This window comes from Oncorhynchus mykiss, chromosome 1, assembly GCF_057628025.1.
Source record: "Oncorhynchus mykiss isolate SJ-2025 chromosome 1, ASM5762802v1, whole genome shotgun sequence".
NCBI classification, from domain to species: domain Eukaryota; kingdom Metazoa; phylum Chordata; class Actinopteri; order Salmoniformes; family Salmonidae; genus Oncorhynchus; species Oncorhynchus mykiss.
Window position 1 is genome coordinate 54,866,569 of NC_143022.1, and position 60,948 is coordinate 54,927,516.

A 60,948-nucleotide genomic window follows, 5' to 3' on the forward strand; every position below is an offset into this window, starting at 1 on the left:
GGCACCTCAAACCCCTATCACTGTGGCAACATATAGGGTCCTCACCACCACAGAGTTTAAAAGCCTGTCATGCCCCAAGGACCAGCCAGACAGTGGTCAGAAATATATTTTTATGAACCTCCTCCTCTCTCTCTCGCTCAATCTCTCTCTCTCTCTCTAAAGAAATGGCTGCATACATTCTGCCTGGAAATGCAGCAGCCAGCAGATCACATTGGTCATGGACATTTCAGTGCGAGATAATGTCTGAAAAGAACCTTAGTGACCTCTTAACTTTATTTATAATGTATCCTTCAGAACGATCTGACCAGCTTGTACATAATGTTAATAATGTTCCAATGTACGCCTGTGTCAAACAATGTTTGAAATGTTTAATGTAACACTGTTTATAGTAACAGCTTTCCTTTGTCGCTTATGGTCTGTGAAATGTGAAGTGCTTAATGGCCTGCGCTCCACGAATACTTACAGGCGACCATATGGTGGATAACACTGCCATCTTCAGATGGGGGTGCAGTTTCATCAGTGTTATGACATTGAAAATGTACATTGGAAATGTAATTATAAAGAACTTTTAACTATGCCAATATCCATCTGGGCAGAAATCCAGAAATCCCGGACAGAATTCCAAATACTATATTTTGACTGTCGATTACGCCAACGGATGTTGCAGGCTCCACTGGGCTCTTTCTTTGTGGCGGGGTGCGTTTGTTTTTTTCAAGACTGACCAATCACCATCTAGTTTCTTGGGGTCTAACGTCCAATACCTCTCCTCTTTGTTGCCTGATATACAGACAGACAGCAACAACAAAAAAGGGTCCGGGTTTTTAGCTAATATCGTTCTTCAAATAGTTTGAATATGTATGTACTTGTTCGGTTTCAATATACCATCACAGTGCAGCTGTAGTTTAACCAAACAATCTCAGCCGGGACACGCGATGGAGAGTGAATATTTCTAAGATAAAAAATAATAATAAGTACGTTAAGTTGAATCGGATAGCTAGCTCATGATAGCTGAATAATCGTTGCTGGGCACCAGTCTTTTCGTTTACCGACACTTCCAACTCTGCACGTTCCTTTGTTGTTACGACCGAGCTTGCTAACTGCTCAATTTAAGAATTTACCTAGCTAATTTACACCCGCATACTGTTTTTATCTACGAGAAAGGAAACGGACATGGCGGAATTTCTCGAAAATCCGTCAGTTCTCACGAAGGATAAACTCAAAAGTGAGCTCACGGCCAACAATGTGCCGCTTCCCGTCTCCGAGCAGAAGAAACATGTATATGTTCAATTGTACTTGAAGAACTTGACCGTTCTGAACCAGAAAAGTCCACTTACAGACATGTTCTCCAGTGATGAAGAACTACCTACCCCTATAGTCTCCAACAAGAGTCTTTCTGGAAGAGTAAGTTATGAATATGTTATTATTGGTCATTACAGTGCTATGAATTGATTTTGTAACGCATGAAATTACTAGGTACCTGTGTTAAATGATTGTTGCCTTTCCATTAGCCCATTAATCTGACCGAGAGCAACCTTTCCATATAGCGTGAATGTTATTCATTTAAATATCCCCCTTCCTGTTTCTTTCCCTCTTAAAACGTCTTAAGGATCTGACCCTTTTTTCCAATTTTTGCCTAAAAGGACATACCAACATCTGAGCCTGTAGCTCAGGACCTGAAGCAAGGATATGCATATTCTTGATACCATTAGAAAGGAAACACTTTGAAGTTTGTGGAAATGTGAAATTAATGTCGGAGAATATAACACATTAGATCATCTTTGACATGCAAGAGAAAAGCCATAATGTATTATTCCAGCCCAGGCGCAATTTAGATTTTGGGCACTAGATGGTAGCAGTGTATGTGCAAAGTTTTAGACTGATCTAATGAACCATTGCATCTCTGTTCAAAATGTTGTATCAAGACTGCCCAAATGTGCCTAATTGGTTTATTAATATATTTTCAAGTTCATAATTGTGCACTCTCCTCAAACAATAGCTTGGTATTATATCACTGTAATAGCTACTGTAAATTGGACAGTGCGGTTAGATTAACAAGAATTTAAGCATTCTGCCCATATCAGATATGTCTATGTCCTGGTTTTGTTTTTGTTACTTACAACCTCATGCTAATCACATTTGCCTACGTTAGCTCAACCGTCCCGTGGGGGGGACACCATTCCCATAGAGGCCTCTTAAACCATATTCACACGGGACTAGTATTATGAGAGAACGTTGGTTATTATGTTATTATTACTCCAGAATGTCTTTTATTCCAGAGAACCTTTCGGACGGGATTAGTTTTTTTCCAAACTGTCCCCTGGAATTCTTACTTTAAAAAATATATATATAAATTGACAGTTATGATGGAAGCCTACAGGGATTTATTCTAGGCATGAAGATATTTCAACATGTCCAGCTGATAGTGCCACACTGATAACTCGAGCTTGGTTTCTAAACCATACCAACACATCTTTGGTATAGTGTCATAATAATCAATACGCAGTACGTCCTAAATGCCTCCCAGCCTTTGGATGTGAGCTAAACAGTTAATTCGAGATGCGTTTTAAGGCCATGGATGAGAAAGTTAACTTCTCATTTCCAAATGTTTAGATCAGTTTTGTGCTGCTTTGCGATGTATTAGCAGCAAGGGTTGCATTAAATAAGCACAATATTTTTTACTGATTCATTTGGCTATATACAATTCATACGCACGAAATGTAAACAAAAGCATTCACTGTGAAAGTTGGTGCATGTAGGCCATTCATATATAGCCTATAGGCAGCACTTCTTTCGATTTATCGAATCAGTTATTCTTTTCTTGCTCAAACTGTGATTAACACCTGTCAAACACAGACATTTCTCTCATAAAACAGGGATGTCGATTTGCACTGGACTAGTATTTTCAGAGGACCTTGGACTTTGCCAAAAAACACTAGGTTATTCTGGCTGGAATTATTACTCTCCTGCCATGTAAAAACGACTGAGATGGCAGATTCGGGCGGGACTAAAATTACAGATGTGGTGTTTTGTGCTCGTGCACATAATTACATTACCAGACCTCCCCCAGTAAAACGAATCCCGTCTGAATAGGGCTTTACTTACTGGTTCTCTAATGTCTGTGTTCTTTGTAGATCATCTTAGTTAAAACAGAGATAGGTTCATCTTCAGTCTCTAGATAAGCTTTTTACCCAGGTCTATGAATTGACACCCATAATCCATCCATCCACAGAAAGCCACCAGGACTGACAAGCCTCGGTCAGAAGAAGTGAAAGTGACAGACCTTACAGATGCAGGCTTAAAACATGAGCTGTTGAAGCATGGAGTCAATGTTGGACCCATAGTTGGTGAGTCTTCCTTATGTTTTACTCAGGGTGTGTCTTAAAATGGCGTCCTCTCCTTTCCTTGCTCCGCCACTTCATCTGCATTGATCTGAGAAGATAAGCTTTCCTCTCATCAGTTCTTGTACATCTGTGCAGATGATGTGAATGAGACAAGGAGAGGAAGCCACTTTATTTTCACCACCGATACCGATTATTTGAGGACCAAAAAAAGCCGATACCGATTAATCGGCCGGTTTAAAAAATAAAATAACAAATAAAAAAAATAAAAATGTTTTATTTGTAATAATGACAATTACAACAATACTGAATGAACACTTATTTTAACTTAATATAATACATCAATAAAAATCAATTTAGCCTCAAATAAATAATGAAACATGTTCAATTTGGTTTAAATAATGCAAAAACAAAGTGTTGGAGAAGTAAAAGTGCAATATGTGCCATGTAAAAAAGCTAACGTTTCAGTTCCTTGCTCAGAACATGAGAACATATGAAAGTTGGTGGTTCCTTTTAACATGAGACTTCAATATTCCCAGGTAAGAGGTTTTAGGTTGCAGTTAATATAGTATTTATAGGACTATTTCTCTCTATACCATTTGTATTTAATTGACCTTTGACTATTGGATGTTCTAATAGGCACTTTAATATTGCCAGTGTAACAGTATAGCTTCCGTCCCTCTCCTCACTCCTCCCTGGGCTCGAACCAGGAACACATCAACAACAGCCACACTTGAAGCAGCGTTACCCATCGCTCCACAAAAGCTGCGGCCCTTGCAGAGCAAGGGGAATAACTACTCCAAGTCTCAGAGCGAGTGACGTTTGAAACGCTATTGGCGCGCACCCCGCTAACTAGCTAGCCATTTCACATCGGTCACACCAGCCATTAGGCTGATAGGCTTGAAGTCATAAACAGCGCTATGCTTGCGAAGAGCTGCTGGCAAAACACACGAAAGTGCTGTTTGAATGAATGCTTACGAGCCTGCTGCTGCCTACCATCGCTCAGTCAGACTGCTCTATCAAATATCAAATCATAGACTTAATTATAACATAATAAAACACAGAAATACGAGCCTTTGGTCATTAATATGGTCAAATCCGGAAACTATCATTTCGAAAACAAAACGTTTATTCTTTCAGTGAAATACGGAACCGTTCCGTATGTTATCTAACGGGTGGCATCCCTAAGTCTAAATATTCTTGTTACATTGTACAACCTTCAATGTTATGTCATAATCAGTCGTGCAACGATTGTGCTTTTTTTGCAAATGCGCTTTTGTTAAATCATCCCCCAGCGTTGCATCGATTATATGCAACGCAGGACACGCTAGATAAACTAGTAATATCATCAACCATGTGTAGTTAACTAGTGATTAACTAGTGATTATGATTGATTGATTGTTTTTTATAAGATAAGTTTAATGCTAGCTAGCAACTTACCTTGGCTTCAACTGCATTCGCGTAACAGGCAGGCTCCTCGTGGAGTGCGAGGAGAGGCAGGTGGTTAGAGCGTTGGACTAGTTAACTGTAAGGTTGAAAGATTGAATCCCAGAGCTGACAAGGTAAAAATCTGTCGTTCTGCCCCAGAACAAGGCAGTTGTTCCTAGGCCGTCATTGAAAATAAGAATGTGTTCTTAACTAACTTGCCTAGTTAAATAAAGGTGTAAAAAAAAGAAGCAAAATCGGCATCCAAAATTACTGATTTCCGATTGTTATGAAAACTTGAAATCGGCCTTAATTAATCGGTCAACCTCCAATTGAGATGCACCAACAGACTGAAACAGTCAGTGAGAGATCCTTGACTAAATGTAACCCCCTTCACTTCTAACTTGTTTCCCCTTGTCTTCAGGCTGCACTCGCATTCTTTATGAGAAGAAGCAACTGGATACACCTGCCCCTGAGGCCCCTAGCCTATCCGAGACTGCCACTGTTACCGCTGCAGCAGTCAAGGCAGACGGCAACCAGAACGGCAACACACTCTCTGACCAGTACAGTGACAAGGAGGAAGGTGAGATGAGATATTATAACTGCACAAGAACCTGCACCATTAATTAAGCAGCACACTTATTCAGCGCATGTGACTAATACATTTTGATTTGATTTAATTAAGGGTTGGTTTCAATTTCAATTCAGGAAGTAGGCCTAAACTGAAAAGCAATGGGGAAATTGGAATTTCAGAAATGGAATGGATCCTTTTTTACTCCGTTTAGATGCCTTGATTCTCGCTGACTTGTGTTCGCTTTACCTCTGTCAGATGAGATTACAGCTGCTCCTGAACCAGAGCCAGCTGCTGTTGTGGAGAAGTCTGTGATGAGCAGAGGGAAGACTCCTGTCACCATCAGGACCAGCAGCAGACGGAGCAACAAGGTAAGCCTTTAAGTTCAAGTTGATTTAAGTAAATACAATGCAAAGTCACACTCACCAGAGCTCTCACATTAAAACAGCATTCATCTTCAACAGCAAGACAGTTCAGCACATATGTAAATAATCTTATCTTGCACCCATAAACCTCAACCTCTCAATCATCTGTTGTCATTATCAATGTTCACAGGTGGTGGATGAGAGTCTAGCAACTGGTGACCAGACCCCTAAAAAGACGGGGAAGAATGTTGAGGAGATTCTCGCTAATGAGATCCTTTCACCCATAGGCATCAGGTAAGACCTTTTTAGGCCCTAACAGTATGTGGAACCTTTCACTTTTGGTCAAACTAAGACAGATCCCATCTCCTGATCTTTTTTTTACATGTATGGCTCCAAGAACACAGGGGCACTTACCAGTAAAATCTTTACAGCAGTTGTTAAACATGACTTGTCAGAAATTACTTTGTCACATTATCCTCTAATCCTCCTCTCTCCCCAGCGCCACATGCAGGAGATCGATCCATGGTGCGGCTGGCCGACCGGTGAAACCCAGCAACTATTGGCTGAACAAGTCTCTCCTGGAGCGCTCCATCTACACAGAGTCTCACTCTGAGTGCAGCTCCCTGGGCTCAGAACGGGCCAGGCCAGGATTCCTCTCTGTCCTACTAAAGCTCATGGTGCTCATCACTGTAGCCGGTTCCATCTACTTCGTCATCCAGCACCTTGATGCAGATCAGGTCCAGTCCGTCAAGGGTTTGATAAACGACGCCAAGGTTCACCTGTATAGCACGGTTGATAAGGTGGTAAATGCCGTGGTCGATAATGTGATTGTGCCTCTGGGCATGGGGGCCAGCAGCAGCCAAAGTGCAGGAGCTGAGGGTGGAGGCAAGTAAGCAATACACCTACTCCACCCTGCTCTCTTTTATTATAATTCTTTCTACTATTTTACCAGGCTGTCCAATAGAGGTCAAAGACCCCCTTCATCTGGTCACCAACTCCATCTTCATCTATTTATACATGGTTGACCATCTTGGAGGACTGACTGACATTTAATCTGGCTGGTAGACTGTCTCACCCTGTCCCTTCCTTGTTCACTTCTCCTCGTCCCCGCTAAGGAGAGAAAGGAAGGGCATTCAACCTAACCAACACCAGCTTCTTGTAAAACAAACCAGCACTGTCTTGTCATGACAGTCTGAATAGACTAGTTTTTATTAAGTTGTTTTTAATCATAGTGTGAAGTGCATTTTGTGCATTCTTTGTGTGTATTTTTCACTTATGTGTGTAGATAGAACTCCCATGTGATATTGCGAGGACAGGTCACATGCATGGTTGTAGTTTTTGAAGGACATGGTTGTAGTTTTCGGGGTGTCTGTTGTGCCAGGCACACTGTTAGAACTTGCATAGTGCCAGGGTTGAGGTCAATTCCATTTCAATTCCAGTCAATTCAGAAAGTAGACTAAATTCCAAAGGTTCCTCATAAAAAACTTTGGAGAGAATTAGAATTGGAGTGCACTTCCTGAATTGAAATGGAACTGACCCCAACCCTGCTACTGATTACGGAAATATCTACAAGTATTTCTGTATGGATTTTGAATATACACTGTAGTATTAATAATAGAGATATGTAGAATAATGTTTTTAAACTATGAATTGAATGGTGCTCAGGTCTATTCTAATTTGCTCTAAGTTAATTGGATCACTGCTGCGAGGAGTCATAATACTGTCCAATAGTGTTAAATAAGGTTTTGTCACTGAATGAGGAGAAGCCCTTTTTCACGCTATAAACTATGAGTTTGATTGCTAAAACTATTAGTTGTCTTTAAACTGCTTGTGTAGAGCCATCAGTACATTGAAAAGCTGTTGGGGAGATGAACTGCAGTAAGTAAGCCTGGTCCCAGATCTGTATGTGCTATCTTGCCAACTCTCTTGGTCATTGTCAGGAGGAGTTGGCAAGACAGCAAAAGCAGATTTAGGACCTGTCTAACAGTAAGTGGTCTGGTAGTTGAATGGCTCATCAGTCTGTGATGACCAAATCCCAGTATAGCTTTGTGTTTCATCTTTAGTGCTTTGTTGCTCTGAAGATTCAAGATCCTTCAGTCCTATCTAAAGGGCATGCTCACCGTAGCAAAAAGTTTTGAAACAGGAAAACACAAGTGGGTAGTCCTTATTGGACAAATATTCTCTGATTCTGTGTTTTTTTCCATGTGGTGCCGAATGAACACGACCTAGGACTGGCTGTCTTTATATTTAGTGCATCCACACAGCCCTTCTTAATGGTTCCATACATACTGCTACGGATCTTGGAAGAATTCTATTTTTGCTAAATAAAGTTGAGCAAGTAAATGGCTCATGATCCTATTCTAATTTTAATGAGTCAAAAACTCAAATAGAGTTTGCCTCTTGTATACTTCATCTTGATAGCAGAGGTAATAATGACAAAAGTGATAGCCACTTAACTTATGTTGACCAGTTACTGACATTCACTTGTAAAGAAGTTGACATGTTCGTCCACACTGTTTGAAGAAAAAACTGTTATTTATTTTGTTCCGTATTTTTCAAATGTGAATTGTGAACTTTTTTATTATTTTATTGTAGGAAAATAAAGTACCATAGGTGAAAGTAGGATGTCGCTTTTTTTTAAAGTGCTATCCTAAATCTGAACCTCTTTGTTTACTTGTTACACAAGTGAATATATTAAAGATTAAATGTTTTTGACTTTGATCAAGCAGCTAGCTTCCCAAGCAAGGATGAAAGTATATTGTGGGGTTAAGGTTTTTTTATCTGTTTTTATTTCTAATAGATAATATCATTAAATAAATGTGGTAAGTCAATTCTCTCCACATGGTTTTCTTTAATGAGGAGATTCCATACTCTTGGTCATCTGAGAAAAGAAGACAGCTACTGTGCTATCTGTTGATGACGATATTTAGAACCCTTCTCTCAACATGAAGACTTGTGTTGGCTCTCTGCGGTAATGCCTAGGATTTAGTTCAGCTGGTGAACAGTATTGTGGTGCGCACTGTGCAGACACCCACAGTCAAACCCAGTTGGTCGCATGCTTAAAAACATCTCTGAATGCTCGTTTGAGAACATTTCAACAGAATTTGAAGACAGGCATGCAGAGTGAGATAAGCATCCAACTGAAAGGTGAAAGAAGAGTATGCCAAAGGGATGTCACACTCGCTCTTAACTTAGACTTTGAACAAGCCAACTAGTTACGCTGGCAACAACAGCCAGGCACTGATTACAATTTTCATAAGAAAGGTATGCTTACTTCGATGGGCGAGGGAGAGAACTTACAATATTCTTCAACATCTGGACGTCACAGTGACTAGCGTTATTATCTTTTTCATTTAGGTTTTGTACACCAGCTTCAAACAGCTGAAACAACAATATTGTTGGTTATGGAAAATAGATTTCACAGCTGTTTCGATGGTGTATACTAGCTTATTTTGTCACAAACTGCAATTAGTCAAAACTATTAGCTAACTCGGCTACACATTCCTCTCTAATGTCAATATGCCTTGTCTTCTGCTGTTTCGGTTAGTTGTTGTTTTATCTCACTGTAGAGCCTCCAGTCCCGCTCAACATGCCTTAGATAGCTATTTTGTCACAAACCCCACACATGGGGAAACCTCACCTGACTTAGCTGGTGGCTCCAGAGATGCAAGCTCTATCATCGTCACTCAATGCCTAGGTTTACCCCCACTGTACTCACATCCTACCATACCCTTGTCTGTACATTATGCCCTGAATCTGTTCTACCACGCCCAGAAATCTCCTTTTATTCTCTGTTCCGAATGCACTAGACGACCAGTTCGTATAGCCTTTAGCCGTACCCTTATCCTACTCCTCCTCTGTTCCACTGGTGATGTAGAAGTTAACCCAGGCCCTGTAGCCCCCAGCATCACACCTATTCCCCAGGTGCTTTCATTTATTGACTTTTGTAACCGTTAAAGCCTTAGTTTCATGCATGTTAACATCAGAAGCCTCCTCCCTAAGTTTGTTTTATTCACTGCTTTAGCTCAGTCCGCCAACTCTGATGTCCTAGCCGTGTCTGAATCCTGGCTTAAGAAGGCCACCAAAAATTCAGAAATTTCCATCCCCAACTACATTTTCCATCAAGATAGAACTACCAAAGGGGGCGGAGTTAGCCTGCAGAGTTCTGTCATACTATCCAGGTCTGTGCCCAAATAATTCAAGCTTCTACTTTTAAAAATCCACCTTTCCAGAAATAACTCTCTCACTGTTGCTGCTTGTTATAAACCCCCCTCAGCCCCCACCTGTGCCCTGGACACCATATGTGAATTGATTGCCCCCCATCTATCTTCAGAGTTCATTTTGTTAGGTGACCTAAACTGGGATATGTTTAGCACCTCGGCCGTCCTACAATCTAAGATAGAGGCCCTCAATCTCACACAAATGATCAAGGAACCTACCAGGTACAACCCTAAATCTGTAAACATGGGGCACCCTCATAGATATCATCCAGACCAACTTGCCCTCTAAATACACCTCCGCTGTCTTCAACCAGGATCTCAGCGATCATTGCTTGTGTCTGTAATGGGCCTGTGGTAAAACGACCACTCCTCATCACTGTCAAACGCACCCTAAAGCACTTCAGCGAACAGGCCTTTCTAATCGACCTGGCCCGGGTATCCTGGAATGATATTGACCTCATCCCGTCAGTAGAGGATGCCTGGTTGTTCTTTAAAAGTGCTTTCCAGGGGCCTCCCGGGTGGCGCAGTGGTCTAAGGCACTGCATTGCAGTGCTGGGCAAGTGGGAACGACACTGTGCCCGGGCGTTGTGCTGCCGGCTTGCCATGCATGCTCCCCTCTCCCCATTGATTTAGTAGACTGCTGCAGCATTCAAAACAACTGGGAACTCGGAAATCTCCGACTTCAGAGCGTTCATAACAACTGGGAACTCGGAAATCTCCGACTTCAGAGCGTTCAAAACAACTGGGAACTCAGAAAAAACGGGCTCCCATTGGGAAAAATCGATTGGAACGGTCATCCAACTTGGGAACTTGGGCTTCTTTCTAGAGTTCTGACTTTCCAACCTGAAGATCACTGACGTCATGATTTAATCTTATATTTTTATAATCTTACCTAGATATCTCTTACCATTAAAATTCTCTTACTTTAACCTAAAAAAGTATTGAAACAAGTCAGAATATTTTTTTAACAATACAAACTGCATTTTCTGGGTAAGGTAAATCAACTGAAAATAAGTAAATGCACATTCTTAGTCAGGGGGATCAACTCGAAAACATATTATTTTTTTTATTTCACCTTTATTTAACCAGGTAGGCAAGTTGAGAACAAGTTCTCATTTACAATTGCGACCTGGCCAAGATAAAGCAAAGCAGTTCGACACATACAACGACACAGAGTTACACATGGAGTAAAACATACATATAGTCAATAATACAGTATAAACAAGTCTATATACAATGTGAGCAAATGAGGTGAGATAAGGGAGGTAAAGGCAAAAAAAAGGCCATGGTGGCAAAGTAAATACAATATAGCAAGTAAAACACTGGAATGGTAGATTTGCAATGGAAGAATGTGCTAAGTAGAAATAAAAATAATGGGGTGCAAAGGAGCAAAATTAATTAATTAATTAAATACAGTAGGGAAAGAGGTAGTTGTTTGGGCTAAATTATAGGTGGGCTATGTACAGGTGCAGTAATCTGTGAGCTGCTCTGACAGTTGGTGCTTAAAGCTAGTGAGGGAAATAAGTGTTTCCAGTTTCAGAGATTTTGTAGTTCGTTCCAGTCATTGGCAGCAGAGAACTGGAAGGAGAGGCGGCCAAAGAAAGAATTGGTTTTGGGGGTGACTATAGAGATATACCTGCTGGAGCGTGTGCTACAGGTGGGAGATGCTATGGTGACCAGCGAGCTGAGATAAGGGGCGACTTTACCTAGCAGGATCTTGTAGATGACATGGAGCCAGTGGGTTTGGCGACGAGTATGAAGCGAGGGCCAGCCAACGAGAGCGTACAGGTCGCAATGGTGGGTAGTATATGGGGCTTTGGTGACAAAATGGATTGCACTGTGATAGACTGCATCCAATTTGTTGAGTAGGGTATTGGAGGCTATTTTGTAAATGACATCGCCAAAGTCGAGGATTGGTAGGATGGTCAGTTTTACAAGGGTATGTTTGGCAGCATGAGTGAGTGATGCTTTGTTGCGAAATAGGAAGCCAATTCTAGATTTAACTTTGGATTGGAGATGTTTGATATGGGTCTGGAAGGAGAGTTTACAGTCTAACCAGACACCTAAGTATTTGTAGTTGTCCACGTATTCTAAGTCAGAGCCGTCCAGAGTAGTGATGTTGGACAGGCGGGTAGGTGCAGGTAGCGATCGGTTGAAGTAGTTAGAAGTAGTTAGTTTTACTTGTACGGAAGGAGAGTTGTATGGCATTGAAGCTTGCCTGGAGGGTTGTTAACACAGTGTCCAAAGAAGGGCCAGAAGTATACAGAATGGTGTCGTCTGCGTAGAGGTGGATCAGAGACTCACCAGCAGCAAGAGCGACCTCATTGATGTATACAGAGAAGAGAGTCGGTCCAAGAATTGAACCCTGTGGCACCCCCATAGAGACTGCCAGAGGTCCGGACAGCAGACCCTCCGATTTGACACACTGAACTCTATCAGAGAAGTAGTTGGTGAACCAGGCGAGGCAATCATTTGAGAAACCAAGCCTGTCGAGTCTGCCGATGAGGATGTGGTGATTGACAGAGTCGAAAGCCTTGGCCAGATCAATGAATACGGCTGCACAGTAATGTTTCTTATCGATGGCGGTTAAGATATCGTTAAGGACCTTGAGCGTGGCTGAGGTGCACCCATGACCAGCTCTGAAACCAGATTGCATAGCAGAGAAGGTATGGTGAGATTCGAAATGGTCGGTAATCTGTTTGTTGACTTGGCTTTCGAAGACCTTAGAAAGGCATGGTAGGATAGATATAGGTCTGTAGCAGTTTGGGTCAAGAGTGTCCCCCCTTTGAAGAGGGGGATGACCGCAGCTGCTTTCCAATCTTTGGGAATCTCAAGACGACACGAAAGAGAGGTTGAACAGGCTAGTAATAGGGGTGGCAACAATTTCGGCAGATAATTTTAGAAAGAAAGGGTCCAGATTGTCTAGCCCGGCTGATTTGTAGGGGTCCAGATTTTGCATCTCTTTCAGAACATCAGCTGAACGGATTTGGGAGAAGGAGAAATGGGGAAGGCTTGGGCGAGTTGCTGTGGGGGGTGCAGTGCTGTTGACCGGGGTAGGAGTAGCCAGGTGGAAAGCATGGCCAGCCGTAGAAAAATGCTTATTGAAATTCTCAATTATGGTGGATTTATCAGTGGTGACAGTGTTTCCTATCTTCAGTGAAATGGCCAGCTGGGAGGAGGTGTTCTTATTCTCCATGGAATTTGTCACATGACATTTCAACTTCATTATCTTAATACAATACAGGTAACATTTACATTGTTTGCAGTGTGGCAAAAGTAGCTAACATTAGCTAGTGTAGCCAATATGTGTGACAGCTAAAGGACCTTGATTGTAGTGATTTTCATGAGGACTGAATTATTCTTCTTCGATGAGGTTTAACGGCAGTTGGTATCCAATAAATGTTGCATTAAAATCAAATCAAATGTTATTTGTCACATGCAACGAATGCAACAGGTGTAGGCCTTACAGTGGAATGCTTACTTACAAGCCCTTTTTAACCAACAATGCAGTTTTAAGAAATATACCTACAGAAAAATAAGAAATAAAAGTAACAAATAATTAAAGAGCAGTAGTAAAATTACAATAGTGAGGTTATATACAGGGGGTACCGGTTAGTCAAAGTAATTGATGTAATATATACATGTAGGTAGTTATTAAAGTGACTTATGCATAGATAATAACAGAGCGTAACAGCAGCGTAAAAGAGGGGGGGGGGGCAATGCAAAATAGTCTGGGTAGCCATTTGATTAGATGTTCAGTAGTCTTATGGCTTGGGGTAGAAGCTGTTTAGAAGCCTCTTGGACCTAGACTTGGCACGCCGGTACCGCGGTAGCAAAGAGAACAGTCTATGACCAGGGTGGCTGGAGTCTTTCACAATTTTTAGGGTCTTCCTCTGACAACCCCTGGTATAGAGCTCCTGGATGGCAGGAAGCTTGTACTGTGATGTACTGGGCCGTACGGTCTACCCTCTGTAGTGCCTTGCGGTCAGAGGCCGAGCAGTTGCCATACCAGGCAGTGATGTAACCAGTGAGGATGCTCTCGATGATGCCTTAGAACCTTTTGAGGATCTGAGGACCCATGCCAAATCTTTTCCATCTCCTGAAGCGGAATAGGTTTTGTCGTGCCCTCTTCACGACTGTCTTGGTGTGCATGTGTAACGGATATGAAACGGCTAGCTTAGTTAGCGGTGGTGCGCGCTAAATAGCGTTTCAATCGGTGACGTCACTTGCTCTGAGACCTTGAAGTGGTAGTTCCCCTTGCTCTGCAAGGGCCGCGGCTTTTGTGGAGCGATGGGTAACGATGCTTCGTGGGTGACTGTTGTTGATGTGTGCAGAGGGTCCCTGGTTCGCGCCCGGGTATGGGCGAGGGGACAGTCTAAAGTTATACTGTTACACATGGACCATGTTAGTTTGTTGGTGATGTGGACACCAAGGAACTTGAAGCTCTCAACCTGCTCAACTACAGCCCCATCGATGAGAATGGGGGCGTCCTCGGTCCTCCTTTCCTGTAGTCCACAATCATCTCCTTAGTCTTGATCACGTTGAGGGAAAGGTTGTTGTCCTGGCACCACACGGCCAGGTCTCTGACCTCCTATGTATGGTATATATGCTTTCTCGTCGTTGTTGGTGATCAGTTGTGTCGTCTGTTGTGTCGTCTGCAAACTTAATGAGTTGTGCCTGGCCGTGCAGTCATGAGTGAACAGGGAGTACAGGAGGGGACTGAGCACGCACCCCTGAGGGGCCCCAGTGTTGAGGATCAGTGTGGCAGATGTGTTGTTACCTACCCTTAACACCTGGGGGTGTCAATGTCATCGTAACAATGCCGGAACATATTCCAGTCTGTGCTAGCAAAACAGTCCTGTAGCTTAGAATCTGCTTCATCTGACCACTTTTTTTATTGACCGAGTCACTGGTGCTTGTAAGCAGGAATCAAGAGGATAGAAATATGGTCAGATTTGCCAAAAGGAGGGAGAGGGAGAGCGCCACCTATTGGACTGGAGTACAACTCCCATATACTTTGCTTGAAAAAAAAATACCCTACCATCTTTCACTACAATCACAAAACATGTTTTCCATACGAACGCATTTTCTTCTAATCTGAAAACGTTGTGATGCCATGCCCATTTTCTGAAGAATTGCATTATGGGCACTAAATGCACGGAAACAGTGTACACTGCCTGTATACTTTGTATTTTTACGAATGTTTACAACATCCAGGAACTTTTGGCATACTAACTATCCATACTATGACCAATAAGCATACTATATACTTAAATCACGTCACAAATAGCATGGTTAGTATGAGTATTCGAATACAGCTTGTATCTGGGTTAAATGAGCAGTGTATCAAGGAGCAGTGTATCAAGAAGCAGTGCGGCTTGGCAGTGTCGTGTTTTGGAGGACGCATGTCTCTTGACCTTTGCCTCTCCCGAGTCCATACGGGAGTTGCAGCGATGGGACAAGACTGTAATTACCAATTGGGGGGGAAAAGGGGGGAAAATTACAACAATATACATTTTTTTAAGAATTTGGATAAAAGCATCTGCTAAATGGAATATATTATTATTATAGCCATGACCAAAAATTACAGAGGTCCGGATCGCCTGGCAAAAACCAAACACAGCATTTCTACAGTAAGAACTTTACACCAACGATCAAGCATGGTGATGGTAGTGTGAACATTTGGGGATGTTTTATTGCCTCAGAACCTGGACAACTTGCCTTAATAGAAGGAACAATGAATTATGCTCTGTATCAGCGAATTCTACAGGAGAATTTCAGGCCATACGTCTGTGAGCTGAAGCTGAAGCTGGGTCATGCAGCAAAACAATGATCCAAAACTCACAATCAAGTATACATAAAATGGCTAAAAAAGCAACCCATTTTAAGCTTTGGAATGGCCTAGTCAAAGTCCAGAACTTTCCCAATTGAGATGTTGTGGCAGGACTTGAAACAATCAGTTCATGATTGAAAACCCACAAATCACACTGCATGGAAGAGTGGGACAAAATTCCTCCTCAACTATGTGATAGACTGATCAACAATCACAGGAAGCATTTGGTTGGAGTCATTGGAGCTAAAGGTGGCACAACCAGTTATTGAGTGTAACAGGGCAATTACTTTTTCACACAGGGAATTGCACAACTTTGTTGATGAAATAAATGAAGTAAGTATGTAATTGTTGGGTTATTTGTTCACTCATGTTCCCTTTATCTAATATAAGGTTTTGGCTGAAGATCTGATAACATTCAGTATAAAAAATATGCAAAATCGATGTGAGATGGTTGGGATAACGATTCTTCGAGGGTGGCTGTTGTCTATGTGTGCAGAGCCCCCCCACGCGCACAATAGGTCAGGAGCCCGTAAAACTGTGCTATTCACTCCAGCACTATTCTGCTGCAGCATGAAAGGATCAAGCCTTAGTGGATTTTTACATCAATCTTGTGCAAAGCGTCTAGCATTTCACAAGTAGAAAGTTGTTGAAATGAAAACAAAGATGCACTAGAAGTTGACAGAACTTCCATCGAGCCAAATGGAGGCTGGGGGAGAGGGGCAGGCAGTCAACTGGCTGAACATGGTCAATTAAACCACAATTTATTTCAGATAAAAAAGCCTGCCAAGAAAAAATGCTTATTAAAATCATCACTTCTCATTTTTCTCAGTAGTGATGCCAGGGTCTGACACAATTTGCTTAGGCAAGGAAAAGGAATTTCCACACTTCAGTGCATTAACTGTTTTCCAAAATGTAGACAGATCATCAGCAGAGTCTGAGATACTGTAGAACTTAGCTAGTAGCTAGATTTAGTGAGTGAGGATTTCTTGACTGAGGAACTGCATCTATTTCGTCAATTGCCTGAAAAGCTGCCTATAGAGTCCGTTTTTGTAGCCTTGGCCCAGGCATGTTTTCTCATAACAAGATCTGAAAGTTCTATAGAAAATCATGGGGGATAAATCCCTGCAACAGATACATTTGTTTTTTGGCTTATGGCCACATCTATAACCAAAAGCTCGCATTTTGGGGGAATTAAATTAAATTAAAGAGCATGATGCAACAATAATTGATTTCACATATATAGCCATCCCTCCCACTTTTTCAGTCTGTCACACCAAAAGACATTGTAATCAGCAATGCCAATGTCCTTATCCGGGATCAAGCCATTTTGCCTTATTCCTTAACCAAAACATCCGGGTTTCGTGCCATGCACCCATATATCAGGAAGGTCCATCTTTGACATCTTATCATCAGGTGAATGCTAATATGAAGTAGAAGTAATCAACATTTTAAAGTGAATAGATTTGGTAGACAATGTCATTATTTTGACCTCCCCACATTTCATTGGAAGAGTAAACTCTGAACATATTATATTAGCTATAAAGGCAACTTGGCAGGCTAGAGAAAATGTTGCCGTTGTAAAGATTATTTCCAGCAATTTCTAAACAGTTTAGCTTGGAGCTGGGTGTCATGTATTGTCATGTTGTGTCTTTCTGTCCTTTCCTTTCACCCTGTCTCCCTCTGCTGGTCGTATTAGGTTACCTTTTCTCCCCCGCTTTCCCCCAGCTGTTCCTTGTCTCCTCCTAACCACCCATTCACCCCGTTTCCCACCTGTTCCCTTTTTCCCTCTGATTAGGTCCCTATATCTCTCTCTGTTTCTGCTCCTGTCTTTGTCGGATTCTTGTTTGTTGTGTTTCATGCCTGAACCAGACTATCGTCATGTTTGCTGTAACCTTGTCCTGTCCTGTCGGAATCTGCCGGTCTGTCTGAACCTACCTATGTTTGGTTATTAAAGAAGCTCTGTTAAGTTAATTCGCTTTTGGGTCCTCATTCACTCACCGTGACAGAAGAATCCGACCAAGAATGGACCCAGCGACTTCGGATCCTCTCCACTCAGCCGTCGAGATCCAGGGAGCGATGCTAGGCAGACACGAGCAGGAATTGTCTGCTGCTCGACATGCCGTTGAGACCCTGGCCACCCAAGTCTCCAACCTCACAGAACAGGTTCACCATCTCCGCCTCGATCCACCGGCCACTTCCAGGGCTTTCGAATCTCCGGAGCCCAGAATCAATAACCCGCCGTGTTACTCTGGGGAGCCCACTGAATGCTGCTCGTTCCTCACCCAGTGTGATATTGTGTTTTCTCTCCAGCCCAACACTTACGCCAGGAGCACTGCTCGTGTCGCCTACGTCATATCTCTCCTTACTGGACGGGCTCGTGAGTGGGGCACGGCAATCTGGGAGGCAAGGGCTGAGTGTACTAACCAGTATCAGGACTTTAAGGAGGAGATGATACGGGTTTTTGATCGATCTGTTTTTGGGGAGGAGGCTTCCAGGGCCCTGTCTTCCCTATGTCAAGGCAATCGATCCATAACTGACTACTCTATTGAGTTTCGCACTCTTGCTGCCTCCAGTGGCTGGAACGAGCCGGCCTTGCTCGCTCGTCTTCTGGAGGGTCTCCGCGCAGAGGTAAAGGATGAGATTCTCTCCCGGGAGGTTCCTTCCAGCGTGGATTCCTTGATTGAACTCGCTATTCGCATTGAGCGACGGGTTGATCTTCGTCACCGAGCTCGTGGAAAGGAGCTCGCGCTCTCCGTTGCCCCCCTCTCCGCATCACTACCATCTTCCTCTGCCGGCTCGGGAGCTGAGCCTATGCAGCTGGGAGGTATCCGCATCTCGACTAAGGAGAGGGAACGGAGAATCACCAACCGCCTCTGTCTCTATTGCGGTTCTGCTGGTCATTTTGTCACTTCATGTCCAGTAAAAGCCAGAGCTCATCAGTAAGCGGAGGGCTACTGGTGAGCGCTACTACTCCTGTCTCTCCTTCAAGATCCTGCACTACCTTGTCGGTCCATCTACGCTGGACCGGTTCGTCAGCTTCCTGCAGTGCCTTAATAGACTCTGGGGCGGAGGGCTGTTTTATGGACGAGACCTGGGCTCGGGAACATGACATTCCTCTCAGACAGTTAAGGGAGTCCACGGCCTTGTTCGCCCTGGATGGTAGTCCTCTCCCCAGGATTCAGCGTGAGACGCTACCTTTAACCCTCACTGTTTCTGGTAATCATAGCGAAACCATTTCTTTTTTAATTTTTCGTTCACCTTTTACACCTGTTGTTTTGGGCCATCCCTGGCTAGTTTGTCATAATCCTTCCATTAATTGGTCTAGTAATTCTATCCTCTCCTGGAACGTCTCTTGTCATGTGAAATGTTTAATGTCTGCTATCCCTCCTGTTTCCTCTGTCTCTTCTTCACAGGAGGAGCCTGGTGATTTGACAGGGGTGCCGGAGGAATATCACGATCTGCGCACGGTGTTCAGTCGGTCCAGGGCCACCTCTCTTCCTCCACACCGGTCGTATGATTGTAGTATTGATCTCCTTCCGGGAACCACTCCCCCCCGGGGTAGACTATACTCTCTGTCGGCTCCCGAACGTAAGGCTCTCGAGGATTATTTGTCTGTAGCTCTTGACGCCGGTACCATAGTCCCCTCCTCCTCTCCCGCCGGAGCGGGGTTTTTTTTTGTCAAGAAGAAGGACGGGTCTCTGCGCCCCTGCATAGATTATCGAGGGCTGAATGACATAACAGTGAAGAATCGTTATCCGCTTCCTCTTATGTCTTCAGCCTTCGAGATCCTGCAGGGAGCCAGGTTTTTCACTAAGTTGGACCTTCGTAACGCTTACCATCTCGTGCGCATCAGGGAGGGGGACGAGTGGAAGACGGCGTTTAACACTCCGTTAGGGCACTTTGAATACCGGGTTCTTCCTTTCGGCCTCGCTAACGCTCCAGCTGTCTTTCAGGCATTAGTCAATGATGTCCTGAGAGACATGCTGAACATCTTTGTTTTCGTTTACCTTGACGATATCCTGATTTTTTCACCGTCACTCCAGATTCATGTTCAGCACGTTCGACGTGTCCTCCAGCGCCTTTTAGAGAATTGTCTTTTTGTGAAGGCTGAGAAGTGCACTTTTCATGCCTCCTCCGTCACATTTCTCGGTTCTGTTATTTCCGCTGAAGGCATTAAGATGGATCCCGCTAAGGTCCAAGCTGTCATTGATTGGCCCGCCCCTAAGTCACGCATCGAGCTGCAGCGCTTTCTCGGCTTCGCGAACTTCTATCGTCGTTTCATCCGTAATTTCGGTCAGGTGGCAGCTCCTCTCACAGCCCTTACTTCTGTCAAGACGTGCTTTAAGTGGTCCGTTTCCGCCCAGGGAGCTTTTGATCTCCTCAAGAATCGTTTTACATCCGCTCCTATCCTTGTTACACCTGACGTCTCTAGACAGTTCGTTGTCGAGGTTGACGCGTCAGAGGTGGGCGTGGGAGCCATTCTTTCTCAGCGCTCCCTCTCTGACGACAAGGTCCACCCATGCGCGTATTTTTCTCATCGCCTGTCGCCGTCGGAACGTAACTATGATGTGGGAAACCGCGAACTGCTCGCCATCCGGTTAGCCCTAGGCGAATGGCGACAGTGGTTGGAGGGCGCGACCGTTCCTTTTGTCGTTTGGACTGACCATAGGAACCTTGAGTACATCCGTTCTGCCAAACGACTTAATGCGCGTCAGGCGCGTTGGGCGCTGTTTTTCGCTCGTTTCGAGTTCGTGATTTCTTATCGTCCGGGCTCTAAGAACACCAAGCCTGATGCTTTATCTCGTCTCTTCAGTTCTTCAGTAGCCTCCACTGACCCCGAGGGGATTCTCCCTGAGGGGCGTGTTGTCGGGTTGACTGTCTGGGGAATTGAGAGGCAGGTAAAGCAAGCGCTCACTCACACTCCGTCGCCGCGCGCTTGTCCTAGGAACCTTCTTTTCGTTCCCGTTCCTACTCGTCTGGCCGTTCTTCAGTGGGCTCACTCTGCCAAGTTAGCCGGCCACCCTGGCGTTCGGGGTACGCTTGCTTCCATTCGCCAGCGTTTTTGGTGGCCCACCCGGGAGCATGACACGCGTCGTTTCGTGGCTGCTTGTTCGGTCTGCGCGCAGACTAAGTCCGGTAACTCTCCTCCTGCCGGCCGTCTCAGGTCGCTTCCCATTCCCTCTCGACCGTGGTCTCACATCGCCTTAGATTTTGTCACCGGACTGCCTTCGTCAGCGGGGAAGACTGTTATTCTTACGGTTGTCGATAGGTTCTCTAAGGCGGCTCATTTCATTCCCCTTGCTAAGCTTCCTTCTGCTAAAGAGACGGCACAAATCATCATCGAGAATGTTTTCAGAATTCATGGCCTTCCGTCAGACGTCGTTTCGGACAGAGGTCCGCAATTCACGTCTCAATTTTGGAGGGAGTTTTGCCGTTTGATTGGGGCTTCCGTCAGTCTCTCTTCCGGCTTTCACCCCCAGTCTAACGGTCAAGCAGAACGGGCCAATCAGACTATTGGTCGCATCTTACGCAGTCTTTCTTTTCGCAACCCTGCGTCTTGGTCAGAACAGCTCCCCTGGGCAGAATACGCCCACAACTCGCTTCCTTCGTCTGCGACCGGGCTATCTCCTTTTCAGAGTAGCCTCGGGTACCAGCCTCCGCTGTTCTCATCTCAGTTCGCCGAGTCCAGCGTCCCCTCCGCTCAGGCTTTTGTCCAACGTTGCGAGCGCACCTGGAAGAGGGTCAGGTCTGCACTTTGCCGTTATAGGACGCAGACTGTGAGGGCTGCTAATAAGCGTAGAACTAAGAGTCCTAGATATTGTCGCGGTCAGAGAGTTTGGCTCTCCACTCAGAACCTTCCCCTTAAGACGGCTTCTCGCAAGTTGACCCCGCGGTTCATTGGTCCGTTCCGTATTTCTCGGGTCATTAATCCTGTCGCAGTTCGACTTCTTCTTCCGCAATACCTTCGTCGCGTCCACCCGGTCTTCCATGTCTCCTGTATCAAGCCTGTTCTTCGCGCCCCCGCTCGTCTTCCCCCCCCCCCCCCCCCATCCTTGTCGAGGGCGCACCCATCTACAGGGTCCGCAGGATTTTGGACATGCGTCCTCGGGGCCGTGGTCACCAGTACCTCGTAGATTGGGAGGGGTACGGTCCTGAGGAGAGGAGTTGGGTTCCCTCTCGGGACGTGCTGGACCGTGCGCTGATCGAGGATTTCCTCCGTTGCCGCCAGGTTTCCTCCTCGAGTGCGCCAGGAGGCGCTCGGTGAGTGGGGGGGTACTGTCATGTATTGTCATGTTGTGTCTTTCTGTCCTTTCCTTTCACCCTGTCTCCCTCTGCTGGTCGTATTAGGTTACCTTTTCTCCCCCGCTTTCCCCCAGCTGTTCCTTGTCTCCTCCTAACTACCCATTCACCCCGTTTCCCACCTGTTCCCTTTTTCCCTCTGATTAGGTCCCTATATCTCTCTCTGTTTCTGCTCCTGTCTTTGTCGGATTCTTGTTTGTTGTGTTTCATGCCTGAACCAGACTATCGTCATGTTTGCTGTAACCTTGTCCTGTCCTGTCGGAATCTGCCGGTCTGTCTGAACCTACCTATGTTTGGTTATTAAAGAAGCTCTGTTAAGTTAATTCGGTTTTGGGTCCTCATTCACTCATCGTGACACTGGGAGTCCATTTTTGCAGTTTTAAAGCTAATTTCCTGCAATACTATGCATTTCACCATGGCTAATGCTGTGCTCCTCTGCTCAAACATAACAAAACCAATGGGCATGTGCCTGAATGCCCGGTTTTTGCTATTTTCAATTCTGTCTAGCTTTAATTTTTGATTTGTTAGTTCTAAAATGGGGGGACTATGTACAAAAAGTGCCTTAATTATCCCGATATGGATGAAATTACCCTCAATTGAAAGCTGACAGTCTTCACTTTAACCTCAGTCATTGTATAATTTCAAATCCAAAGTGCTGGAGTGCAGAGCCAAAACAATCAAATATTTGTCACTGTCCCAATACTCAATATCTTCGCTGCATGCTTTCTCTCTGGTTTTGGTCTTTTTCCATCCAGAAAATTACCACTTAGATTAGTGGTGTCAAACTTATTCCATGGAGGGCCTAATGTCTGCTGGATTTTGTTTTTTCCTTTCAATTAAGACCTAGACACCAAGGTGAGGGGAGTTCCCTGGAATGAGTTTGACACGTGACTTAGATGACCCGCTTAACAATTTTCAGCTCCAATGACTGTACTTTTCTCCATGTTAAATGAATAGGATGAGACATTGTCAATAAAGCCATTTAAACTACTTTCCCAGATTCGGATGAACAGGAACAGCTTTTGAGCTAACTGTTCCTGTAGACTTACAGCCGTTGTGCTAACGCATTGTGCTAGCGTTAGTCATTGTGCTTACGTTCCTACACCACACTAGCCATAGGGGGGCGCAAAACCGGACAGGAAGATTCCATCAGTGACTCAACCCACCCAAGGGAGTCGAGCATAGCGAACAAAGCCTGGCATGACATGATGCGCCCTCATAGGGACGGCATGGGAGAGCGTGAGCAAGCCAGTGACTTGGCCTCCGTAATAGGGTCAGAGGCAGAGAATCCCAGGAGAGTGGGGAGCTGTCCAGGCAGAGACAGCAAGGGTGGTTCCTCTCGCCACCGCCTTGCCGTTCACCTTCGCACCCCTGAGCCAGACTACACTTAAATCATAGGACCTACTGAAGAAATGTCTTCAGTTAAGACTTAAAGGTTGAGACCAAACCTGCTTCTCTCACATGGATCTGCAGACCATCCCATAAAAGAGGAGCTCTCCAGCTGTTTCCTTCTAAATTTGAGGGACAATAAGGAGGCCTGGGTCTTGTGACTGTAGTATACATGTAGGTATGTATGGCAGGATCAAATCATAGGCATAAATAGGAGCAAGTCCATGCAATGCGTTGTAGGTTAACAGTAAACCTTGAAATCAGCCCTGGCCTTAACATGAAGGCTAGCACTGGAGTAATATGATCAAAGTGTTGGGTTCTAGTCAAAACATTTAACAAGAAATTAAAACTATAGGCGCTGAGTGGAGGGCAACATAGGTGCTGTCTGAAGAGATATCTTGCGAGTCTGGTTTTAAATACGCAAATGAGTTGAGAGCAGCTGAGCTGAAGGTGTTGAAGACAAGGTTCCCAGTGACCAGGAGTCTGGTGTTGGGGGTGATAAGGGAACCTGAGTCAGATGAGTAAAGTGAGTGACAGGGGATTTAGGTGTGCAGAATGTAAGAGCGGTAAGAAAGAACCAGGACATGGAGAGATTTGTAGGTGAGCGGTGGAGAGTGGATGTGATGTTTTCCCAGGTTTTGGTGCAGATGTAGGGAAGTTTTCATTTCCAGTGGTGTGAAATAAAGGATCCAAGGATAAATCGAACAACAATGGACTTTTGAAGGTTTAATAGCATTCAGACAATATGCACAATGGTGAGAAGTTGCATACTTTACTTTATACCATAACATCAGATAAGGACCCAGAGGAGGGAGAACACTATATTTTGCTCTCCCCTGCCAGCCCATCAGAATGGCTGCAAAACGATTTTGCCTTAACGGTGTACCCTTAACCAAAATGGTGTACCCTTCAGGGTGAGCACTGAAGCAACAGAATTCTGAACATATTGAAGAGGGTTGACAGAAAGACTATGGAGATGAGTGTTGCAGCAGTCCAAGTAAGAGGTGACAATCTGACAAACTGTTCAACACAATACTATTCATAATGCCCAAAACATGGCAGTCTAAATTTGCAGAGCAGAAAATCTTATTGTTGTGTAAAACCAGGGATTGGAACCACCTTAATAGGGGAGAACGGGCTTATGGTAAGGACTGGAGCGGAATCAATGGAATGGTATCAAGTTCATCAAACACATGGTTTCCAGGTGTTTGATGCCATTCCATTTGCTCTGTTCCGGCCATTATTATGAGCTGTTCTCCCCTCAGTAGCCTCCACTGGGAACCCAAATTACTTGTTTTGTTCTGAACCGAACCATTATTCTTTTTCGTTCCGTTCCACTGTTTTCAACCAGTACAATGAAGTTGTGAACCAGTTCGAACCCAAAGGAGTACCATTTTATATTGTTCCTTTCTGTTCCTTTTTAAACCTCTGAAATATGCATTTCTTTTACACTGTAAAAAATATTGCGCCCCTTTCACTTAAAAAAATGTAGGTAATGTAGGTAAACATCAGCCTTTTAAGTAAATCAAGGAGGATTTTTTAAGTACAATATACTTCGCTTTTAGTGTATGAAACTCAAATACACTACCGTTCAAAGGTTTGGGGTAGCTTAGAAATGTCCATGTTTTTGAAAGTAAAGCTATTTTTTTGTCCATTAAAATAACATCAAATTGATCAGAAATACAGTGTAGACATTGTTGATGTTGTAAATGACAATTGTAGTTGGAAACGGCTAATTTTTTATGGAATATCTACATAGGCGTACAGGGGCCCATTATCAGCAACCATCACTCCTGTGTTCCAATGGCACGTTGTGTTAGCTAATCCAAGTTCACCATTTTAAAAGGCTAAGTGATCATTAGAAAATTATTTTGCAATTATGCTAGCACAGCTGAAAACTGTTGTTCTGATTAAAGAAGCCTTCTTTAGACTAGTTGAGTATCTGGAGCATCAGCATTTGTGGGTTCGATTACAAGCTTAAAGTGGCCAGAAACAAAGAACTTTCTTCTGAAACTCGTCTGTCTATTCTTGTTCAAGAAATGAAGGCTAGTCCATGCAAGAAATTGCCAAGAAACTGAAGATTACGTACAACGCTGTGTTCACAGAACAGCACAAGCTGGAACAACTGAGCAAGATGACAAGTACATTAGAGTGTTTAGGTTGAGAAACAGACGCCTCACAAGTCTTCAACTGGCAGCTTCATTAAATAGTACCCGCAAAACACCAGTCTCAACATCAACAGTGAAGAGGCGACTCCGGGAGGCTGGCCTTCTAGGCAGAGTTCCTCTGTCTGTGTTCTTTTGCCAATCTTAATCTTTTATTTTTATTGGCCAGTCTGAGATATGTATTTTTCTTTGCAACTCTGCCTAGAAGGCCAGCATCCCGAAGTCGCCTCTTAACTGTTGACGTTGAGACTGGTGTTTTGCGGGTACTATTTATTGAAGCTGCCAGTTGAGGACTTGTGAGGTGTCCGTTTCATTCAACTTAATTTTATCAGGTTCAGAACTGTTTTTTTTTTACCTGCTTAAGTCCTTCAAGTCCCAGAACTAAGTTTCAGATACTTAATGTAATCAGTTACAGAACTAATATTGTAAGTTTAATTTGCTGAATTTACTCAGTATCGTGATTGATATTCTGTTTTATCTACAAATGTTTTTTACTCAGTTACTTGTGGTACTCAGGTTAGTAAAATGTATTTAAATTGGGTTCCTACTACTCAAATATATACTAACAACTATACTTAAAAGCTGATGCAAATAGTTACCTCAATATACTTGGGATCATTTAGAAAAAATATTATTTCTATACAAGGGAATATGCTAAAAGAAACAGTGTTAGGGTGTGGTTTGGGTGGGCAGTCTATGTTCTATGATTTTCTATTTCTATGTGTTTGGCCGGGTGTGGTTCTCAATCAGAGGCTGTCTATCGTTGTCTCTGATTGAGAACCATACTTAGGTACCCTTTTCCCCCACCTGTTTTGTGGGAAGTTAACTTTGTCTTTGTTCAGGGCACATAGCCCAAAGCTTCACGGTTTGGTTTTTGTTCTTCGTTTTGTCGGGGTCATTTTTGAATAAAGAGAAAATGTACGCTTACCATGCTGCACTTTGGTCCAGTCCTTCAGCCAGCCATTACAATCATCTGTAAGCATTCTGGGTATAACTATACCTTGCCTCCTTAGGTAAAGTTACATCCAGATAGCTTGCACCTGACAAAAAAACTCAGATATCCTCTAGTGCATATGGAGTAAGTTTTATAACAAAGTTTTTTTAAACAGGAATTCACAATGTCTCTTATGACTTCACCTGGCAAAGAGCATCATGTAAATTGTAGCTCCTATACCACCTAGCTTTTCAGCTTACTGAGTAGGGTTTAGACCACAGTTTGTGAGTGGCCATTTGAGAGTTCTCAGATATCTTTAGATATCTCTGAAAACAAGTAACTTCATTTTTAGAGCTTGGACCCATGTCCTAAGATCATCAAGTTCAAAGAATACTTGTTGGACCACCTCAAAAGGTATACTTCAGTTCTTTGGGGTACCTTATCTATGGCTTAAATCTGAGGCCCATAAGCAAGTTACATGACTGTGTAAGACTGGGAATACCAGCCAGGACCTCTGCTCCTTCGATGGAGATCCTTCACAGTGCTCCTTGATCACATGACACCATCACATGCTGAACGAGGTCCTCTCGGATCATGGTGTTGTCAGCATCCTATTATTTTAAGTACAAATTATTGATTTTCTTTTGCAATATTTACTAAACCCGTGGGTCATTTTTTACACTGTACATTTAGCTTGACATTAAATTGCTAAACCAATCAGTGCAGATAGAACAGCTTTCTGTGGAGCGGGTGAGCGATACAATCTGTATAGGAAAGTCCTTAAGAGCAAATTGTATTTGTCGTAGCAGCATTGTTTAATCATAATGAAAGACAAACACACACAGTGCAACTGACATTTTGTGGGTGAGGAGAGAGGATTATGGAGGAATGACATGCATTATCTGAATTAGGCCCACAGAATTATACCTACAGAGAAGCGCCTTCTATGGAGGAACTTTGAATGTCCTTGAACTCCCGCGTTGGTTTAACGATGGGCCAGAGCAGATGCTGGAATATGTTTCTGAGGGACAGAGTGAGGGTGCTTTGTTGTGATTTTTGTGAGATTGGGGAAAAAAATCCTGGAACGTTAAAGAAAGTTATTAACCATTTCCCATGCTTTAAAATAACGGTTATGTTCCAGAAAAGTATAGATCACTTTGGTTTTCAGTTCAGGTTCTGTTCCTCAAATGATTGAATTATTTCTTATTTTCTGTTCCCTGAACCAGTTCCTCCAACCCTTGTGAGAAACTGAGGTAGTCAGAGAGTTAAGGCTCTAATGTTGCTTTATGGGAAAAACAAAAGGTTGTGCAATGTGTGTCCCTGCCCTGTGAACAACACAAAGTTGGTTTGGTGTGTCTATATTACATTGTCAAGGTGCCGTTGAATAATTTTAAGTGAGTTTGTAAAAATATTTAAATAATGGAATATTTTTATGAGAACAAAAGGGTATGCAACATGCCTCTATAAAAGGAATGATGGGCAGTTGATATGAGGTGGCTAAGTCACGTGGATGAAGAGCTATTGAAATGTAAGTGATTTTGTAGAAAATATCAGATTTTGTATGTACATGTGTGTACATTACAAATCCCCGAGCTGACAAGGTACAAATCTGTCGTTCTGCCCCTGAACAGGCAGTTAACCCATTGTTCCTAGGCTGTCATTGAAAATAAGAATTTGTTCTTAACTGACTTGCCTAGTAAAATAAAGGTAAAAAAAAAAAAGAAGCAATAAATTGAAAGCAAGTCACAGAGGATGAACATAATTGTTTCTGCAGTTGAACTCTTTTCTGGGTTTATTTACTCCATGAAGCACTATTTCCTGCGTTCCCACCTTTTCAGGCACCAGAGCCTGAGCAGGGTATTTTCGTTTTAAAATTAATGAGTGGGAATGTATATGTTTTTGGAAATCTATTTTTTGTAGTGTATGGGGATTGATGTTAAATGTCCCTTCCCCGTATGGAATTTACTTATATTTTTGTTATCCCCTTCCAGTTGGTAGCGACACTACCTACACCTTTTGATTGTAGTTCGCCATAAACCCCAAAGAAGAATGAAGCTGGCTTCATCTCCATCAATTTCTTTGTTTTAATCTACTCAATTGTTGTCTACTTTTATTTTGTTCTCTTTGTCTGTCGGCCTATACGGCAATTCAACGTTTAGCTCTGAATGTGTAGCCTACCAGATTAAATGAATCAATAAAACTCACATCTTTCTATCTCAGCTGACTATTGTCAGTCAAGTAAGTACCCTCACGACCTCTAAGATTCGCCGATGGTAAAGGACGGCCGCGCCATTTTGCGACTGAAAGCCTGCTGGTGAGGAAAATGCATAGCTAACTTCTTGCGAATTTATACTTTGCGTGCAGTAACATTTGTTCTGGTTGAAGACATTGCTAAAAACAAGAATATTGGTTTAGAGAACAAAGGGAAGCTAGCAAATGTTGGCTAACTAGTTTAGCTACGTTCCAGAGTTCGCTAGTTGGATTCCTAGACAAACGTATGCATTTCGTTTCAGCCACTGTCATTGTTTTGTTAGCTAGCTAACCACGTTGTCTTTATTTATGCCCCACAGCCACCCGTACTGAACAATGTACCCCAACTCGCTGACACAGTTGGCGCGGGCGAACCCCTTCAGCGCACCGCTGTTCACGCTACAAAAAGTCGAGGAACCGTCACAAAACCTTGCTGCCGAACATGGACTAAGCAAACGCACGCTGGCCGCCGCTGCAGTGGCGGGTAAGCCGAGTGGTGCATGCTAGATATGCTACCGAGCTGGGTAAGTTAGGCGTTTTAACCACCTAACGTTAGCTAGAATGCTGACCCTAATTGAGTTGCAAATGTTGCCAACCACTAACTTTTGTCCAGTGTGGGATGGGTTTTTGAACGAACGCGAAGTGAACTGTCTTATCACTCTGCTTATCAGTGATTACCTTCGTATATAGCTAAATAAAGTCATTGGTGATTGATTACACACCAATAAATGTTAGCTTATCTGAATATCTGGCACCATTGTGCTCGAAGCCGTCTTTTGCTTTGCTTTTGGCCTCTGCGCAAACCCATTCTAGACACTACTTCGTTTTGAGCAGGGGCCCTGCAGAGGACACGGCAAGGACAACGTTTTTTTAGGCCAGTAACTTTGGCAGTGCAAATTATTACTATCTAGCTTCAAGTCTGCAGAAAAATCTTGAGAATTTGAATAGGAAGCTAACGAAGAAAATAGCAAGTATTTCTAGGGCTCAGCCCCCTTTATGCTGAATTAAGCTACTTACCTACACATGCAGTACAACCTTATATTAGGCCTAATGTAATATTATCTAACTAACGTTATGTCCCTGGCAAAGGTAGTCCTTCACCAAGTAAATACTGCAACAGCCTAGGATTTCTTAGTTACAAAAAAGTTGACTAACACATAGGGGCAAATGTCATTATTGAAATAAGACTTGAGTATAGGTTCTGCATTGGGTGTTATGTTATCGCCTTACCATGTGAGTTTGGAAGTCTCCCAATTACTAAAGGTCTCAAATTATGGACTTGATGTTGGCCTGTGCTTATTTTACAGCGGCTACCATATACTGACTATCAGTTAGTGATTCATGTGTGGTGTTTGTAATGAAACTTGACACACTCAAATAGATGAGGCAGATAGGATACCATTTTACCACCAGTTTATTTACTATTATCAGATAAGTCTGACTTACAGTTCACATGAGTCCATGTAGTTAGACAGTATTTTAACGCAGTCATGAAGGTGATTTCGCTCTGTATCCACGGAATTTATCCGCTTAAATAGAATACGAGGCACCTGTGAAAGGCCCAGTACTAGAAAAAGACATGAGCTGTGTTTGAATACTCATATTTGTGACGTAAATTGATTATATAGTATGCTTATTGGATATAGTTAGTATACCAAAAGTTCCCGGATGTCGTACTACATTCGCCAAAGTATGAAGTATGCAAACAGGGGACATATTTTGTGCTTTTAGGGCCCGTAATGAAATCATTCACAAAAAGGGTGTGGATTCACATCGTTTTGAGATTTAAAGAAAATATGCAGCCGAAGTCCAACGAGCAGATACAAATTCATTGTTTTAACTAATTATGACAAATGTTGGGCAATGTACTAAAGAAATGACTTTTACCTTACACGTTATGTTGGCATCAATTTGTTAGCTACGCTATCCTTATGAAACAGCATATCATTACAGCAGTATGTACTGGTATGTTAGCTAGCTACCTAATGTTAGTTGGCAACTAATACATCAAACTTGCCAGTATATTAACTATATGCTATCTAACTAACTACCCAACGTTTGTTGATGTCATTATTCCCGTCATTCTTAGCTAAGTTGTATAGTTGTGTTCTCAATGGACATTCGGGTGCATTCGTAAATTCTCTCTGGCTATCTACTCTGATTTCAGAACTTTCATCTGAGTGTACCAGAGCACAGAATAACTGATGATTTACGAACGCGCAACACACGTTGTCAGGAAACATTGGCAAAAAAGCATATTTAAATCCATTCTTTTTCAGTACAGTCGTGGCCAAAAGTTTTCAGAATGACACAAATATTAATTTTCAAATTCTGCTGCTTCAGTTTGTATGATGGCAATTTGCATATACTCCAGAATGTTATGAAGAGTGATCAGATTAATTGCAAAGCCCCTCTTTGCCATACAAATGAACTGAATCACCCAAAAACATTTCCACTGCATTTCAGCCCTTCCACAAAAGGACCAGCTGACATCATGTCAGTGATTCTCTCGTTAACACAGGTATGAGTGTTGATGAGGACAAGGCTGAAGATCACTCTGTTATGCTGATTGAGTTTGAATAACAGACTGGAAGCTTCAAAAGGAGGGTGGTGCTTGGAATCATTGTTCTTCCTTTGTCAACCATTGTTACCTGCAAGGAAACACGTGCCATCATCATTGCTTTGCTCAAAAAGGGCTTCACAGGCAAGGATATTGCACCTAAATCAACCATTTATCAGATCATCAGGAACTTCAAGGAGAGCGGTTCAATTCTTGTGAAGAAGGCTTCAGGGCGCCCAAGAAAGTCCAGCAAGCGCCAGGACCGTCTCCTAAATTTGATTCAGCTGCGGGATCGGGGCACCACCAGTACAAAGCTTGCTCAGGAATGGCAGCAGGCAGGTGTGAGTGCATCTGCACGCACAGTGAGGCAAAGACTTTTGGAGGATGGCCTGGTGTCAAGAAGGGCAGCGAAGAAGCCACTTCTCTCCAGGAAAAACATCAGGGACAGACTGATATTCTGCAAAAGGTACAAGGATTGGGCTGCTGAGGACTGGGGTAAAATCATTTTCTCTGATGAATCCCTTTTCCGATTGTTTGGGGCATCCGTAAAAAAGCTTGTCCGGAGAAAACCAGGTGAGCTCTACCATCGGTCCTGTGTCATGCCAACAGTAAAGCATCCTGAGACCATTCATGTGTGAGGTTGCTTCTCAGCCAAGGGAGTGGGCTCACTCACAATTTTGCCTAAGAACACAGCCATGAATAAAGGCTGGTAGCAACACATCCTCCGAGAGCAACTTCTCCCAACCATCCAGGAACAGTTTGGTGACGAATAATGCCTTTTCCAGCATGATGGAGCACCTTGCCATAAGGCAAAAGTGATAACTAAGTGGCTCGGGGAACAAAACATCGATATTTTGTGTCCATTGCCAGTATTCCATAGTAACATCTGACAAAATATCTAAAGACACTGAAGCAGCAAACTTTGTGAAAATTAATATTTGTGTCATTCTCAAAACTTTTGGCCACAACTGTATACTAAAATGAACTTATTGTATGTAGTGTATATACACATTAAGTATGTAGTATACATTATGTTAGTATGGGTATTTGAACACAGCTATGGTCTTCACTGAGTTGAACTGAATGTTTTATGATGTCAGGTCTATGCATCAACTACCCTACTAAAGAGTAGGCCTACTATTACAGTGCACACATTTTGTTCCCCCTTCCATCTGTGAAAGAACCCCAATTCTTTATTTTCCTCAGAGGGAGACCGTTGTGAGTTTGGCTCCTCACATTATTTCATTATGTGTGGCATCGGTGGGATCCTGAGCTGTGGTACCACACACACAGCTTTGGTGCCCCTTGACCTCGTCAAGTGCAGGTTGCAGGTCTGTTGGCCCGCCAGTGGTTGCATGGCATGGAATGGATATTGTGCTGTGGATTTCACCACAAGACGACATCATCCAAAATAACTGACTTTCACCAAGACTAAGATCACACAAATAACAGTTTGCAGGAATATTTTGAGTTACAACTAATTTGCTGAAATAAATGTAACCTGTTATCATTAGGCCTATTTCATTTGCATGTTTGAGCTGGAGACTGTTTAGGTCCTTTGCTCCACTAGGAGCTATAATAAATAAGTCAAAGGGGGTCAAGTGAGCTGTGAACCAGCTTAAAACATTAACAGGAGGGAGTGAAGTCTGAGCCTTAACAGAACTTGAAGGTGCATTTTATTAATACATTGTCCTTTAATCTATGACCTCAGACTGCACTTGCCCTTTCTCTGTGCCCAATCAGCAATTTGATATTGTACCCACATCCATTCAACTTCAGTGACCTTTAGCTTAGCAACAACTGCAGACAATTTCCAGGCTAGGACAGGACATCCTCCTTATTAAAAACCAGCCTGGAGTTAAGTCTACCATACTTGCAGGGGAAGTTTTCTAAATTAATGCTGGTGTCCTGAGCCTGTATTCATAAAGTTTCTCAGAGTAGGATTCCTGATCTAGGATCATGCTCCACCCCCCCCCCCCATCCATGTAATCTTGTATATTATGATCTCAAAGCCATAAATGCAGGCCCTGGTGTGAGTACAGGAATAAATTGGACATATTATGTATTCGTGCCTTGTTTTTGATATTACTCACCATCACCTTGCAATTAACATGAATTCATATGTTAATACCACTCAGAAGTTTCAGGCAGAAATAATTATCCACTGTGCCAGCATACACATTCAGGAGGACGGCCTGGAGCAGTGGTTCTCAACTGGTTTTGCCGCTGGACCCAAATTGAACAATGCTGTCTGGTTGCGACCCAATATTCACATCACGAAAAATAATTGGCAAAATACAATCTGGGGAACGATTTTTCATGCTATGGTGATATTAAATGTAGTAATTATATGACAAGGGAACAACATTCCTACCTCATTGTCAATAATACAATTTTGCCCATATTCTGGATGAGGAATGTTAATAAACACACTGATTTTAGATCACAAAATCAACCAAACTGGTGCTGCTAATGGCGCGCTCTCTCTATCTATCAAAAAAATAAAGGGAACACTAAAATAACACATCCTAGATCTGAATGAAGGAAATATTCTTATGAAATACTTTTTTCTTTACATAGTTGAATGTGCTGACAACATTTTTGTGTGATTTTGATCAATGGAAGTCAAATTTATCAACCCATGGAGGTCTGGCTTTGGAGTCTCACTCAAAATTAAAGTGGAAAACCACACTACAGGCTGATCCAACTTTGATGTAATGTCCTTAAAACAAGTCAAAATGAGCCTCAGTAGTATGTGTGGCCTCCACGTGCCTGTATGACCTCCCTACAACGCCTGGGAATGCTCCTGATGAGGTGGCGGATGGTCTCATGAGGGATCTCCTCACAGACCTGGACTAAAGCATCCGCCAACTCCTGGACAGTCTGTGGTGCAATGTGGCGTTGGTGGATGGAGCGAGACATGATGTCCCAGATGTGCTCAATTGGATTCAGGTCTGGGGAACGGGCGGGCCAGTCCATAGCATCAATGCCTTCCTCTTGCAGGAACTGCTGACACACTCCAGCCACATGAGGTCTAGCGTTGTCTTGGATTAGGAGGAACACAGGGCCAACCGCACCAGCATATGGTCTCACAAGGGGTCTGAGGATCTCATCTCGGTACCTAATGGCAGTCAGGCTACCTCTGGCGAGCACATGGAGGGCTGTGCGGCCCCCCAAAGAAATGCCACCCCACACCATGACTGACCCACCGCCAAACCGGTCATGCTGGAGGATGTTGCAGGCAGCAGAACGTTCTCCACGGTGTCTCCAGACTCTGTCACGTCTGTCACGTGCTCAGTGTGAACCTGCTTTCATCTGTGAAGAGCACAGGGCGCCAGTGGCGAATTTGCCAATCTTGGTGTTCTCTGGCAAATGCCAAACGTCCTGCACGGTGTTGGGCTGTAAGCACAACCCCCACCTGTGGACGTCGGGTCCTCATACCACCCTCATGGAGTCTGTTTCTGACCGTTTGAGCAGACACATGCACATTTGCGGCCTGCTGGAGGTCATTTTGCAGGGCTCTGGCAGTGCTCCTCCTTGCACAAAGGCGGAGGTAGCGGTCCTGCTGCTGGGTTGTTGCCCTCCTACGGCCTCCTCCACGTCTCCTGATGTACTGGCCTGTCTCCTGGTAGCGCCTCCATGCTCTGGACACTACCTGACAGACACAGCAAACTTTCTTGCCACAGCTCGCATTGATGTGCCATCCTGGATGAGCTGCACTACCTGAGCCACTTGTGTGGGTTGTAGACTCCGTCTCATGCTACCACTAGAGTGAAAGCACCGCCAGCATTCAAAAGTGACCAAAACATCAGCCAGGAAGCATAGGAACTGAGAAGTGGTCTGTGGTCACCACCTGCAGAACCACTCCTTTATTGGGGGTGTCTTGCTAATTGCCTATAATTTCCACCTGTTGTCTATTCCATTTGCACAACAGCATGTGAAATTTATTGTCAATCAGTGTTGCTTCCTAAGTGGACAGTTTGATTTCACAGAAGTGTGATTGACTTGGAGTTACATTGTGTTGTTTAAGTGTTCCCTTTATTTTTTTGAGCAGTGTATATTGTGATTGAAGAAAAATTGTTCAGGGATTAAGTTATTAAAGATGTAAGGGCCCGGTCTAAGGCACTGCATCTCAGTGTTAGAGGTGTCCCTACAGACCCTGGTTCGATTCCAGCATGTATCACAACTGGGCGTGATTGGGAATCCCATAGGGCGGTGCACAATTGGCCCAGCGTTGTTGGGTTTTGGCCCGGGAAAGGCTGTCATTGTAAATAAGAATTTGGTTTTAACTGATTTCCCTAGATTAATAAAAACATTTCTACACGTTCTACCTGGTTTAAGTTGTTCAAGTTCAGACTGGAGTGTATATATATATTTGACTAATTTAGACACCAGCGCATTCAAATCCTCATTTTGACCCACTAGTTCAGAATCGCTGGCCTAGAAAACATACTTGACCAAACAGTCTGTCATCTGTTTGCAAGCCTTGGCAGGATTGCTAACGTTGTGGTGTGAGAAATTCCAATTCCTAGCATGGCTCCCTTTGTTATCTAAGTGCATGGTGTGTTGTCTGTTTTGTATTGTGTTCTGTCTGCTCTAGATTCTGATATTAGCTGCGAGTTTGGCTCTATGAAATACTATGCCTTGTGCGGCTTCGGTGGCATCCTCAGCTGTGGGATTACACACACGGCAGTCGTACCCCTCGACCTGGTCAAGTGCCGTCTGCAGGTCTGTATCTCAGCTAATGTCTCTGAGCTGTAATGAGTGTACTGGACTGGAATAATGCATACATTGCGGAGTTGGGGTTAATTCCATTTCTATTCGGGAAGTAAAACTGAAATTCCATTGTAGATGTACCTTTTCAATTTACTTCCTGCATTGTAATGTAATTTGCCCCAACCCTTGTAAAGTGATAAAACATTGAGTGGTATGGCTGGCCCTGTAGTGTTGTGTATTTCTGTAGTATTTAGTGCATTTTCTTTACAAGGACCTCCCAAGTATTATTTCCCCCCTCAAAACCACTACTACTAGTTCACATCCATTAACCATCTGTTTTGAATGGGTTGTCTAGGTGGACCCAGACAAGTACAAGAGCATCTTCAAGGGCTTCTCCATCACCATAAAGGAGGATGGCATGCGGGGGCTGGCTAAGGGCTGGGCTCCTACTTTCATCGGCTACTCCATGCAGGGTCTCTGCAAGTTTGGCTTCTATGAGGTGTTCAAGATCACCTACAGCGATTTTATCGGAGAGGTAAGTCGTTACTAAGTAATTGATGACTATGAAAATAATGTTAATGGTTTATTTTGTTTAATTTGCACTATGGTGTAGCCACAGAAAAAAACACCTGTTCGAGCTTCTCATGGGGTTAGATTCAGGATGCTTGTCCGGGGCCACACAAAAATATGTTGCGGGTATTCGCAGACCGTATTTGTGAAACACTGCTTTACACTATATAAGAACAAATTGGATGGTGTTAAGATATAGATTGGAGGGGTTGAGTGGAGCTGAAGGGTGGGACTAAAAACAAGGGGACTAATGTAAAATATTCTGTCTGTTTCAGAACTTTTGTGAAACAGCACAGTTAGAAATATATGGCAAATAGAAGATAATAACTGTTGTAAAATACATTGTGTCCGTAAAATGTATATAGTATGTACATTGCATTCGGAAAGTATTCAGACCCCTTCCCCTTAGCCACATTTTGTTGCATTACAGCCTTATTCTAAAATGGATTCAATACTTTTCTTTCATTGTCAGTCTACACATAATACACCATAATGACCAAGTGAAAACAGGTTTTTAGAATTTTTGCAAATGTATTAAAAAAAACAAAACATAGTTCTCAGACCCTTTGCTATGAGACTTGAAATTGAGCTTGGGTACATCCTGTTTCCATTGATCATCCTTGATGTTTCTACAACTTGATTGGAGTCCACCTGTGGTAAATCTCAATTGATTGGACATGCTTTGGAAAGGCACACACCTGTCTATAATAAGGTCCCACAGTTGACTGCGCATGTCAGAGCCAAAACCAAGCCATGAGGTCGAAGGAATTGTCTGTAGAGCTCCGAGACAGGATTATGTTGAGGCACAGATTTGGGGAAGGTTACCAAAAAATGTCTGCAGCATTGAAGGTCCCCAAGAACGCGGTGGCCTCCATTCTTAAATGGACGAAGTTTGGAACTACCAAAACTCTTCCTTGAGCTGTCTAAAAAAAGCAGATGGTTACTTTGACAGACCTCCAGAGCTTCTCTGTGGAGATGGGAGAACTTTGCCAGAAGGCACCTAAACGACTCTCAGACCATTAAAAACAGGATTCTCTTGTCTGATAAAACCAAGATTGAATGCCAAGTGTCACTTCTGGAGGAAACCTGGCACCATCCCTAGAGTGAAGCGTAGTGACAGCATCATGCTGTGGGGATGTTTTTCAGCCGCAGGGACTGGGAGACTAGTCAGGATCGAGGGAAATATGAACGGAGCGAAGTACAGAGATCCACTATGAAAACCTGCTCAAGACCTCAGATGGTTCACCTTCCAACAGGACAATGACTCTGAGCACACAGCCAAGACAACGCAGGAGTGGTTTTGGGACAAGTCTCTGAATGTCCTTGAGTGGCCCAGCCAAAGCACAGATTTGAACCCAATCGAACATCTCTGGAGAGACCTGAAAATGGCAGTGCAGTGACACTCCCCATCCAACCTGACAGAACTTGAGAGGATCTGCAGAGAGAAATGGGAGAAACTCCCCAAATACAGGTGTGCCAAGTTTTTAACATCATACCCAAGAAGACTCTGGGCTGTAATCGCTGCCAAAGTTGCTGAGTACTGAGTAAAGGTTATGAATATATATGGAAATGTCATATTTCCGTCGTGTTTTTTTGAAAAATGTCAACCTGTTTTTGCTTTGTCATTACAGTGTTTTGTTTGTAGATAGATGGGGGAGAGAAATGTAATTATTTTTAGAATAAGGCTGTAACGTAATAAAATGTGGAAAAAGTCAAGGGGTCTGAATACTTTCCGAATGCAGTGTATAAGCTGGCTGTAGAAGCCTATGTGTGTTAGTTCACTCCAATTAGGGAAAGGGTTGGGGGCAAATAATAAAGAAATACATTTTACAAATATTTTATTTTACTAAACAGTATGGGGGATTGGAAACGATGCAGAAGATTAAATTTGAGCTGCTATGTTAAATCTGATCTGCCCTGTAATTGTTTTTATAATAACTGCTCTGCACTACCAATGTGTAGCCAGGGCATCACCCAAGTGGGTACATCTGCTGGCACCAGAAATCCCACCACACATCTGTAATTGTCAGAGTAGTAGTTCTCATCACTACGGGCCTCTGCTATCTCCGCAATCCTCTCGCTGCACTTCTCAGCCTCACGCCGTTGAAGTCGATGTTACCATTCGAACCAAAACACTTCCCAGTTCCAGCTAATTAATTAATACTGAAATAAGGTTGTCATCAGTGGCACAGAAAGGCTCCATCTCAATGAGTTGTTCCGTGATTCATCGCATCCTATCTCCTTGACACCAACTGTATCAGACCTTTTAATAATACGCTTTGAAAAGGAGGCGAGGCGAGAGAAAGCAAGGCAATCAAGTAAAGATGAATTGAGAAAGAGCTGAAGAATAGTTGTTCATCTCCTCCCATTTTGACAACTCATTATGATTTACATTGTGTCTAGGGATGTACACTTCGTCTTCAACTCCTAACCTCCCAGTCTGCCTTCCCCAGGAAAACACCTATCTGTGGAGGACCTCCCTCTACCTGGCTGCGTCTGCCAGTGCTGAGTTCTTTGCTGACATCGCCCTGGCCCCTATGGAGGCGTGTAAAGTACGTATCCAGACCTGCCCTGGCTACGCCAGCAACCTCAGACAGTGTGCCCCCAAGATGTTCGCAGAGGAGGGCATCTGGGCGTGAGTATCCCAACTAAATCAGCCGGTCACATTTCACTACCTTCTGCTTAGCCGTAACCCTTTGATGTTGGTCTGGATTTGTATAATCAGTGAAGTACTATACTGAACAAAAATATAAATGCAACATGCAACAATTTTCTAAGATATTACTGAGTTACAGTTCATATAAGGAAATCGGTCTGATTAAATAAATTACGGCCTAATCTATGGATTTCACATGACAGGGCAGGGGCTGAAACATAGGCCCACCCACTTAAGAGCGAGGCCCAGCCAACCAGAATGGGTTTTCCACCACAAAAGGGCATTATTATTACAGACCGAAACACTCAGTTTCATCAGCTATCCGGGTGACTGGTCTCGGATGATCCCTGCAGGTGAAGAAGCCGGATCTAGAGGACCCGGGCTGGTGTGGTTACACATGGTCTGCGGTTGTAAGGCCAATTGGACATACTACAAAATGATCTAAAACGACGTTGGAGGCTGTTTAAGGTAGAGGAATGAACATTTAATTATCTGGCAACAGCTCTGGTGGACATTCCTGTAGTAATCAGGCCAATTGTAAATTCCCTCAACTTGACACATCTGTGGCATTGTTGTGACACAACTGCAGTTTGTTTTGTGGCCTTTTACTGTCCCCAGCACAAGGTGCACCTAGGGCTGTTACAGTGACCGTATTACCATCGGTCATGATGGCAGTCAAATTCAATGTTATCGTTTTTAGTAACAGTAATTATGCTTCTCCAAGCTCTGATGCTGCTGATGGTCATAAGTAGCCTACCAAACTTGCTAACTGCCTGGCACACCGCACTTTGTCTCTCTACTCACTCTGACATCAATGCCAATGTAATCGAAAATCAAATTAAACACTTCAAATGAGCTCATGTTGCGCAACATTTAAATAGCCCTCTGTTAAAAAGAGGATCCCATCAGCTTTCTATAGGCTAGACCTGCTATATTTTATTTCTCAATATTAAGCACATTGCTTCTCTTTAAAACAGGAGTGCAGCCTACCTGGCTGGCATGAAAATGAACCATTGGAAAAGCGTTATCCATTCGCTATTTAAGTGCATAGATATGTATTTTTTTCCCGCTGTCCCTGTTTCAAGACAGGTGCATGATAATGGTCCATTCTAAATCAAAAGAAATGTAACGCATATATTATTTAGTATATGTAAAGACAAGATTAAATCAAGAATAGTTTGGTGGGTGACAATATTAACCTATCACTTGTGAATGATGCCCGGCTTAAGGCAAACAGTGCATGCTTTTTTTGCAACTTTTTAAAATCATCGCACACCTCATGTAGACTAGCCCATAGGCCTATATGTTTTTAAGGTTTCTATCACAACTAAAGTGTCCAAATAACGTCTTAAAATTAAACACGTTTATCCGCTTTAGTTTGGGGATGATTCATTTTCACCATAAAAATGCACCTTTTATAATAAAAGCATTACATGCATAATCGTGTTTGTGGTTAGTTTTGAGAATGGTGTTATCCTGCTTATGGAACAGTCGCGCATATATCCTACTGCCGTGTGCGCATTGCTGCGCTTATAATGTGTAGAAATAGCATATTAGTTTATCAACATTTTAAGCTAAATATTCTCATCTGTTGCATCAGGCTGATTGCTTAAAACGGGTTTGCTAGTGGTTTTATTAATTTGTATTAAAAATCAGAACAGTTTATACAAATGTTGGACTAGTTACATAAATAACTCTAAATGAAGCATATAGGACGACCTGTTTCTTTGTTAACCGCTCAACACAGAATAGACGCATGTGCGCACTTCCTCAAATGGTTTGGAGAAAATATTATTTTTATTTTGTTCAGCTATGTTAAATTGTATTCTTCATGCTATAAAATAATGCCACGGAATTCTAATCAAATATTGTCTGCTAAATTAGTGTTGCCCACAGCGAAATGGCATAGCTGGATCAGAGCCTAACATAAGGTACAACGCAGAGTTCTGTTCTTCTGAAATAAACTACATTTTCATCATGTTTCTTTAGACCTGTCTAAAATAAAGGATTTTTTGTGATTTTAGGCTATATGACATGGATTTATTAGATTTTTTCCAAATTTAGAAGTTCCAAAGGACTGCAACAGTGGCTTGTAGGCTATGTGTGGAAGACAGGAGATGCTAAATGTGTATGTTAATTAACGGTTAATTACCGTGAGACCGGCAGTTATTTGCTTGACTATTGCCAGTGAGAGAAGTTTGATGTTCGCCATTCAGAATGAATTCTGTAAAAAAAATAAAAAAATAAAAAAATAAAAAATGTAAATGGTGTTTTGCATTGATCACTGTTGGAAGTGGGGAAAATAGTATACCGTTGTCAAGGCTGACCGGAGAGCTAAATGCACTATGATGGTAAATTACTTTTCATGTTAAACACAACCCCGTACCCCATGAGAGAATATGAGCTTAGCCACATGTCTGAAGCATCAGTAGCTCAATGTGCCGTACACACACTACATTCTAAAGTTTGTCGTGTTATTAAACTAAGCATTTCAAATGTCATGGTATATCCTTGTGTGTAATAAAGTAACATGGCTAATTTAGACAAAGCTTTTTCATTGTTAAAATTGGCCCAAAAAATGAATAGCTGGGCGATATGGCCAAAATATTACATCAGTATTTAAAAAGAAAATATGACGGTATTTTTAGTTTTTGAATAATAAAAGTTATACATTTGTAGAAGTGATCCTAGGGTGGCAACACATACTTTCTAAGTGATTTCAATGAGTCTTTATCCATTCTGATTGTTTTATATCAGGGTGGCAGGTAGCCTAGTGGTTAGAGCGTTGAACTTGTAGTCGAAAAGTTGCAAGATCGAATCCCCGAACTGAAAAGGTAAAACTCTGCTCCTGAACAAGGCAGTTAACCCACCGTTCCTAGGCCGTCATTGAAAATAAGACTTTGTTCTTTAACGGACTTGCCTAGTTAAATAAAGGGGAAAAAAATACTGTTCAATTGAACTTCAGTCAAAACCATTTTCAGCACTTCTATCATTTCTGCATTTCTTGCACTCAATTCTTGCACTCAATTTCAGTGGTGAAAAGTTTGTCATACTTGAGTAAAAGTGAAGATGAGTTAAAAGAAAATGATTCAAGTAAAAGTGAGTCACTCGGTAAAATACTACTTGAGTAAAAGTCTAAGTTTTTGGTTTTAAATATACATAAGTATATCAAAAGTAAGTGTAATTGATAAAATGTACTTAAGTATCAAAAGTATAAATCATTTCAAATTCCTTATTAAGCAAAACAGATGGCATCATGTTCTTTTTTTTAAAAATGATTATTTACGCTAGCGAGGAGCACACTCCAACACTCAGACACAATTTACAAACAAAGCATTTGTGTTTAGTGAGTCCTCCCAGATCAGAGGCAGTAGATGACCAGTGATGTTCTCTTGACAAGTGCGTGAATTGGACCATTTTCCTGTCCTACTAAGCATTCAAAATATAACGAGTACTTTTAGGTGTCAGGGAAAAGGGTCCAATTCGCGTAAAAAGTACAGTATTTTCTTTACGAATGTAGTAAAGTGAAAGTTGTCAAATAGTAAAGTACAGATACCAAAAAAATGACTTTAGTACTTGAAAGTATTTTTACTAAAGTACTTTACACCACTGCTCAATTGAGGTCATTTCCACACTGCCACGTAGGGCTGCACGATATGGGCAAATAATCTAAGATTTATTTTTAATCATTTGCTCCACCTCACTCATTTGCTCCACCTCTTCCTCTGTCCCCTCTAGTTTCTACAAGGGTGTGGTACCTCTGTGGATGAGGCAGATCCCCTACACCATGATGAAGTTTGCCTGCTTCGAGAGGACCGTAGAGCTGCTGTACAAACATGTGGTCCCCAAGCCCCGTGCTGAATGCTCCAAGTCTGAACAGCTGGTTGTCACCTTCGTGGCAGGATATATCGGTGAGTCCACAATGCTGGATAGAAGTTTATTGAAAATGGTAGATTAATAGGTATGTTAACAGATTTACAACCATATAGGTCAGGGATGGGCAGCAACTTTGGTGGGGGCCACAAAAAAAATCAACATGAGGAGCTGTACTGGCTTGTCTGCTTACCCATATCCATACCTAGACATGCAGTCAGAGCCTGCCCTAGCCTTTTGGGGCCCTAAGCAAAATGTTGGGAGGGGCCAACCAAGTCACAAACTCTGATACCTCCTGCGCCTTAACCTGTTTCTTCCTGTTTCCTAAGTTTTTTATTTTGTTGATTGGGGTGGCCTAGAGGTTAGAGCGTTGGGCCAGTAACTGAAATGTTGCTGGATCGAATCCCTGAGCTGACAAGGTAAAAATCAGTCATTCTGCCCCTGAACAAGGCAGTTAACCCACTGTTCCCCAGTAGGCTGTCATTGTAAATAAGAATTTGTTCTTAACTGACTTGCCTAGTTAAATAAAGTGTTTGCTATCCTGCTTCTCCTGGGTCTGTGAAAGGTTCAACGGATTATGTGAGGGGTGGGAATGGGCGGATTTCTCCATCCCCTTCTCCAGCTGTTGTATTGGGTAGTTCAATGGTAAGAAACGTCTCAGTCCCTGGAGCAAAAATGTTCTGCTATCCACGAGTACAGGACATCAATAAGCTGTTCTCAAACATTTTAAACCTGCATCAGGAAATGTTGGCTATCATAGTGTAATTGAATCCCACATGAACTATGAAGGGCAGCTCATAACAGCTGAAGATGGATTTTAATGAACTGATTGGGTCTCTGCTTGACCCCAACAAATGCTCCATAATAACTGGCCCTGTGCCCTTCCCTAAATCGTGGGATTGGACATTTCAGCAGATTTTTAGCCCTCCATAACTATGAGACTTGCAGCTCTGTGGGGGTAACATTTATTGACAATTTTGATACCTTCTTGAACACTTGTTTTATAAGGAGGATGGAATTCACAAGTCATTTGGGTTCCTGGATCCTTTCACAGCCTTATAAGGTTGCAATGAGACAATGACTTGTCAATGACCCCAGCTCAGTTAATCCCTACCATTGTGTCACTTAGTTGTCATTATACTTCAGCAAATGTACATTATCCCAGGGGTGTTGGAAGACCCAATGTAAGTAACCTAATTTATGTCCCTCTAACTGCCCTGAATGCCTCTACAGATCCTACAGCTATTGTATGCAGTAATCATGTGCCTATGAACCAGAGTTATGCTGTTAGCACTGAGGTGGTGTGCCGTTAGTAGGAAGTCCACTGTGTGCAGCTCACCCTGCACTAACATAAATAACATGAGCATGTCTACTTCTGTTAAGCTTCCCAGTAAAGCAACAAAAACAATCAAGCATCCCAGGAAAGTGCTAAAAAATAGCCCACGTTAACATATGTAGCATATGTAGCTCATGAAATCAATAATTTGCTAGTAACAGATGACTTTCATTCTGACGATCTCTGAAACTCAGATAATGCCTTTTGATACAGTGGTAGCAATAAATGTTTTAATCATCTACAGAAAACAAATGCCAAAGGTGGAGGGGTTGCCATTTTATATTAAGAATGACATTCCTGTAAAGCTTAGAAGATCATGTTAAATACTGTTGGAGTAATATGGCTACAGTTTCATCTACCTCACCTAAAGCCCATTCTGGTGGGAAACTGCTATTGACCAACAAGTGCTAACAGGCAGTATCTGGATAATTGGTAAAATGCTTGATAGTGTATGTGATCAACAGAGGTATATTTTGTGGGTGTTTTTCAACATTGACTGGCTTTCATCAAGCTGCCCACTCAAGAAAAAGCTTCAAACTGTAACTGGTGCCTGCAACCTGGTTCACGTTATCAGTCAACCTACCAGGGTAATTTAAAAACAGCACAGGAATGAAATCATCAACATCTTTAATAATGCTGCAGAAATTTGCTTTAAAGCAGTGTCCAAATCGATTGAATGTATTGATCACAATCTAGGAAAACCAAAGTTCCAATGGCTTGGCCTAATATAGTGTGAGGTTGTACAATAAATGTTGTAGTGATTCCTATGTTATTGATGTAAATAATATTTGTCGATGTGTAATGTTGTCAGTTAGGTTAATGATTTTTTTGATGAGTAGCAAATTTATGCATGACATGCCAGCAACAAACGCTGCCACTACACATCCAAGTATAACTGATCAAATTATGAAAGTTGAGCATTGTCATTTTGAATTCTGTAAAGTGTGTGTGTGTGTGTGTGTGTGTGTAAGGAGTGAAAATTGTCTATCAACAATGACAAGCCACCAAGGTCTGACAACTTGGATGAGAGTCTTTTGCCATGGAGCAGAGAGACATTTGCAGTTTTACAGTGCATTCAGAAAGTATTCAGACCCTTGACTTTTTCCACATTTAAGTTAGCCTTTATTATAAAATTGATTTAAATAGTTTTCCTCATTCTACACACAATACCCCATAACAATAGACATTTTTGCCAATTTATTAATCAGCCTTATTTACATAAGTTTTCAGACCCTTTACTCAGTACTTTATTGAAGCACATTTGGCAGAGATTACAGCCTTGAGTCTTGGGTATGATGCTACAAGCTTGGCATACCTGTATTTGGGGAGTTTCTCACATTCTTGCAGATCCTCTCAAGCTCTGTCAGGTTGGATGGGGAGCGTTGCTCCCGAGTGGCGCAGTGGTCTAGGACACTGCATGTCAGCGCAAGGGGTGTCACTGCAGTACCTGGTTCGAATCCAGGCTGTATCACATCCGGCTGTGATTGGGAGTCCCATAGTGTGGTGCACAATTGGCCCAGCATCGTTCAGGTTTGGCCTGGGTAGGCATCATCGTAAATAAGAATTTGTTCTTTAGTAACTTGCCTACATAAATAAAGGTCACATTTTTTTTAAATAAAATATTTCAGGTCTCTCCAGTGATTTGGGTTCAAGTCTGTGTTTTGTCTGGGGCACTCAAGGACATTCAGACACTTGTCTCGAAGCCAGCAGGTTCTCATCAAGGATCTCTGTTTGGGCCGTTCATCTTTCCCCTTGATCCTGACTAGTCTCCTAGTCTCTGCCGCTGAATAACATCCCCACAGCATGATGCTACCACCACAATGCTTCACCGTAGGGATGGTGCCAGGTTTCCTCCAGACGTGACGCTTGGCATTCAGGCCAAAGAGTTTAATCTTGGTTTAATGAGACCAGAGAATCTTGTTTCTCATGGTCTGAGAGTCCTTCAGATGCCCTTTGGCAAACTCCAAGCAGGCTGTCGTGTTTTTCACTGAGTGGCTTCCGTCTGGCCACTCTACCGTAAAGGCCTGATTTGGTGGAGTGCTGCAGAGATGGTTGTCCTTCTGGAAGGTTCGCCCATCTCCACAGAGGAGCTCTGTTAGATTGACCATCGGGTTCTTGGTCACCTCCCTGATCAAGGCCCTTCTCCCTCGATTGCTCAGTTTGGCCGGGCCTCAGTGGTTCCAAACTTCTTCCATTTTTAAGAATGGAGGCCACTGTTCTTTGGGACCTTCGTTGCTGCATACCTTTTTTAGTGCCCTTCCCCAGATCTGTGCCTCGACACAATCCTGTCTCGGAGCTGTACGGATAATTCCTCCGACCTCATGGCTTGGTTTTTGTTCTGACATGCACTGTCAACTGAAAACTTTTTATATAGATTGGTGTGTGTGTGTGTGCCTTTCCAAATAATGTCCAATCAATTGAATTTACCACAGGTGGACTCATCTCAGGTGGAAACAGGTGGAAACATCTCGGAACAGGTGGAAACATCTCAAGGATGTAAACAGGATGAAAACCTGAGCTCAATTTTGAGTCTCATACTAAAGGGTCTGAATATTTCTGTTTTGTGTTTTTAATACATTTGCACACAAATAACCTGTTTTCGCTTCGTCGTTATGGGGGTGTGTACATTGATGTTCTATTTAATCAATTTTAGAATGAGGCTGTAACTTAACAAAATATGGAAGAAGTCAAGGGGTCTGAATATTTTCCCGAATGCACTGTAGGTGGGTGAACTGCATTTAAAATCATTGAAGAAATGGTCATAAAAAAATAATCCGGTCACGTTAAATCTGTTAGCAGGCCATATTTGGCTGTATGTTTGAGACTGCTGCCCTAGTCAAAATCAAGATTTCCTATGTTGTCTTGATCACATCCCTGGTGTTTGTTCTCTCCCCTTCAGCTGGTGTGTTCTGTGCCATTGTGTCTCACCCTGCTGACTCTGTGGTGTCTGTACTGAACAAGGAGAGTGGCAGCAGCGCCATCGGAGTACTCAAGAAACTCGGACCCAAAGGTGAGTACTGGATTCTTTCCAGAAGTTCTACAGACAAAGGCGGGCTATCCTATTGCCCATTCTAACTGTTTTTAGAACGGCAATTCTCAGCTGGTGGGTTGCGACCCAAATGGAGGTTTTGAATGGATGTCTGATTTTAAATAAACATTTTAAAATGCTCATTGAATTTAAACAACTAAAACCAGGTAGAACGTTTTTAGAAATGATAATGAACCTAGATTTTTGAATAATTAAATCCCTGAGCAATTTTACTTCAATCCCAGTATTTTTAATATGGAACTATTAGCGCTGTTTAGTTGGTTTTGTGGTCTCAAACCAGTAAGCTTATTAACATTCTTAATCAATAATATGGGCAAAATTGAATTATTGACAATGAAAAAGGTGGGAATGTTGTTCCTTTGTCATATTATTGTCACATTTACTATCATGGCATAACACAATCTGGATTTATTTATTTTTATGGCCTTTTTTCGCAACGCAAATATTGGTTTGCGACTGAGACAACCTGGTTGAATTTGGGTCTTGAGGCACAACCAGTTAAGAACCACTGGTTTAGAATGTAGATTGATGGTGTTAACTTTGCAGTAAAAACACTGAGGTTTCCAACACACTCCTTAGATCTCTCTCTGAGGGCTGATTGCAGCTCCAGCCCAGGTGCCCCAGGCAGCTTTCTGGCTGGACAGTTGCTTGAGTCAATGGCCTGTGCGAACAGTCTACCTGCTCCCCAGCCCATTACCTGCACTGGCAGTCTCGCTCGAATACTACCAGTGCAGACTTGCAGTACCTATTACCACCTGTCTCAGAGTAACCATCATTAGTCGTTGACCTTTGATATTTTTAAATGGTGTAATGGGATATTCAAATATCTCAATTTGATCGGAGTTTAAACAGTTTGCCTTTATTTATCTTGCTCTTTCTTCCCTCTGTTCGTCCTTCCTTCTCAGGTGTGTGGAAGGGTCTGGTGGCCCGTATCATCATGATCGGTACCCTGACCGCCCTGCAGTGGTTCATCTACGACTCTGTGAAGGTCTACTTCCGCCTGCCCCGTCCCCCTCCCCCAGAGATGCCCGAGTCCCTCAAGAAGAAGCTTGGCCTCACCGAGTAACGAAACAAATATCGGCTTTATCAACAAATAGCAATTCAAAATGGCGGCCTTATCAAAAGATGTAAGACAGCGGCCTTATCAAACACATCCTTCAGTTAACAACCGCCTAGCACACCGCTCTCTACCTGCTATAGTCATAGCCACCTACACTGGGCTGGGCTACTGATCAGCAGGATTGGGGTTGATTCAATTTTAATTCTGTGTCAGTTCTAGACGTAAACTTCAATTATAATTTTAAATGCAAATGTTCTTAATTGAATGGAAGGTAATTGGAATTTCAGTTTACTTCCTGAATTGATTGAATAGAAATGTAATTGTCCCCAGCCCAACTGGTCATTGGTAATGATTCATTAGGCATACTAAAATATAAGAGGGAAGATGGTTCCCCCCTGTGGGGGTATAGAGGAAAGACTACGACATGAATGCAATCAGGTTTTAACACCCCACCATAGTTGGTCAATGTTCTAATAAATGTGGAAACAACAGTGTTTTGTCTTGTTTTTCAAGGATTGTGGCTGATAAGGAAGGTAATGTTTTGATTCCACTTTAGATGCCTCTTTACAGACTGACCATTGCCAGTAGTTGTGATTTTAGTTATCTGTTTTAAATATGAGGTACTGATAAGACTTTCAACAGTCAGATTTTTTTGCACCATCACCTAAAACTACATATTTATAGGGTTGGGTGGTATCTAGATTTTCATCCGGTTTGTGTACCATACGGTATTACCGGAAGTGCGCACAAGGCGTTCCATTTTTAATTGCTCAAAACAACTTAGACAACTGGGATCTTGATCCAGGAGGGGATTGAATCCTTCAGAAAGATGAGTCCCTAGACAAATCCGTTGACTCCTTCCTCTGCACTGATTTGTAAAAGGCTTGACAGGTGAAAACTGGTGGACGTTCATCATTAGGGTGGGTTTTCAGATCAGTACAGATGAGGTGACAGCATTTTGGTATTTGAAAGAGTGTCTTATGGTGATGAAGTACATGAACAGCTGACATGTCAGGTCACCCGTTAGCGGCAGTACACTTCCTGTGGGGGATGGAAGTTTAGGGCTTAGAGTTGATTACCTGCACTCAGGAGGCAGCAGGCAAGGAGAGAGGACTAGGAGAGAAGACAACAAGCCAAGGGTAAGACTTACTGTAAATATACTTTAATTTGGATTTTGGAACAAGTGAAAGAGCAGTGGTGAGAGGGTCCAATACCAATAACCAGTGTCTGATGTTTGGGTGTCGAAGTATGTGAAGCATGCACTATTAACCAATGATGTGCAATACCCATTTGTACATGGGCTACTTGAGCCTATATGATGCACTGATGCAATTTCAATCCGCCTATTGACCCTGGATATTTAGGCTATTGGTTGATTAATCGTGGTATACTGATTAAGGTCTTGCCATGTCATTGATTGGCAAGAAAAAAGCTAATACAGAAGGACTGGTAAAAAGCAACAGGAACATTGAATTTTGAACACAGTACACAAGGTACTTAATTGCAGTGGTGGAAAAAGTATCCAATTGTCATACTTGAGTAAAAGTAAAGATGCCTTTTTAATAGAACTTTTTGAGTAAAGTGAAATTCACCCAGTAAAATCATACTTGAGCAAAGGTATTTGGTTTCAAATATACTTAAGTGTCAAAAGTAAATGTAATTGCTAAAATAAACTTAAGTATAAATAATTTAAAATCCTCTATATTAAACCAGAAGGCACCATTTTCCTTTTTTTCTTTTTACAGATAGCCAGTGGCACACTCCAACACTTAGACATAATTTACAAACCAAGCATTTGTGTTTAGTGAGTGCCACAGAGGCAATAGGGAGGACCAGGGATGTTCTCTTGATAAGTGCATGAATTGGACCATTTTCCTGACATGCTAGTAACAAGTACTTTTGTTTGTCAGGGAAAATGTATGGAGTAAAAAGTACGCTATTTTCTTTAGGAATGTAGTGAAGTAAAAGTTGTCAAATACAGATTCTGCAAAAAACTGTTTAAGTAGTAATTCAAAGTATTTTTTTACTTAAGTACTTTACCGCACTGCTTAATTGTCGCATCCATTACTCTTGGGCAACAGCTTCCGCCTGGGACAAGGCAGTCACGTATTGACAAGAGCAACCAGAATCCCATGCGGTACATTCTCTGAGACAGAGGGCAATTTTTTATCAAGGAAAAGGGATGTGTGTACTGAAGATGTTTTCCTTCAAATTAGTTTTGGATGTCATGTTATGGACAATTAGTGTATCGTGCTTTATAAAGTTGTGGTGATTATTAATAGACTAAAGCTAATTATTATACACCCAGATGAAATAGGCTGAGATGTTGAAATATTTGTGTTAGGCCTAAATAAAATTCGCATCGCATTCTAGAATTTTCTAGCCTATCCAAATAAAATACTCTTAAAATTGTGTATAAAGTTTATGATTCAAATATGTACTCGCGCCTCGTCATATTCTTTGGGTATCTATTTAAAGTTATGCGTCTCTGCCAATTTATCCCCTAATTTGATCTCCGATGTCTTCTACCCTCGGCCAAATTGTCTATTTAGCAGATTGACCGAAGATGGAACGACTGTCTGTCTGCTTTGCGAAAGTGGGACTGATTTGAAATTGAATGTGTTGGCGACGTGCCATGCCCAAGAGATTATGGATTGCGCAAATTTAACTGTGTTCGTCCCTTCTCATTCATCTGACTATTGTATTGGCCTGCCTAGTATCATCTTTACGGCATGGACAATTATATTTGTTTTTCTAGTAATCCAAAATATTATAATGGAAACAATCTATTGTTCCTGGCCTACACGGATGACCTTGCCAAGCGGATAAGGATCAAGCGCATTATCGCTCAATGTATTTATGCACGCCGTGACTGGAGGACGATGTCATTCAACATTCACTTGTAATATTGCGGCACCACCATGTACTTAATTATTTCCACATTGACCTCACCATTATGGGCATTTGAGGAATAAGCTTTATTTCAACCATTGACCCATAATGTCTTTGCATGATTTAAAAAACAAGTTACTCCTAATTTGGCCACATTGCTGCAGCTGTCATCCCGGGAAATAATTATTTTGGTAACACTGTCTAGGAATAAAACCTTCATAACACATTATGCGCTATGCATATATCCCCGTTTGTTTAGCACTGCCCATATACTGGATACATATCGTCTATAGTCATCAGAGAAGCAGGACAAATGCACCAGATGGAGCCTGTGACATTACAGGATTACAGGATAACTCCTTTTTAACAGTCTGCAGTCAAATTTGGCATCCGATTAGTAGAGCCGTTGGAGCACAGGAGGGAGAGGGAGAGCAGCAGCAAACTACAGTAGAGCTCTGTGCTGTCACTGTGGCGCTTTTTGTAGTGCACCCTCGATTTAGGCCTGTGTCACATGCACTGATTGCAGTGCTGCAGCTCACCTATCTGATTCCTCCCACCTGCCCTGTCTGGATTTGGATACAGCCGTTGTGTGAGGTGTTGTGGGTGCAGGGGGAAGGCACCGTAGCTCTCGTCTAGTCTGACATGTTGATTACATGGTGGTATTTATACCTCGCAGCTCGGAGCATCGTCAAACAAAGCAAGTATTTGTTGTATTATACCTGGGGAAGTTCAGGGTGTCCTGCTAGGATCAGCTCTGCTCGGTTATAAGGGTTGGGGCTCAGGTGTGTGTGTGTGTGTAAGAAACGGGTGTAGGAGGTGAAAGTCACATAGGACTACGAGCTGTAGAATCAAATGTATTTAACCTTCATCCGTAATCTCCGTGCAGTGCTGCCAGCCTGCCGTTTTAAAGCAACGCAGGCTGTTTTTCATGAATACATTACTTATTTAGTGAAACCTACATTCACCCTACCAAGGTCGACCAACGTGTTTGGCCAGCTTGGTTGATAGGGTTTATAATGTATGCCATTTATCCAAAGAGACTTACATTCATCCTAGCATGCATTTAAAAAAATGACGTATGGTTGGTCCCAGGACTCATACCTACTATCCTGGCGTTGCAAGAGCCACGATCTACCAACGAAGCTACAGAGGAAAAGGAAAGCAAACACATGACCATTTTGTCGTATGTCTTTCGACATGTGAAAGACCACTTCTGTTTCTCCACCTCTTTCCCCTTTCTCTCTTCATAGCATTGAACATGGCCTCTATCCTTCAGAAGCTCATCACTCCCCTGTTCAGTGGGACACCTGAGCCCGCCAGGAACAAGGTGACAGTGGTGGGGGTCGGCCAGGTCGGCATGGCCTGTGCTGTCAGTATCCTGCTCAGGGTAAGACCAGACCTGCTGTGTTTATACTCCTGTCAGATTACTACCCCCTAGAGCTACAGTATTATGGTGTTTAGTCTACTGCATTGACACTGGATTACTCTTTACTCTGAGACATTGCTGTAGACTCCTTAGATGCCATAGGAGTCTACTGTCATGTCTCAGGCCAAGCTTGCTCTCTGCCTACTGATCTTCTCTCAATATTACACGTCCATCCATTCCCTCCTTATTACAGTGTTATTATAATGTTCAGTACTTTGTTGCTAAACTATAAAACAGGTTTTTAGACATGCACATGCAGAATATGTGTAATTGACTACCATTGCTTAGACTGATATTAGCTCAGAAGGGTTTATAATTGTGTTTATAATCTGTTATGAAGAGGGTGTTATTCCTAGGCAGTTTTACCAACATAATTATTTATCGGGATGACAGCTGCAGCAATGTGGCCAATGAGTTTTAGGAGTATCTTATTTTTGAAGTCACACAAAGACATTATGGGTCAATGGTTGAAATGTAGTTTTATTCTCCAAATGCCCATCATGGTGAAGTCAAGGTGGAAAGAATAACTGCACAGTCATTGTACATTCATCACATCTTACCCCCCCCCCCCCCTCTCTCTCTTTCTCTCTCTCCCCAGGAGCTGGCTGATGAGCTGGCCTTGGTGGATGTGATGGAGGACAAGTTGAAGGGAGAGATGATGGATCTGCAGCATGGCAGCCTCTTCCTCAAAACGCCCAAGATAGTCGCCAGCAAAGGTGAGTGTGTGGCACCAGGAAACCATAAAACCAAGATGGACACAATCTGCATGTCAAATGTCTGTGTGTTAAAATAAGTACTCTCACTGAGAGGGGAAGTCTATGAAGGGGGGATGGGAAAAGGGTGAAAGGGAAATGTATGAATGCATTCTATTAATGATATGACAAATTATTGAAAGAAATACTAGACACAAATGATATACAGTACTCTCATTGATTTGATATTCTCCCACGGTCAGACTACTCTGTGACGGCGAACTCTCGTATCGTCGTGGTAACTGCGGGCGTTCGTCAGCAGGAGGGAGAGAGCAGGTTGAACCTGGTTCAGAGGAACGTCAACATCTTCAAACACATCATCCCTCAGATCATAAAACACTCCCCCAAGTGCATCATCATCGTGGTCTCCAACCCAGGTACACTCACATATGCATACTGTATATACTAGTGAAGGCTGGTAGGAGGAGCTATAGGAGGATGGGCTCATTGTAATGGCTGGAATGGAATTAATGGAACGGTATAAAACATATGGAAACCATGTTTGGCTCCATTCCATTCCAGCCATTACAATGAGCCCGTCCTCCTATAGCTCCTCCCACCAGCCTTCACTGGTACATACACACCTAAATATACACACACCAAGTACACTCTCACACACATACACCATAGACTCAGAGTCATTTATTTAGATATGTAAATATATGGCTCTGCAGACACTCACACCTACATATACTGTGGTACCTACACACACTTACTGCAAACGCTTACACATCCCAGTTACACACACGTAGATACACACTAACACAGATACAAACTCACACACCAGATACAGTAGTGTTCATCCAATGACTTGTTATGGAAGTCTAACCCCATAAATCTCTCCCTGGCTGTAGTTGATGTGCTGACCTACGTGACCTGGAAGTTGAGCGGCCTGCCCAAGCACCGTGTCATCGGCAGCGGCACCAACCTGGACTCTGCCCGTTTCCGTTACCTGATGGCTGAAAAACTGGGCATCCATGCTACCAGCTTCAACGGATGGATCCTGGGAGAACACGGAGACACCAGTGGTGAGTGAGTGCATGCGTGCATACGTACAGTACCAGTCAAAAGCTTTGACGGGTACTTCTACATTGTAGAATAGTAGTGAAGACATCAAAACTATGACATAACACATTAAATCATGTGAAGATCAAAAAAGTGTTAAACAAATCTAAATATATTTTGGAGAGGCCTCCTGGGTGGCGCAGTGGTCTAGAGCTGTGCTACCAGAGATTCTAGGTTCGTGCCCAGGCTCTGTCGCAGCCGGCGGTGACCGGGAGGTCCATGGGGCGACGCACAATTGGCCTAGCGTCGTCCGGGTTAGGGAGGGTTTGGCCGGCAGGGATATCTTTGTCTCATCGCGCACCAGCGACTCCTGTGGCGGGCCGGGCGCAGTGCGCGCTAACCAGGTCGCCAGGTGCACGGTGTTTCCTCCGACACATTGGTGCGGCTGGCTTCCGGGTTGGTTGTGCGCTGTGTTAGGAAGCAGTGCGGCTTGGTTGGGTTGTGTTTTGGAGGACGCATGGCTTTCGACCTTCATCTCTCCCGAGCCCGTACGGGAGTTGTAGCGATGAGACAAGATACTAACAATTGGATACCACGAAATTGGGGAGAAAAGGGGGTAAAATGTAAAATATATATATATTTTGATTCTTCAAAGTAGTCACCCTTTGCACACACTTGGCATTCTCTCGACCAGCTTCACCTGAAATGCTTTTCCAACAGTTGAAGGAGTTATATGCTGAGCACTTGTTGGGTGCTTTTCCTTCACTCTGCAGTCCAACTCATCCCAAAACATCTCAATTGGGTTGAGGTCTGGTGATTGTGGAGGCCAGGTCATCTGATGCAGCACTCCATCACTCTCCTTCTTGGTCAAATAGCCCTTACACAGCCTGGAGGTGTCTTGGGTCACGGTCCTGTTAAAGAACAAATGACAATCCCACTAAGTGCAAACCAGATGGAATGGCGTGTCACTGCAGAATGCTGTGGTAGCCATGCTGGTTAAGTGTGCCTTGAATTCTAAATAAATCACTGACAGTGTCATCACACCACCTCCTCAATGCTTCATGGTGGGAACCACACATGCGGAGATCATCCGTTCACCTACTCTGCATCTCACAAAGACACGGATGTTTGGAACCAAAATCTCAAATTTGGACTCATCAGACCAAAGGACAGCTGTCTACCGGTCTAATGACCGTTGCTCCTGTTTCTTGGCCCAAGCAAGTTGCTTTTTATTATTGGTGTTCTTTAGTGGTTTCTTTGCAGCAATTCGACCATGAAGGCTTGATTCACACAGTCTCCTTGGAACAGTTGATATTGAGATGTCTGTTACTTGAAGTCTGTGAAGCATTTATTTGGGCTGCAATTTCTGAGGCTGGTAACTCTAATGAACTTATCCTCTGCAGCAGAGGTAACTCTGGGTCTTTTCTTTTCCTGTGGCGGTCCTCATGAGAGCCAGTTTCATCATAGCGCTTGATGGTTTTTGCGACTGCACTTGAAGAAACTTGTCATTTTCCGGATTGACTGACCTTCATGTTTAAAGTAATGATGGACTGTCGTTTATCTTTGCTTATTTAAGCTGTTCTTGCCATTTTACCAAATATGGCTATCTTCTGTATACCACCCGACCTTGTCACAACACAACTGATTGGCTTAAATGCATTAAGGAAAGAAATTCCACAAATTAACTTAACAAGACACACCTGTTAATTGAAATGCGTTCCAGGTGACTACCTCATGAAGCTGGTTGAGAGAATGCCAAGAGTGTGCTAAGCTGTCATCAAGGCAAAGGGGGGCTACTTTGAAGAATTTCAAATATAATTGTTATTTTATTTGTCCTAATTATTAACCATAAACACAAATGTACGTACAGTACCAGTCAAAGGTTTGGACACCTACTCTTTCCAAGGTTTTTCTTTATTTTTTACTATTTTCTACATTGTAGAATAATAGTGAAGACATCAAAAGTATCAAATAACACATATGGAATCATGTAGTAACCAAAAAAGTGTTAACGAATACACACCCAGGAAGTCTGAAAACGTATGTATTCCATTCAAATGTGCTACTGAATTCTTAGACTATAAGTAGCAGCGACCCCATTCTTGAGGGTTACTGTGATAAAGGTGAGGGACAGAGATCTGTTAATCTGGGCTGTCTGGGTCCTACAGGTCCAATGCAGCTATTTTTTTTATCTCCAATATCAAATCATTTCTGGGTATCAATTAAGTACCTTTTCTGTAATTGTTTTTAATTAAAATGGTCCAAAATAGCTTCTTAGCAATCATTTTCTAGGACTGTCTGTGAGTGGGAGGGGAAAACTAGCTGTTATGGGCAGAGGTTTCTTACTGGTCTATTAACTAATTTACCGCCTGGTGATGTCACTAGGCAGGCCAAAACTCACTCCCACCAAAACAGGCTGAAATTTCAGGCGGTCTTTCCAAACATCTCTTACACTAAAAGGGCATTATCATCATTCTCACAATTTCACCGTATTATTCCAACCTCAGTGTGGAAATATATATAAAACACAGGATCACGTTTTTTGGACTGCATTGGGCCTTTAAAGGAGATAACGGGTAATAAGGTTAAGTGTGTGTGTGGGTGTGTGTTCCAGTCCCTGTGTGGAGCGGCACTAACGTAGCAGGTGTCAACCTGCAGACACTGAACCCTGACATCGGTACTGATGCTGACCAGGAGAACTGGAAGGAGACTCACAAACAGGTGGTTGACAGGTAATGTACACAGCACCGTACCAACACAAACTATTACCTCTACTTTTGTTGTAAACACTTTTTCCCCCCTAAGAGTGTAATCTAGAACCTAAAAGGGTTCTTCGGCTGTCCCCATAGGACAAATCAAATGTATTTATAAAGCCCTTTTTACATCAACAGATGTCTCAAAGTGCTATACAGAAACCCAGCCTAAAACCCCAGAGAGCAAGCAATGGCTAGGACAAACTCCCTAGAAGAATCATAGAGAGGATCCAGGATCTGAAGGGTGGCCAGTCCTATTCTGGCTGTGCCGGGTGGAGATTATAAGAGTACATGGCCATTAAGGCCAGATTGTTCTTCAAGATGTTCAGAGATGACCAGCAGGGTCAAATAATAATCACAGTGGTTGTAGAAGGTGCAACAGGTCAGTACCTCAAGAGTAAATGTCAGTTGGATTGTCATAGCCAAGCATTCAAAGGTTTGAGACAGCAGGTGCGGTAGAGGGAGAGTTGAAAACAGCAGGTCTGGGACAAGGTAGCACGTCCGGTAAACAGGTCAGGGTTCCATAGCCGCAGGCAGAATAATTGAAACTGGAGCAGCAGCACAACCAGGTGGACTGGGGACAGCCAGGAGTCATCAGGACATGGTTTCCCAAGCTCAGTCCTCCTGGGGACCACAAGGTCCCGTTTTGGTTTTTGCCCCAGCACTACACAGCTGATTCAAATAATCAAAGCTTGATGATGAGTTCATCATTTGAATCAGCTGTGTAGTGGTAGGGCAAAAACCAGAACATGCACCCATTGGGGTCCGCAGAACCGAGTTTGGGGAACGCTGCCATAGGAGAACCCTTTGAAGAACCCTTGTTTGTTCCAGGTAAAACCTTTTTGTCACCAAGTATAACCGTTTTGGGTTCCATGTATAACCCTTTCCACAGAGGGTTCTACATGGAATTTTACCTGGAACCAAAACAAATGATCCTGTGCGGACAGCTGAAGAACCCTTTTGGAACCCTTTTTTCTCAGTGTATTTGAGTCATTCTCATACCTGTAGTTTGGCTCTCTCTCACTGTAATGGAGTCCTGAATATATTGAGCCCAAGGGCACAACTGCAGTCTGATCACTTCCACAAGATTTTCCCCTGTCAGCCCTGGGATTCGAACTGGCAACCGTCTGGTTACTGGCACGCTTCTCAAACCTCAAAGCTACTAAAATAAAAAAAAAATGTAATTGTGTGTTCCAGTGCCTATGAGGTGATCAAGTTGAAGGGCTATACTAACTGGGCCATTGGCCTGAGTGTAGCTGACCTCACTGAGAGCCTCATCAGGAACATGAACAGGATCCACCCTGTCTCCACAATGGTGAAGGTGAGAGACACACTCCATACACGTACTGTATGCACACACGCACACTTGGCCTTGTGCCTTCTCACACCACTGGAGGACGCGGTTATTCCCTGACAACGCACAGTTTGTTGTATGTAAATGCTTACACAACAGATATGTAACAGATAAACAAACAGGCATATAGACATGTACACACCTATGCACAAAACTCAAGGAGATGATGCCGTTGCTCGACAGGGCATGTACGGGATCGATGACGAGGTGTACTTGAGCCTGCCGTGCGTGCTGAATGCTGGGGGCGTGGCCAGCGTGGTCAACATGACCCTGACGGACGACGAGATCGGCCAGATAAAACAGAGTGCTGACACACTGTGGGACATCCAGAAGGACCTGACTGACGTGTAGCAACGCTAACAGAACACCAAGGGGCGCCACATTCCACTCAACCCCTAGTGTAGGTGTGTCCCAATAATATCTCCTTTAGTGTGCATTCGTTCACTACTTCCCACAAATCTAAACTCAAGTGCACACTTTGGGAGAAAGGAGAGATAATTGGGACATAGCCCCAACTCTCCTTATCACCTATTACTCAACATATGCCACTTAGCAGACGGACGCTTTTATGTAAAGCGACTTACAGTACAGTAATTGCATATAGTTCTAATATGTGTTTTTGATCTGTGTGGGAATTAAACCCACAGCTTTTGCATTGCTAGCCTCGCTCTTAAAGAGCAACTGCCCCTAAAAAACAACTTCTCCTTTATAAAACCGCCTATGTGGCAAATTTACTACAAAGTGTAAATGGGATAATTTTGGTCATAAAGTCATTCTCATCCAAAATGTTGTGACTTGTGGTCGTGACTGCATCACAACGTAAATGAAGGTTGGGTTTGTTTCATTCCTGCCCACAGCTGGCAGCACACAATTAATCATCAATTCGGGAGGTGAAGCTGCAAATGATCCAATCTTAATGCCTATGGTAAATGTGGGTTTACTTTGGATATCCATATTGGGCTAGTTAGGGACCAGTAGTAAATTACACAATGCACATGGGCCAATATGTTAAAATTCCAATAGCTAAAAATGTCAATGACTTAAAAACCTCAAACTAATTATAATTTAAATAAATGTATAGACATGTATTGAAAGCATTTGATGAGAAAACTAAAAGGTGTTCAACATGAAAATATGGTATTTCACATTGTCATTTGTTTGACAGTCCATAACTAGCCCCGGAGATAGGCTATCCAAAGAGAAACCAACTTTGCCATAGTGGCACACCAGCTGGCTGAAGCTAATTGGCTAAATCATTTGACTAACTCTTCCCACCTGCAAACACACACACAAGACACCCACATCATACCAGACTCCGAAACCAACTCAAGTTTGAATTCAGTCATGGCCGCTAGCATTTCTAATGAACCAAATCTAAAACGAGAGATAATCAGGAAGTGCAGTTGCCCTTTAACAACTGAGCCACACAGTTAAAAAATGACACAGGTTCCAAAAATACACTTTCACAGTGTCACTGCTGTTATCTTATACACTTGTAATCTTCATAGCTTTCCTGGCATCTGGGTGTTTGGTCTCATGGTCAAGAGCATTAGGTGTTAGGCTCACTTTGCACATGGCTGCTTAACTGGGAAAGGTGCAGATTGAAGCGTCTTTGTTTCCCTGAAAAAACGCTACATAAAAACATGGAAAAGTGCTAGGCTATATAAAAACCATGTGTCATTCAGATGTGGGATCATCAAATGCTTCAGTAATTTTTCCCTTTTTAAAGTGAAGGGTTATTTAAGGGTTGTTAATCATGTTGGATGTGTAAAATAAAGGTGTTTATTGTTGTTCATTCCAAAGTCCTCAATCTTTGTTTTCAGAATGATTGAAACCATTATTAATCAACAATTGATTTGGTTCAGATTTAAAGCATAATTTCTGTATTTTCATGAAAATGTCATACATGCATGTACAAACACAATATACTATGTGCAGCAACAGTTTTTTTCCATTTATGCTCAGGTGTCAAACATTGCCTTATGTACTGGAGTGTCACAGTACTTGTCCTAACAACACACCATAGCATGTGCCCTCAGTCTGGCCAGTAGAAACGTGTCTGTCATGTCATCCCACATCAGTGTGGCAACCTCTCACAGTGAGGAGAATGTAAACATCGTGTGACTAAGGTACAGTGGGTCCGAATGGTGTTCAGA

General features: G+C 42.8%; 3 protein-coding genes across 9 annotated transcripts; all 3 read left to right on the plus strand.

The window, feature by feature from the left end:
• Positions 1–630: 630 nt before the first annotated feature.
• Positions 631–8,530, plus strand: LOC110524844 (lamina-associated polypeptide 2). Its single transcript, XM_021604792.3, has 6 exons — positions 631–1,401; positions 3,230–3,344; positions 5,188–5,346; positions 5,593–5,705; positions 5,890–5,993; positions 6,199–8,530. The coding sequence occupies exons 1-6, from the start codon at positions 1,171–1,173 to the stop codon at positions 6,590–6,592; spliced, it is 1,116 nt and encodes a 371-aa protein (XP_021460467.3). The 5' UTR covers positions 631–1,170; the 3' UTR covers positions 6,593–8,530.
• Positions 8,531–28,338: 19,808 nt separating this feature from the next.
• slc25a3b (solute carrier family 25 member 3b) lies at positions 28,339–49,101 on the plus strand. 6 transcript variants are annotated; one of them, XM_021604805.3, is made up of 8 exons: positions 28,339–28,854; positions 29,111–29,274; positions 35,951–36,078; positions 36,422–36,601; positions 39,090–39,271; positions 43,031–43,203; positions 47,401–47,511; positions 48,456–49,101. In XM_021604805.3, the coding sequence occupies exons 2-8, from the start codon at positions 29,127–29,129 to the stop codon at positions 48,614–48,616; spliced, it is 1,083 nt and encodes a 360-aa protein (XP_021460480.3). In that variant the 5' UTR covers positions 28,339–28,854; positions 29,111–29,126; the 3' UTR covers positions 48,617–49,101. The 6 variants fall into 6 exon arrangements, with proteins under 6 accessions (XP_021460480.3, XP_090090204.1, XP_021460486.2 ...); XM_090234078.1 differs by having other exon boundaries at positions 28,351–28,854; positions 32,557–36,078; XM_021604811.3 differs by lacking the exon at positions 35,951–36,078 and adding an exon at positions 32,557–32,681 and having other exon boundaries at positions 28,351–28,854.
• Positions 49,102–49,385: 284 nt separating this feature from the next.
• ldhbb (lactate dehydrogenase Bb) lies at positions 49,386–60,587 on the plus strand. 2 transcript variants are annotated; one of them, XM_021604851.3, is made up of 8 exons: positions 49,386–49,749; positions 52,753–52,889; positions 53,527–53,644; positions 53,884–54,057; positions 54,535–54,708; positions 57,300–57,417; positions 58,636–58,759; positions 58,976–60,587. In XM_021604851.3, the coding sequence occupies exons 2-8, from the start codon at positions 52,761–52,763 to the stop codon at positions 59,141–59,143; spliced, it is 1,005 nt and encodes a 334-aa protein (XP_021460526.1). In that variant the 5' UTR covers positions 49,386–49,749; positions 52,753–52,760; the 3' UTR covers positions 59,144–60,587. The 2 variants fall into 2 exon arrangements, with proteins under 2 accessions (XP_021460526.1, XP_021460519.3); XM_021604844.3 differs by lacking the exon at positions 49,386–49,749 and adding an exon at positions 51,785–52,199.
• The last annotated feature ends 361 nt before the right edge of the window (positions 60,588–60,948 follow it).

Bases quoted from the DNA above. Each gene is read 5' to 3' on its own strand.
- LOC110524844 (XM_021604792.3), top strand. From the start codon at position 1,171: ATGGCGGAATTTCTCGAAAATCCGTCAGTTCTCACGAAGGATAAACTC. The intron at 5,347-5,592 runs GTGAGATGAGAT...TACCTCTGTCAG, and splicing joins GTACAGTGACAAGGAGGAAG to ATGAGATTACAGCTGCTCCT. The intron at 5,706-5,889 runs GTAAGCCTTTAA...CAATGTTCACAG, and splicing joins GCAGCAGACGGAGCAACAAG to GTGGTGGATGAGAGTCTAGC.
- slc25a3b (XM_021604805.3), top strand. From the start codon at position 29,127: ATGTACCCCAACTCGCTGACACAGTTGGCGCGGGCGAACCCCTTCAGC. The intron at 36,602-39,089 runs GTAAGTCGTTAC...TGCCTTCCCCAG, and splicing joins ACAGCGATTTTATCGGAGAG to GAAAACACCTATCTGTGGAG. The intron at 39,272-43,030 runs GTGAGTATCCCA...TGTCCCCTCTAG, and splicing joins GCAGAGGAGGGCATCTGGGC to TTTCTACAAGGGTGTGGTAC.
- ldhbb (XM_021604844.3), top strand. From the start codon at position 52,145: ATGTTGATTACATGGTGGTATTTATACCTCGCAGCTCGGAGCATCGTC. The intron at 53,645-53,883 runs GTGAGTGTGTGG...TCCCACGGTCAG, and splicing joins CAAGATAGTCGCCAGCAAAG to ACTACTCTGTGACGGCGAAC. The intron at 58,760-58,975 runs GTGAGAGACACA...GTTGCTCGACAG, and splicing joins CTGTCTCCACAATGGTGAAG to GGCATGTACGGGATCGATGA.